We start from the raw sequence: 67546 nt of genomic DNA, 5'->3' as shown, positions 1-67546 counted from the left end.
TCTCCTAGCTAGAACCGGCCACCATCAAGAGCTCCAAGAGGGGTTGCCGCCGGCCACAAGAAGAAGAGAAGAGGGAGAAGCTAGGGTCAGCCACCAAGGAGGAAAAGAGGGGAGAAGAATAATAGAGTCGTTCGTAATTAAAGCACCTCTACCCCCTCTTTTATAATCATTGGTTTTGGCAAATAAGGAAATTTTAATAAAAACTTCCTTAATTCTTTTGCCATGAAAAAGAAAAATTATTTTAATTAAAAATAATTTTCTTCTTTTAATAATAATGGCCGACCACCACAAGCTATAAACAAGGAGAGTTTTAATTAATTAAAACTTCCTAATTTTTCTCCAGAAATTTATAAAAATTTCTCCAATAATTTTAATCCCTTCATGATTGGTTAGTAAAAAGGAAATTTTATAAATTAAAATCTTTCTTTTAAACATGTGGATAAAAAGAAAGTTATCTCTAAAAATTAAAATCTCTTTTAATCTACAAATAAGGAAAGATATCAAATCTTTTTTTAATCTTTTGTAGAAACTTATAAAAGAGAATATTTAATTTTTAAACTCTCTTTTAAATCATGAACATGGTTAAAAAGGAAAGTTTTCTCAAAATTAAAATCTTCCTTTCAATCTACAAATAAGGAAAGATTTCAAATCTTTTCTTAATCTTTTGTAGAAAGCTATAAAAGGAAAGATTTAAATTTTAAACTCTCTTTTAAAAACATGATATCAACATAAGAAATAATTTTAACAAAAATCTCTTTTTAATATGATGTGGCCGGCCACCTAAGCTTGAGCTCCAAGCTATTGGCCGGCCACCTTAAGGCTCAACCTTTAGGCTTGGCCGGCCCTACGCTTGAGCTTCAAGTTTGGCTTGGCTGGCCCCTATTGATTGGGTAAGAAGGTGGGTATGTGGTGGGTATAAATCTCTATATACAAGAGGCTACGATAGGGACTGAGAGGAGGAATTGGTTTTGGTATCTCGATGAAATTAAGCATCCCGTGTTCGCCCCGAACACATAACTTAATTTCATCAATAATAATTCATTCCACTAAAGAACTATTATTGAACTACCGCACCAATCCCAAATTACATTTTGGGCTCCTTCTTATTATGAGTGTGTTAGTCTCCCTGTGTTTAAGATAATGAATGTCCACTAATTAAATGAGTTACTGACAACTCACTTAATTAATATCTTAGTCCAAGAGTAGTACCACTCAACTTTATCGTCATGTCAGACTAAGTCCACCTGCAGGGTTTAACATGGCAATCCTTATGAGCTCCTCTTGGGGTCATTCTCAACCTAGATTACTAGGACACAGATTCCTTCTATAATCAACAACACACACTATAAGTGATATCATTTCCCAACTTATCGGGCTTATTGATTTATCGAACTAAATCTCACCCATTGATAAATTAAAGAAATAAATATCAAATATATGTGCTTGTTATTATATTAGGATTAAGAGCACAAACTTCCATAATAACTAAGGTCTAGTTCTTTTATCAAGTCAGTATAAAAAGAACTTACCTAAAATGATCCTACTCAATACACTTAGAGTGTACTAGTGTAATTTATTAGTCAAGATAAACTAATACCTAATTACACTACGACTATTCCAATGGTTTGTTCCTTTCCATTGTAGTCGTGAGCAACTGTTTATAATTTATAAAGAACTGATAACATGATCTTCTGTGTGTGACACCACACACAATGTTATCTATAATATAAATTAATTGAACAACTATATTTATCATAAATGTAGATATTTGACCAATGTGATTCTTATTTCTAGATAAATGTTTATACAAAAGCTAGGCTTTTAGTGTACACTCTAACAATCTCCCACTTATACTAAAAGACTAAGCTGCCATATCTGCTGCTATACATATGATTCCCAACCCTTCAACATGCCCATCAAAAGCTCTTGCCTTAAGGGCCTTAGTGAAAAGATCTATAGGTCATCATCTGATGCAATCTAGGCGGCAACAACTTCTCCTCGTTTATACGATTTCTCATATTGGGTGGTACTTGCGCTCTATTGTGTTTACTTGCCTTATGAACTTATGGTTTCTTCGAGTTTGCTACTGCACCAAATTATTTTGGGCAAACCAGAAATCATATCTAAGTCTATCTTGAAGTATCTGAGCCATACAGCTTCTATGGCTACCTCAGAGGCTGCCATATACTCAGCTTCTATGGTGGAGTCCGAAAAAGCACCTATGCTTATCACTTTTCCATAGTTATGACTTTACCTCCTAAAGTAAACACAAAACCCCAAGGTTGACTTACTATTGTCCCTTTCTGATTGGATGTTAAAATCCATGTAACCCATAGGGACCAAATTATCTGCCTTGTAAGCTAGCATATAATCTCTAGTGCCTCTAAGGTACTTCAATATATGCTTTACCACAGACAAATGTCCTTGTCCAGAGTTACTTTGATATCTGTTAACCATGCCCACGACAAAATAGATATCCAGTCTCATACACAGCATTGCATACATTAGACTTCCTATAGCCAAAGCATAAAGAACTGCCTTCATGTCCTTTATTTCCTTTGATGTCTTCTGAGACATCTCTTTAGATAAAGCTACTCCATGCTTAAAAGGTAAGAAACCTTTCTTGGAGTTCTGCATGCTAAAACGAGCTAAGATTGTTTCGATATATGAAGCTTGAGATAAGTAAAATATATTCTTTTCTTGCGATCCCTTTGATCCCAAGAATATATGCATTCTCCCAAGTCCTTCATATCAAATTGTTTGGACAACCATACTCTTACTTCTGACAACACTTTGATATTGTTTCCAACTACCAAAAATGTTATCTACGTATAGTACAAGAAATACCATCACGTTTCCATCACACTCTTTGTATACACAAGACTCATTCAGTTATTAAATAAATCAAAAGGTCTGGATTACTTCATTAAACCAGATTTTCCAAGACCTTGAAGCTTTGCTTCAGTCCATAGACTGATTGAGCTTGCACACAAGATGCTTCTTTGTTCTTTGCAATGAACCCTTCTGGTTGCTTTATATGGATGTTTTCTTCAAGACTTCCATTAAGGAAAGCTGTCTTGACATCCACTTGCTAAATCTTATAGATAAAAGAATCCGGGTAACTTAAGCATGGCTACTGGTAAAAAGGTTTCCTTTTTTAACAAGCCTTGCTTTGAAAGTTTCTACCTTCCTGTCTATCCCTCTTTTCCTATTGTAGATTAATTTTCACCCAATGACTTTTACACCATTTGGTGATTTTATAAGCTCCCATACTCTATTAGAATATATATATTCTAATTTTGTATTTATTGCTTTTTGCAAAGATGCTGCCTCTTTATCTTGGAGTGCTTCGTCATATATCCGGGGATCAGGTTCATATCCACCAGGGATCGAGTCCAAAGACTATCCCAAAACATGAATATTTTAGGTTGCCTAACAACCCTCCCACTACGACCAGGCACTTTATGCAATTGTGTATCATTTGTGATACGTGTTGTAGTTTCTTGTGATATTTCATCTTGTACAGTTGGAACTAGGTTAGACGTGTCCTTTAATTTCCTTAAGAACAATTTTTACTCATGGGCTTGTGGTTTATAGTATAGTCCTTTTCTCAAATCGAGCATTGGTGCCAATAATGACCTTCCGATTTCAAGGACTACAACCCTCTTTTCATTTTTCTAGGATAACTCAAACAAGTGAACTCATGTCCAATTTTTCAGTGTCTCTCACGTGCTAGACCACCCAAATCCGAATATGCTTCAGACTAGGCTTACGCCCATTCTACAATTCTGTGGGAGTAGAGAGTTCTGACTTAGAAGGTACTATGTTCACTTCCGTTTTCAGTGTATATCCTTAAAACGAATTTGGTAATAACTCATCATTGATCTAATTATTCCATAAGAGCCTTATACCTTCTTTCTACTACACCATTCTGTTGGGATGTACCAAGTGCAGTTAGTTTGGATTGAATCCCTACTTCTGATAAGTGACTCCTAAATTCTCCCAAGAGGTATTTGCTACTACGATCTCACCGTAGTGTCTCGATATTTTTACTTTGACATTTCTCCGCATCAGTCTCGTACTCTTTGAACTAATCAAAGCACTTAGACTTGCGGTGTATCAAGTAAATCTATCTGTGTCTCGAATAGTTGTCTATAAAATAGATGAAATATTCGAAACTACCTCTTGTCTGGATAGTCATAGGACCATACAAATCAGAATGAACCAATTCCATTATATCTTTGGCTCCATATCCCTTAGACTTAAAAGCTTCTCGGTTATTTTTCCTTCCAAGTAAGACTCTCAGGTTAGAAAGATTTCCACTACCAATGAACCCAAAAGTTCATCAGCTACCAATGAATCCTACTTAAGTTAAAATAACCTAGCATTTGATGCCAAAGATATAATTGGTTCATTTCTGAAGGTTTCTTTCTCTTAATAGTTAGAAGATGTGTTATTAATTTCCATTTATTGCATCGTGAGAGTTATTGGATTTATAAATTGTTAACCAATATACCAGAACAGATATCTTTCCTATTTTCTTGATAACAAGTTTATTATCAAAATAGATAGAATATCTATTCTTCTATAGTTTAGAAACTGAAATCAAATTCTTTCTAAACTTGGTACGTAAAGATAATTTCTTAAAATCCATATTTTATCCCTATCAGAGGATAAGCATCTCCCACTGCAACAGCTACCACTTTTGCAGTAGTGCCCATGTAAACGATGACTTCCCCTTCATATAGTTATCGGGTTTCCTAGAACCTCTGCAATGAATTGCAGACATGATTAGTGGCTCCCGTATCTACACACCAGGTACCGGTAGATAACATTACTAATCATGTATTAACTAATGAATGAAATACACCTATTTTGTTCTTAGCTCTAAGAGAACAATCTACCTTAAATGTCCAAGTCCTATTTCCAATCATTACAATTGGGACTACTAAGTCTATTTTATAGTATAACAACTAGGGGATTGACAAACATCCTAAGAATCACAAAAATATTTGATCAAGACCAACACCTTAAAATCCCCATGAATTTTGTATGCCACGATAGTGTGGACGTATACAAAAAAGAGATTTTATTCATTAATTTTATTATCTCGTCATCCTAACTTTATGACCAATAAAATTAATAGTTGGTCTATCAAATATTTTGGTCAATAACTTTGAATTTGAAATAATATTGATTCCTCAAAACAATATCATTTAAATTCACCAACACCTCAAACACCGTGAATTTTGCATGCCACGATAGTGTGGACGTATACAAATTCAAACATTTGTAAGAGGAGGGTTTTACCCATTAATTATCTTGTCAATAAGTCTTTATGACAAATAAAATTACCTCAAACACCGTGAATTTTGTATGCCATGATAGTGTGGACGTATACAAAACCAAACATTTGTAAGAGGAGTTTTTCCCATTAATTTTATTTTCTTGTCATCCTGACAAATAAAATTACCTCATACACCGTGAATTTTGTATGCCACGATAGTGTGGACGTATACAAAAACTCGACATTTATAAGAGGGGGTTTTAATTTTATTATCTTGTCAACTTATCTTTTTGACAAATTAATAGTTGGTTTTCCTTTGGTCACACAAATAATAGTAGTGACTCCGATGGGGAGGATACTATTAAACGTGCCTAAGTGTATACCATTACTTGACACTAAGTCCATTAATAAGATTATGCCCCTTCCGATGGGGAAGATCACACGCTCTTAATTAATTTCCTATAGTCATCCTAAATAGAAGTTTAATCTAGTGATCCGCAAACAAACTCATCCGATATGGAGGAAGGCACTTAGAGCTAACACGCAAGTTTGTTTGCATCACTTACAAACCAGTATTGGAGACCGTAGAATTTATTAAAATAAATCTCTCTCCCACTTAGTTATTTAAAGTGAGGAATTTTAAGTTATCCTAGCATACATCACATGCATACACACACATCACAGTAAATAAATCAATAAATATGGAAATTATTTTCCAACTATTATGGCATTTTCCTGTTACTATCCTCCATGTGCTCCAACCCTAGCTACTGCCATCTTTAGCCACCGCCATCGGGTCGAGTTGTTGCATCCATCTTGCTTCTTATTCCACTGTACCTCTGGTGCTCTAAAAGTACCACGCCTCATAAGAATCCGATCCGCGACAAAAATAGAATTTTACATATATCGATCCTATATTCCACAAGGGAATGTACATGTATTCTAGATCGAAAATAAAATTCTAAAATCCTAAGGCTAATACAGCTCTTGCTGTATTAGTTACATACAATCATGCATACACAAAAATAATACCCTTAACATGTCCAAGGGTCCAATCACACACAACATCTATAAGCCATAATAGTTGGAGCCTGCAACCACAAAGCTGTTTTATCCTGCATAATTATGTATGATATCAGAGTAACCCTTGACAAACACAGAGGTAAACCCTAGCTTTGATACCAATTGTTGGTTAGTCCTAGGAAAATCATACCGGTTCCACTGTACAAAAATTTTGTACAAGTGTCGAACCTTTCCTTAAATAACCTATTGTGTTATTTAGAAGTTAAATTAGGAATCGCAGACGGAACTTAACATCATTGATTCCAAATTTAACTTATCTGTTCTTAATGGTTTAGATTTGAATCGCAAGCGGAACTTGACACTATTGATTCAAATCTACCTAAGTTATTAATTTCATAAATATTAATTTCCAAAATTAGCTTCTAGGACTGCATGGCGAGGCACATGACCTTCTTGGATATGGGAGCAACCACCACCGCGTAGGCAAAGCCTTTTAAAGAAAGCTAATATTTATTTCCTTAAATAACTCTAGGTTAACCAAAAAGAACAATCGAATCACAAATTCGAAAAAGAAGAAAACTGTAATGACCCAATTTTCCCTATTTGAAGTTCTAAATATCCTTAAAAATATTTGGAAATGCTTTTAAAATATTCTAGAGATTTTTAGAAATTTTTAGAGTATTTTTACGTAATTTTTGGAAGTCGTTTGATATTTTTACTAAACGAAAGAAGTTTTGACAAAAAAATGTCCAAGCCGAGGTTTGAACCAGAAACCTCGGGTTAAGCAAAGATTCGCTTAAACAACAAACCAGCTGAATGTTTCTTAATTAAACCTACAATGAAATATATTTAAGTTGTAATTGATACAGAAATACCTTAGTTTTAAAAAGGTTGCAGAAAAATGGCCGAGCCGAAGCTCGACCCGGCGACTAGGGGTTTCGGCGGATACGCAGATAACCAGCTGTACCAGCGGGTTATGTTAATTAAGGAAAGAATGGATTATATTTAAGGTCTAGTTAATAAAAACCCTAGTTATAAGAGAAGGTTTAAGTTTTTTTTTTCCCGAACCCTAATCCCGTTTTCTATTCTCCTCTCACGCACGCGCGGCGCGACGATTTTCTCCTCTCGGGCAGAAACACAGCGAACCTAGGGCACGCCTCCGGCGCCGGCGAAGGGCTTTTCTGGCCGGTCTTCACCCGTGTGTGACCACCTCGACGAGGGGAGCTCGGAAACACAAAGAAGCCGCCGAGATACGAAGTTCTTCGAACCCTAGAAGCCTTTTTCCTTTCGGTTTGAATTCAAGAACGCGCTGTAAGTACTACTCACCTATGGTAGGAGTTGCTCCGAGCTTCGATTTGATTTCCTTGCTTGCGGATTTTGCTGTGCCGAGTGGATTTATATGCTAGGGTTTCTTCCTTGCTTCCGGATTTCACAGTGCCGAGTAGAAATACATGCTAGGGTTTCTTTCCTTGCTTCCGGACTTCACAGTGCCGAGTAGAAACATATGCTAGAGTTTTCTTTCCTTGCTAGAGGATTTGATTGGGTTCTTGCTAAGAATTTATTAAGAGTTTAATAGGAGTCTTTCCTTTAATTGCTAGAAAAATTAGAGGTTGCTCACGCTATTTGTATTGCTGGATTTAAATTAGTTGCCCTTCCTGTTAGCAAGTGCAGAACCGGGTTATGTCCTTTCCTATTAGCAAGTGCAAACTTAGTCTAGCTTCTTTAAGCAAGTGCAGATTCGTTTATGATTTAGTTTTGTTTCTAATCGCATTGTAAATTTAGTTTGCTTGGTTATTTCATAAACATGAGCCGTTATGATTTGTTGCTATGTGAGCATGTGCAGGATTCACCCTTACTGTCAGTAGAAGCAACCTTTTCTTACACTTTGTTTAATTGGAAATAATTCAACATAGGTAGATTTAGTGATGCATGCTTTGGTATATCATGTGTAGATGCTTGATAGCAGTAGTGACCTTTCCTATGTTTCGGGTTCCATGAAGGGTACACATTTCCAATTATGTTAATGATTTTATTTGGTTCTATAGTCCTGTGAAGGTTGGGAATTGTATAGCTTGAAGGGTTGGTTAGTTTCTTTGCATTTCAATTGCTTAGTTTCCTTTGTATTCAACATGCAAGTCAGTCGCCGAATTTCACAGCTTTGCTTTAAGTAGGAAAGTTTCTTAAATAAGCATGAGTAGCTCATTCTCCAAGAACAACCCTTTTATTTAGTTAGAACGAGTTTAGTATTTTCCTTGCAGTTCAAAGAGCAAGAACAACCTTCATTTAAAGTATGTAGTGTTAGTTTCTTGAATTTCTTGAACATGAACAGCTATTAAGCTTATCTTGTAGTTTGATTTGCTTGCTTTATTTTTATAGCATGCTCAGTTAGTTGTAATTCTCTACTTGTTAGATACACTTGCAGTATTCGAATAGCATGAGCAGTATCAAATTATAATTCAGTTTCTAGTTTCCTGTTTTGATACATATACATATATATGTGTTAGTTAGCTTTTAATAACTCTTTAATTTGAAGCATATAGTTAGTTGTTTTTGCTATTTTAATAAGATGAATAGCCATGTATTTTAGTGGAATAATTATATGCCCTATTAAACCTTTTGAGGATTATGGGTAACTACAAGTAAGAAAAAGACAAAGGTCTAGTTAGAAAAGATAACAAGTAAATTAAAGTAAGAGGCTAGTACCCGACTTTCGAGGTTGTCGTTAAACAAATCCAGGTGACCAATTCCGAGGTGTTAGCCCTGGTAAGACCGATGTTTTTATCCTCATAGGACTGGAGGATCGCTACCCCAGTCACTATTAGAGAGCGCGCATAAGATGGTACTAAGCCTGTGCCCAAGAAAGAGAAGAAAAAGAAGAAGAAAGCAAAAGAAGAAGAAAGAAAAGTAAAAGTAAAAGTAAAAGAAATTAAAAGATTAATTTCAAGTATAAAGCTATAAGTAAATGAAACAAGTACCACCTATGTTTAGAATCAACAGAAGTTTAGTTCCTTTAATTCTAAGCATACAGCATGAGTTTCATTACTTTTCTTATCAGTTTAGTGAGCATGTTTAGTTTTATTTCCAGTATTCAGCTTTATTCTGGTATATCATGAGTATGCAGTTTATTTGAGTACTTTGCTATTAGATGAGTACATGTAGCTTTTCTTTTAGCATTTCAGTTTCAGTATCGTTTGCATTTTTATGCACTTCGAGTTTTTATGAGATAGTTTAGTACTTACTAAGCGCTTCGCTTATAGATTTCTTTTTCCTCCTACTGCAGATAAAGGAAAAGCTAAAGTATGAAAGGAAGGCGACAAGGTGGTGGTGATGAAGGTGTGTGATGGCTGGACTATGGGGAGATCAAGAGTTTGTTAAGGAATTATCAAGGCTTTCCTATTTAGAGTTCTTTTAGTTTAAATACTATTATGAAGTTGGGATTGTAATTGAGTTTATTCCGTACTTGTAGCTCGATATGTCCTATTGTTGGAGTTAGATATTTGTTTACTATTGCTAGAATAGTTTTCTTTTACTTACTGTGTTATTATTACTGCGTGGGTGTGGAAAAATATGTTCCAGCTGCCTGTGGCTGTATATATAGTATTTGTATTGTTGATTTGGTCACTGGTACAGGGGAAACTCTGCCGAAATTTTTCGGTAGGAATTCCTCTAGGACCGTGATAAATCTAAGTGTCGCTAATAATAGCATAAGTGACACTAGTGAGTAGAGTAGTAGTTAGGTAACGGTCACCCTTAGAGAGTAGTAGTAAGAAGGGTGGTCGTTACAAAAACACAAACTCGAAAAAACTATTTTGAAAACTCTAGAATCATATGCCTCTTGTGTTTGATATTTCCAAAAATAACAATACAAAGAAAACTAGTATGATGCGGAAAACAATTACTAGTTATACCTTTCTTTGTAAACAAAAATAACCTCTTGATCTTCTACCGTATTCCTCTTCTAACCTCGGACGTTGTGTGGGCAACGATCTTCCGAGACGAGAACCACCAAGCACCTTCTTCTTCCTTCTAGGTTTCGGCCACCACAATTCTCCAAGAGAAGTAGAGGTCCAGCCATCACCACCAAGCTCCAAGGGATGCAAGAAACAAAACCTTCTTTCTCTCCTTCTTCTCCTAGCTAGAACCGGCCACCATCAAGAGCTCCAAGAGGGGTTGCCACCGGCCACAAGAAGAAGAGAAGAGGGAGAAGCTAGGGTCGGCCACCAAGGAGGAAAAGAGAGGAGAAGAATAATAGAGTTGTTCATAATTAAAGCACCTTTACCCCCTCTTTTATAATCCTTGGTTTTGGCAAATAAGGAAATTTTAATAAAAACTTCCTTAATTCTTTTGCCATGAAAAAGAAAAATTATTTTAATTAAAAATAATTTTCTTCTTTTAATAATAATGGTCGGCCACCACAAGCTATAAACAAGGAGAGTTTTAATTAATTAAAACTTCCTAATTTGTCTCCAGAAATTTATAAAAAATTCTCCAATAATTTTATTCCCTTCATGATTGGTTAGTAAAAAGGAAATTTTATAAATTAAAATCTTTCTTTTAAACATGTGGATAAAAAAAAAGTTATCTCTAAAAATTAAAATCTCTTTTAATCTACAAATAAGGAAAGATATCAAATCTTTTATTAATCTTTTGTAGAAACTTATAAAAGAGAATATTTAATTTTTAAACTCTCTTTTAAATCATGAACATGGTTAAAAAGGAAAGTTTTCTCAAAATTAAAATCTTCCTTTCAATCTACAAATAAGGAAAGATTTCAAATCTTTTCTTAATCTTTTGTAGAAAGCTATAAAAGGAAATATTTAAATTTTAAACTCTCTTTTAAAAATAAGATATCCACATAAGAAATAATTTTAACAAAAATCCCTTTTTAATATGATGTGACCGGCCACCTAAGCTTGGGCTCCAAGCTATTGACCGGCCACCTTAAGGCTCAACCTTTAGGCTTGGCCGACCCCTATTGGTTGGGTAAGAAGGTGGGTATGTGGTGGGTATAAATCTCTATATACAAGAGGCTACGATAGAGACCGAGAGGAGGAATTGGTTTTGGTCTCCCGATGAAATTAAACATCCCGTGTTCGCCCTGAACACATAACTTAATTTCATCAATAATAATTCATTCCACTAAAGAACTATTATTGAACTACCGCACCAATCCCAAATTACATTTTGGGCTCCTTCTTATTATGATTGTGTTAGTCTCCCTGTGTTTAAGATTATAAATGCCCACTAATTAAATGAGTTACTGACAACTCACTTAATTAATATCTTAGTCCAAGAGTAGTACCACTCAATCTTATCGTCATGTCGGACTAAGTCCACCTGCAGGGTTTAACATGGCAATCCTTATGAGCTCCTCTTGGGGTCATTCTCAACCTAGATTACTAGGACACAGATTCCTTCTATAATCAACAACACACACTATAAGTGATATCATATCCCAACTTATCGGGCTTATTGATTTATCGAACTAAATCTCACCCATTGATAAATTAAAGAAATAAATATCAAATATATGTGCTTGTTATTATATTAGGATTAAGAGCACAAACTTCCATAATAACTAAGGTCTAGTTCTTTTATCAACTCAGTATAAAAAGAACTTACCTAAAATGGTCCTACTCAATACACTTAGATTGTACTAGTATAATTTATTAGTCAAGATAAACTAATACCTAATTACACTACGATTATTCCAATGGTTTGTTCCTTTCCATCTTAGTCGTGAGCAACTATTTATAATTTATAAAGAACTGATAACATGATCTTCTGTGTGTGACACCACACACCATGTTATATACAATATAAATTAATTGAACAACTACATTTATCATAAATGTAGATATTTGACCAATGTGATTCTTATTTCTAGATAAATGTTTATACAAAAGCTAGGCTTTTAGTATATACTCTAACACTTTGGTTAAGATGCATTGAAGAGTGCATGTTACTCCGGCGTCAGCTTCAATCTTCTTCATAAGGTTGTGCCCCAATTCTCGCATGATACTTGTTTTCCAGCATCGTCGAGTGGGAGTGCGAGGCTGGTTTGAATGATCATCCACATCTTGACTTATGTCTTGAGGTGATACTACATTCGCCCCTTCCAGTAACCAAAATCCTCACCGGAGAAAAGAGGTGGGTGTGCTGTACTGTAACCTTCTTGGTGGGCCATTGAAGAATCTCACATAGACAAAAATAATAAATCTTGTCTCAAGACTTAGTCTTGGATTAATGTGGTAGGAGATAAAATAAGGGTGTTTCATGAATTTTGAGAAAAAATAATAATAAAAAATAATAATAATAAAGTAATATTAAAAAAATATTGTGATAGATTTTGTTAAATATGATATTTTACCAATTCTAACTAATGGTAAAAATTTTAGAATGGATTTTGTTTCAAAAATTTGGAGGGAAAAAATAAAAGGTGTAAGAATTTATTTTTACCAAAAACGAATGAAAAAGTTATAAAGAAATGCTCGAACGGTAGCTGTACCGATTCAGAGTAGCTCGCTCTGATACCAATTGTAGGATCGAAAAACGCTAGAGGGGGGGGTGAATAGCGCTCGTGGATTTTTCATGTTTTACAAAAAACATAGAGTAATAATGCAGCGGAAAAGAATAAAGCAAAAGCAATCGCTAACAAGTTTCTTTTACTTGGTTTAGAGCCTATGACGACTCCTACTCTAAGGCCTGCACGTAAGAGTGCTTTCGATGGGCAATCCACTAATCAATCTGGAAATTATAAGTATAATAATTAAAGTACAATTGAAAGTATACCGACAATTAAGAACAAGGAATTTCGAGCTTCTGGTTGTCGAAGTCATGTTACGGTTTCGTTGGATCGTCTTTTGAGCAGAGTGTACTAGAAAGAATGTGAAGATCAAGTGTTGTTGTGCATCTGCTCAAGACTGGCTTAAATAGCCTACCGAAGGTGCCTTCAGTAGGGCAGTAAACAAATCGAGCCGAGCCGAGCTTTGGGGTGTTCAAGCTTGTTTGATAAGGTAACCAAGCCGAGCCGAGCCGAGCTTAAAATGAACCAAGCTTTTGAAATGAGTATTCAAGCTTGACTTGGTTTATTTTTTATAAGCTTGAGCTTGTTTGAACCTTGACTTGAGCTTGGTTTGTTTAGATGTTATCAAACTCTTAATTTAACACTACAAGAAAAACCCTCATAGACATCGGTGGAACAACAACAGTTTTAAGCAAAAACCGATGTCTTTGAGTATTTTACATCGGTTTTTCCAAAAACTGATGTCTATGAGCGCAGATTTTCGCTCATAGACATCGGTTTTTTAGCCGATTTCTATGAGCGCCTTTTTTTTTCGTTAATAGACACCAGTTTTAACAGCGGTTTTTAAAATCCGGTGTTAATGAACCAAAATAAAATATTTTAATTTTTCCACTAGTCAAAATTTACAACACTACACAAAGTTCCCTCCAAACCTAAACCTATATCGCGCCCCTTCCTCCGACCATCTCTCTCAGCCTAAACCGAAACCTAAACTTGACCATCTCTCTCAACCTCATCTCCCTCTTCCCTTCCTAGATCGACGCCCCTTCCTTCTCCATCCAACCACACCGCATCTCCTCCAACTCCTCTCTTTGGGTGAGAAGAGGAGACCTTCTTCTCATTTTGTAGCTTTTCCTTCCCCATCTCCCACACATTCCCTTCCCCAATCCACACCCATGCCCTATCCTCTTCCTCGGCGTACCATCCTCAGCGAGGACGGCTCCGATTCGTCGCCACCGCCGCGAAGAAGAAGTAGAACCCTTGGCTCGCCCCCTTCTACTGCGGAGAGGACCCCGACATCGAGTACGAATCCCTCTTCGCCGACAGAAAGCAGGAGGAGGACCCTCGCCCTCCTGACAACCCCTCCAACCCCTACGGCTTCCTCAAGTTTCCCATGGGATTCAACGTCGAGCTCACCTCGCTCGCCTCCAAGGTCCACGGCGATGTGCGCCTCTGCTGCTGCGTCATCTTCGGCGGAGTCTACGAGAACCTCCTCTTCTTCCCCATGATCCAGCTCATCAAGGATAGGTACCCTGGCGTGCAGATCGATGTCGTTGCCTTGCCCAGGGGGAAGCAAGTGTACGAGGTGAACAAGAATGTGAGGTGGGCGAATGTGTATGACCCCGACGAAGATTTCCCGGAGCCGGCGGAGTACGTCAACATGATCGGTCTGTTAAAGGTACAAATGAAAGGGGGAAAAACACATGATCCTTGAAATGGAATGACAGCAGAAATCTCACTAGCTTTTTACGAATTTGTTGACAGAATTGATACTATGATTTGATCTTGTCAACCAAGCTTGCTAGACTTGGCCATGCGGCATTCTTGTTCATGGCATCTGCTCGGGACAAAGTAAGCTACGTGTACCCTAATGTCAATGCAGCAGGCGCAGGCATGCTGCTCATAGAGACCTTCACTTCTCCAACCATGAACCTCTCCGAACGTGGATACCACATGTGAGGCAACCACCATTGATGCCTTAATTCTAAACAAACAAACAAAAAAAATCTTTTGTTGTTGTGGATTGTTCATTTGTGATACTTGTGGTGTTTCAGGTACGATGAAATGGAGGAATGGTTAGGAATGATTGTTCTTTTGTTGTTGCATGTTACATGCTTAGTGATGTATCTTCTGTGTTGTCAAAAGTTTTTTTGTTTGCTAGAGCTTATTCAACTTAGCATCCTTGTTTCTCCATTTCCCTTCTCCCTTATTCTGATCTCTCTAATGCTTCCATTCACATTTCATCTATTCGGCCGTCCACAGTGGCTCACTGTCAAGTCACGTTCACAGTGCTACGTCGACAAGGTATTGCCTCTCCCCGAGTGTTTGAACTCATTCTTTGTAAACTTTTGACTCAAAGTTGATGCTTATTATAAGTAGATAAGAGAAGAATTGTAGAGCAGATCATGTACTATTAGAACAAGGTGTGCTGTGGAATCAGTTTTTAGTACTGATGCAGGTAAACAATGTCAGAGCAAGATGGTCTGAATTAAACCACTAAACATTGGCATCTTAGCTACATTCTGTATCACATTTAATCATCCACGTCTGCACATTTCTTGCAAAGCTGCAATTGCATTCTCCTTTGCCTTAGGGGTGCCCCTTTTCATTAACCCTACCAGATTTGTGATTGCAGTATCCTCACTTGCAATTGTCTGCGCCAGAATGTGATGCCTCATAAGCAATGTCAGAGCTCCAGCAGCCTCCTCAGCAACAATCTCATCTCTCAAAGCTCTCGCCAGGGCTGAAACTGCTCCCATATTCAACATTTGGGACCAGCTCTCAGGATGGGTCGAAAGATTAAACAAGGCCATCACTGCATCTTTCTTTCCCCTTGGGCTTCCCTGCATCAGCAAATCAGCTAGTGCTGCAACAACACCATGCTCATCCACAATCATCTTCTTGAAGTCATGGATAGCAGAGAGGCTAGACAATGTAGCAGCTGCATTCTCCCTTACCTCAGTAGTTAACCCATATCTCAGAACATATACTATTAATTCCAAACAACCATTCTCCTCCATAATCTTTCTCTTGTTTTCATCATGAATAGATATGTTCAATATTGCAGTCAGGGCATTCTCTTGAGCAACTGGATTTGTAGACCGGAAAAGCCGGTAGAGAGCTGGGATTGCTCCACCCTCTGCAATGAAAGACCTATTCTCCTTCCCGGTTTTTGCCATTAATCGGAGTTCACGGGCTGCGACAGCCTTCACTTCCTGCGAACCAGCTGATAATTGTTCTACTAGCATTAACGCTGTGATTCGGTTAGCTTTGATTGCTGTGATTCGGTTAGCTGCTAATGATGTTTGGAGTCTGACAAGGCCTTGATGTTTGAAGTCTTGATTGAGTTGCTTCTTTTTTGGAAGACAAATGGTTTTTGCCATTCTTCATTGTTTTAGTAGGTCTTGTGGATGCAGGTTGATAGAGTATAAATATGAACTATTGTGACATCTTTGACTTGAGGAATCATATAATAGTTTTTGGTAGGATGCTGTGTGGTATTGTTCTCTGCCATAAGTTATGCGCTAAAAAAGCATGGTTAATTTGTTGTTAACTGTGGATATTGTAGATTTTTGAAGTACATGATGATTTGTTGTTGACTTGCATACAAAAGAAGAGAAGTTTATTTACTATGTGTAGTTCTTGTTTGTGTGAACTCTTAATCATTTTATATTTATTTCAGGTTCTTCATAACATTACTGTTGTAGAATACTTTCACTGGAATATGCTACGTGATTCAATAACTCCTATTTTTTCACTGGACTGTTAATCTCTTTTTGATTTTGTGGATAACTTTGCTGCAAACTATGCTCTGAAGAGAGTTTATTATGTCAACTATGCATTGGGGATATCTGGACGTAGGAAACCTTGCTGGCATCTATTATGAACAAAGTCAACTTGACATGGCAATTCTGCATTACAAGCAAGCTATTAACTGTGATTCTACCTTTATTGAAGCTTACAATAATCTGGTAAGTTGATAATGGTCTAATATGTCAAAATGTGGTATCCTTCTTGATGGTGAGCCAGGTTAGTTAATGATCGACTTTCTTGCACATTAAAAGGGGAATGCTCTCAAAGACGCTGGACATTATAGGATGACTTTTTAATTTGGATATTTTTATTCTCTTAAGTTTTTTTTCCTTGTTGAATAACTTCATTTTAATAATTTTTCCTAAGTCATGCTTTGCTTTACAACCTAACCATCCACAAGCATTGTCAAGCCTTGGCAACATATACATGGATTGGTAAGCTTTAGAAATGTTTGATGACAACTGTGCGGATAATTTATTTTTGTTCCTTAATGAAACTTCTCTTCATGCAGCAACATGATGAGTGTTGCTGCATCATTCTATAAGGCAACTTTAGCAGTTACAACAGGGATATCTGCGCCCTTCAACAACTTGGCTATTATATACAAGCAACAGGTAAAGTACTATATCTGCCTTTTTCATTGCTAGTTTGAGAGTTACTACATATTGCCTCATTTAATGGAAGAAAGTCATATAATTTGTCTATCATCTTCTTTGCTGTCTTTGCCCCTAGTTGGAAATTGATAGTTCTCTTGTATTACACCAGGGAAATTATGCAGAAGCGATAGCCTGTTACAATGAAGTTCTTCGCAGACTGCTGCTGATGGTCTTGTCAATAGAGGGAACACATTTAAGGAGATTGGTAGAGTTACTGAAGCAATTCAGGATTATATACGTGCTGTGAATATCATACCAACTATGCCAGAAGCCCATACAAATTTGGCTTCAGCTTACAAAGATAGGTAATTTCTTCTTTGAATTTGTGCCGGTGTTGGACTATATCAGTATCTTACATCTATGATTCTTCTTTCTATTTATTTGTGGTTGAGATAATTGATGAACGTTTCTCTTTTTAAGCATTCCAATTACTCATCTTGTTACCTGGTGCTCTTATTGCTTTTTCAACTATGATTTTTGGTCTTAATTTACTAATATATTATTTATGTATTTTTACAGTTTACAAATCTCAAGTACTCCAGAGTTGAAATTGATGAAGTACGGTTCGAGTGGGCTGAATGCATGCTAGATTACATTTGAAGTGCGGTTCTACCTTGATGTGTTGTTAAAAGAATGTTCTACCTTGATTCTGATATCTATTAGCTTTTGATGTAAAAATAATGTTTGTGTATTTTATGGATACTGTTGTAAGAAGATTATTTATGTAATTTGTGAATATTTGTGTATTTTATGGATACTGTTGAATGAAGAATATTTGTGTGATTTGTGTATTTTTTTTGGTTACTGTCGGTTTCGGAAATCAAATTTGTGTTGTTAAAAAATAATGATATTACATCGGTTTTCCACTGCTGCAAAATCGGTGTTATTAACTAATATTACATCGGTCGTATATCGCTGCAAAACTGGTGTTATGAACATATAATATTACATCGGTTTTACACCGTTGATGAAACAGTGTCGTTAAGTGATACTACACCGGTGAATAACTGATTCGAACACCGGTGTCGTTAAGTGATACTACACTAGTTTTAACCCGATGTCTAAAATGACAGACCTTTTACATCGGCTTCATAGACATCGGTCGAAAATGTAATAGACACCGGTGGAAAACTGATGTCTATGAGGGTTTTTGTTGTAGTGTTAGCTTGGCTTGAGCTTGGTTCGAGCTTGGTTTGAGCTTGGTTCATTTAGATGTTATCAAGCTCTCAATTCAAGCTTGTTTGATTGTTTGAAACTTTTAGTTGTTTGATTTGTAATTGAACTTGATAATTTAAATTTATTTATTTTATTTTATTGTTTATTTATTATATTGAAAAGAGTTTTATTAATGAATATGGTTCGTGAACATTGTTTATGAACGTTGTTCACGAACATTAACGAGCTGAACACATATGTGTTCAAGCTTGTTTATTTAGCTTAACGAGTTGTTCAAGCTTGTTTTTTTTAATTAATCTTATGTATATTGAGCGAACATAAACAATCTCTTACCAAGCCGAACAGCAAGCTTGTTCACGAACGCTTGGTTCATTTACAATCCTAGCCTTCAGCCTTCATGGAAGGCGCCTCTAGCAGGGATTTTTATCCCTTCCACGTCGGAGATGATAGCTCCAGAAGCCTGCGTAGTTTATCCATTCGAAGATGCCTTCCATCCAGCATCCAAGGCGCTTTCAAGCTCCTTGAAGGCACCTTTGCGCCTTGTTGCGCGGAGCCTTCGCCTAAAGCACCAGAGGCACCTCCAACAGCCCCGGAGTCGCCTCGACCACTGTTCATTTGAGCCTTTTAAGTTCCTTTTGCTACCTACAAGATACGTTAGTCCAAAATACCAAACATACCCTACAAAATAGAGTTAGGATAATAAAATATAAATAAATATAAGTGATAGACAGTCTCTGGACTATTCGATTCTGACTTTGAGTTTCGTTGAAACTCTAGGTTGAACTGATGCCTATTGTTCCCTCTTCGGAGAACGCGCCCTCATCTACTCCTCTCAGAAGAGTTTACCTATTGCTAGACCAGTCCTCCAGATCGATTGGACTTTTGCTCAGCATCCGAATCTTCAGGATTTTTTTTTCGCTGGGTGTCCGATCCCCAACTCATCCAGTCTTCCACCTGGTTTGCAACCACCAGGATTTTCACCTAGAGTCCCCGACTCTAGGGTTTTTCCCAAAGTGCTCGACCTGCCAAGACTTTCTGCCTAGAGTTACCATCCCCTAGGACCTAGGGTTACCACCCCTTAGGGTTTTCTACCTGCCTAGAGTCACTAGGACTTACCTGCACAGTTGGTTCAACACTTGTTAGATCACAAGACAACTTAACTTTGAACCCTTTGCCATTATCAAAATACAGGTTCGATCATTTGATGCTACTCATGTTGGTTGCTACTCAGAATATCGTATCAGTTCCCCTGTACAAAAATTTTGTACAAGTCCTGAACCTTTTCTAACAACCTATTGTGTTATTTAGAAATTAAACTTGAAATCGCAAATGGAACTTAACATTATTGATTTCAAATTTAACTTATCTGTTCTTAGAGGTTTAGACTTGGATTGCAAATGATACTTAACATTATTGATCCAAATCCACCCATGTTACAAATTTAATTAAATATTAATTTCAGAGATTGACTTCCAGGTTAAACATGGCGAGGCACTAGGCCTTCTTGGGTATGGGAGCATCCACCACTTCCTAGACAAAGCCTTTCAACGAAATTTAATATTTAATTTCCTTATAGTAACCCTAGGTTTAGCCAAAAGGAACAATCGAATCACAAGATCGAAAAAAAAACAAAAGAACACAAACTCGAATCACAAATTTGAAACTTAGAATCATATGTCTCTTGTGTTTGGTATTTCAAAATCTATACAAAGAAAACTAGTATGATGCGGAATAGAATTACTAGTTATACCTTTCTTTGTAAGCAACAACCTCTTAATCTTCTATTGTATTCCTCTTCTTATCTCGGACGTTGTGTGGGTGACGATCTACCGAGACGAGAACCACCCAAGCTTCCTTCTTCTCCAAGCAAGTTTCGGCCACCACAAGAACTTCAAGAGAAGATGAGGTTCGACCACCACCACCAAGCTCCAAGGTGTTAGAAACAAAGCCTCCTATCTTTCCTTCTTCCTCTAACAAAATCCATCCACCAACCAAAAACCCTTGAGATGAAGATGTCGCTGGCCAAGGAAGAAGAATAGGAGATGAAGAGGAAGAGAGGGGCCGACCACCAACCAAGGAAGAGAGGAACCAAAGAAGATATCTTGTTATGAGATGAGACACCTCTACCCTCTCTTTTATATTCCTTGTTCTTGGAAAATAAGGAAAATTTAATTAAAAACTTCCTTATTCTCTTTGCCAATGAAAGGAAAGTTTAATAAAATTTCCTTTCAAACTATATATGGCCGGCCATCTTAATCCCTCCAAACAAGGAAAGTTTTAAACACAAAATTAAAACTTCCTAATTTGTTTCCGGAAATTTTTAAATAAAAATTTCTCTTTTAAAAATTTCCTTCATGGTTGGTTATAAAAAGAAACTTTTATAAATTAAAATCTCTCTATTAAAACATGTGGATGATTTTCAAAAAGAAAAGTTTTCTCTAAAATTAAAATCTTCCTTTCAATCTACAAATAAGGAAAGATATCAAATCTTTTATTAATCTTTTGTAGAAACTATAAAAGGAAAGATTTAATTTTAAAACTCTCTTTTAAATCATGAGAATGGTTACAAAAAAGGAAAGTTTTATCAAAAATTAAAAATCTTCCTTTTAACTACAAATAAGGAAAGATAACAAACTTTTTACTTAATCTTTTGTAGAAAGCTATAAAAGGAAAGATTTAAATTTTAAACTCTCTTTTAAAACCATGGCTTCCACATAAGAAACATTTTAAAAAATAAAATCCTTTTTAATTTAATGTGGTCGGCCACCTATTTAAACCATCTCACCTTGGTTTGGCCGACCCTAGCTTGGGCTCCAAGCTAGGCTTGGCCGACCACCTTAAGGTGGGTAAGAAGGTGAGTATGAGTGAGTATAAGACTTTATAAATAAGAGGCTACGATAGAGACCGAGAGGAGGAATTGGTTTTGGTCTCCCGATGAAATTAAGCTTCTCGTGTTCGCCCCGAACACCCAACTTAATTTCATCAATAATAATTCATACCACTAAAGAATTATTATTGAACTACCACACCAATCCCAAATTATATTTTGGGCTCCTTCTTATTATGAGTGTGTTAGTCTCCCTGTATTTAAGATATTAAATGTCCACTAATTAAATGAGTTATTGACAACTCTCTTTAATTAATATCTTAGTTCAAGAGTAGTACCACTCAACCTTATTATCATGTCGGACTAAGTCCACCTGCAGGGCTTACATGACAATCCTTATGAGCTCCCGTTGGAGACATTATCAACCTAGATTACTAGGACACAGTTTCATTCTATAATCAATAACACACCATATAAATAATACCATTTCTCAACTTATCGGGCCTATTGATTTATTGAACTAAATCGCACCCTTTGATAAATCAAAGAAATGAATATTAAGTATATGTGCTTATTATTATATCATGATTAAGAGCACACACTTTCATAATAAGAAAGGTCTTGTTCTTTTATTCAGTCAGTATAAAAAGAACTTACCTTAAATGGTCCAGCTTAATACACTCTGATTATACTAGTGTAATTTTATAATTAAGATAAATTAATATCAAATTACACTACGACTATTCCAATGGTTTGTTCCTATCCATCTTAGTCGTGAGCAACTGTTTATAATTTATAAAGAACTGATAACATGATCTTCTGTGTGTGACACCACACACCATGTTATCTACAATATAAATTAATTGAACAAATACACTTTGCTTATAAATGTAGATATTTGACCAATATGATTTTTATTTCTAAGTAAATATTTATACAAAAGCTAGGCTTTTAGTATACATTTCAACAACTCACACCAACACAATGATCGACTCATCGATCGGGCACTCTACCTCTTGAACCTCACCATTGATTGGACGCTCAACCAACTAAAGGGTGGTGGCTATATCCCAACCTTAGTGACCAATAAGGTCATCAGTCAAGACAAGCTGACCGAGTCGCTGCCCGATGGCGTACTGGATTACCTTGAGTGATCCTCGCCCACTGTGAAGCTCCCCTCCTTTTGTATCATCTCTTGTTACCTTGTAGAACATTTTCAAAGTGTTAATACATGATCGCTTGTTTGGCGAATCTTTGTTTAGTTGCTTTCTATAGTGTTCCCTCATGCATCGTCGTTTGGCGTTTCTTCCCTTTGTTGGGTTTTGCACTTATTAATGAATGTATTGCCGCTCGACTCAAGTAGGACTATGAACCATTTATCATTTTTAGAAAAACTTCTAAGTATGGTTCCTTGCCCTCCCGATCGTCGATGTAACAGGCCGCTATGTTGTCGGAGTAATCACTCTAGTCTAGCCGAACAACCTCATTTTAGTGGAGAACTGTTGCTTCTAGGAGCAGCATATTTCCTTGTCAACCTTATTCTCTGCTTGTATACTCGTCGATCAACTTTATTTGTCGTAGACTTGGTTTTAGAGCTACAGCTCGGTCGATATTCATCGCAGCCGCTTGGCTGTTGATGACAACTAGGGTTTATAGTCGTCGCTTGACTATTGACGTAGATAATTGTTTATAGTTGCTGCTCGACTATTGACGTAGATAGGGGTTTATAGCTACCACTCGATTGTTGAAGGCGTAGATAGGGGCTTATAGTCGATGCTCGACTGTTGAAGGCATAGACAGGGGTTTATAGATGCCACTCGACTGTTGGTGAAGACTTTGGTTTATAGTCGTCGCTCGACTTTTGATGTAGATAGGGGTTTATAGTCGCCGCTCGACTATTGATGAAGACTAGGGTTTATAGTCGCTACTCGACTGTTGAAGGCGTAGATAGAGGTTTATAGTCATCGCTCGACTGTTGAAGGCATAGACAGGGGTTTATAGTCACCGCTCGACTATTGGTGAAAACTTGGATTTATAGTTGCCGCTCAATTTTTGACGTAGACAGAGGTTTATAGTCACTGCTCGACTGTTGACGAAGGTCAGGGTTTATAGTCGCCGCTCGATTAATGGTGAAGACTAGGGTTTATAGTCGTCGCTTAACTTTTAACTTGGCCGAATAACACAAGAGTCTGGAACACTTAGGATTTGTATTCATTATCTTCCTGCATCCACAAGACATACACTTATACAAGTACATTCGGATTTAACCACGCACCTCTCACTCGACCCTATATGGCTGGAGATGGTTTGCCCTCCAAGGCCGCTCAAGCTTTCTCCCATCCTCATCCTGTAGGTAGTAGGCTCCCGAGCAGAGCTTTTGAATGACTTTAAAAGGTCCTCCCCATGGAGCCTCCAATTTGGTGAAGTCGTCGACTTGCTTCACTCTTTTCCAAACCAGGTCACCGACCTGAAATAACCTTGAGATCACTCTCTAGTTGTAGTTCTGCTTCATGCGTTGTCGGTATGCCATCAGCCAGATGGCGACCTTGTCCCATGCTTTGTCCACCAAGTTGAGCTCCATGAGCCTTCATTTGATATTTCCATCGTCGTAGAGCTGCACCCGATCAAACTCTACTCCGACTTCTACTGGAACCATCACCTCACTGCCATACACCAGGTGGAATGGTGTGATGCTGGTTGCACCTCTTGGTGTGGTACGATGAGCCTACAAGATGCTTGAGAGCTCATTGACCCAGCTGTCTCTAGCATGGTTAAGCCGAGCCCATAAGCCCCTAAGGATTCCCCGGTTGGTGACTTCCACCTGGCCGTTGCTCTGAGGATGGGCCATTGAGGTAAAAGCCTGAGCTATGTCATAGTCCTCGCACCACTCCTTGAGTCTCCGTCCGGCGAACTACCTTCCGTTATCTAAGATGAGCCGGCGAGGGATACTGAACTAACATAGGATATTTTGCCATATGAACTTGATGACCATGTGTTCGGTTATCTTGGCTAGTGGCTCAACCTCCACCACTTTGAGAAATAATCTACTGCGACAAGTAGAAATCTGTGTTGACCAGTTGCCATTAGAAATGGTCCAACGATATCCATGCCCCATTGGTCGAATGGACAAGATACCGTGGATGCCTTCATCTCCTCGGTCGGTCAATGTTGGATGTTGTGATATTTTTGACATGACAGGTAAGTGGCCACTATCCGAGTGGCATCATCTTACAGTGTGGGCTAAAAATATCCAGCCAACAGGATCTTTCGGGCCAGCGATCTGCCCCGTGAGTGACTTCTGTAGGATCCCTGAAGCACTTCTTGAAGGATGTACTAGACATACTCCGGTCTGACACACTTGAGCAATGACCTTGAGAAAGCTCTTTTATATAGTTGGTCTCCTATCAAAGTGAACCGTCCAACCCTCTTTTTCAACAAGCGAGCTTCTTCCTGATCAGCTGGAATGCTACCCAATCGAAGGAACTCTATCAATGAGCTCCTCCAGTCGCTCGAGAAGTTTATTCCATTCATCTTGTTGATGTGTTCCACCAGTGAGACTTGCTCGATTGACTACTCTATCACGAACGGTGATAATTATTGGTGCAATATCCCCTAGATCAAGGTTGACTAGGTTAACTAAGCTTGAGTTGGCTTAAGCTTGAGTCTTGATGTTTGCGTTTCAATATTTGACAATATATGGAGATTGCAGGAGCAATCGTCTAATTAGGGAGATTGTTGGTGCAATTTTCCTCTAGTCAAGGAATGATCAGTTTGATGTAAAGTAGAGTCAAGTAGGTCAAAGGAGTGACCGGATACTTGACCAGAAAAGTCCTAACTGAAGGTTAGGTAAGTGAAAGTCCCGGTGAGTGAAACCAGGTAGTGGAAAAGTCTTGGTGAGTGAAGCCAGAAAGATGGAAAGACTTAGTGAGTGAAGTTAGGTAGTTGGAAATCCTAATGAGTGAAGCCAGGTGAAAGACCTAATGAGTGAAGCTAGGAAGTGAAAGTCCCAGTGAGTGAGCTGGGTAGATGGGAAGACCTGGTGAGTGAAGCCAGGCACGAGAAAATCCAGATCGGTCAACGGTGACCAGACATCTGATGGAAGAAAATCCAGGTGGGTCAAGGTTGACCAGACACTTGGTGTTGGGAAGCCCAAGTATGTCAAAGGATTGACCGGATACTTGACACAAGAAAATCCAGATGGGTCAAGAGTGACCAAACATTTGGTGGAAGGAAGTCCAAGTGGGTCATGGAGGACCGGACACTTGGTATGAGATGGTAAGTCTAAGTGGGTCAAGGTTGACCGACACTTGGCATGAGGAGAAAAGTCCAAGTGGGTCAAAGGATTGGTCGGGCACTTGGTGAAGAAATCCTAACAGGTCAAGGTTGATCAGATGCTAGGCACAAGGAGTCTGAACAGGTCACAGTTAACTGGATGTTGGGTTTGGGAGCCCTAGAATTGAGTTGGCCAAGCTAGTGTTGGTTAATTTGATCAAGTGATCAAATTGGACTAAGCTTAATCGATCAGCTAATCGATTGGGTACAGTGCTGCGACAAACAACATCCTAATCGATTAGTTGATTGATTGGGAAGCGAAGCTGCGAGCATAGAATGGTCCCCAATCGATCGGCTGATCGATTGGGCACCGCCAATCGATCGTGTGATCGATTGGGCATCGTCAATCGATCGGGTGATCAATTGGGGGCTGGTTTTCTTGTGTGAACATGAGGAATCCTGAATCGATCAGTCGATCAATTCAGGCCATTTCCAATAGAGCACAAAGGTATTCTGAATCGATCAGCTGATCGATTCAAGCCTCCCCAATCGATTGGGATATGCCCATTGTGAAGTAATTGCACAAAAGCCTTCTTCCACGCGGCGATTCGGTAGCTTTTTTTCTCTCCACTCCATGCGATCATCTTTCACAGGTTTATGCTAGTTCTTGAAGGTGTCTTGGAGTCAAGTGCTGCTACACTTCCAAGGTCAAGAAGCATTCTAAACAAGAAGGAGAAACAAGCTAGGGTTTCTTCATTATAAATCTTGTAAGATTTGATAGTGTATTAGCTTGTATTTCTTTCTTTTTGTATTATCTATGCAAGAGTTTGTACAAGGCTTCTCCACCTTCGGTAGTTACTGAGAAGGAGTGTTTTATGGTAGATGATTGAGTGAGGGTTGGATCATTGGATTAGTCACCTCTTCTTGAGGTAGATACCAAGTAAATCCTTGTATTAGCATTGTGAGTCTTGTTTCTTCGTTATTCCACTACATATCATCATCACGAAGCAAGACAATGAGCACAACGAGCTATTCACCCCCCTTTAGCTATAAATTGACCCTAACAAGTGGTATCAGAGCGACGTCGCTCTGATCCGGAATCATCACCGGAAAGGGCAACAAGCTAGAGGAAGAAGAAGTTGAAGCAAATTTCAATAAGTCAAAGACTTCATTAAAGGCTCAACTTCAAATGGAATTCCAAGATGGACTTGGATACACCACAAGGGTACCTCCACCATTCACAATGACAAGCTTCGATTCATGGAAATCAAGAATCAAAAATTTCCTTATGATGGAGATAGAGCAATGATTTACTCTAATGGAAGGCATTCAAGCTCCAATAGATTCAAAAGGCAAAATCCTCAAGAAAAGTAAATTGAGCAAGGAGCAAATTCAAAGGTGCGAAACAAATGACAAGGTAACCAAATTATTGGTTAGTTTGTTGCCAAGCACAATCTTGAGCAAGATAGGAGAATTTGAAGATGCCAAAGAGCTTTGGAGCAAATTGGCAAAGATTCATGAAGTCCCCTCCACTACACCAAACCAAGAAGAATCCAAAGAGGATGACTCATTGGATCAAGACCAAGGGGAAGAAGAACCCAAAGTTGAGAGGTGCTCAACATCGGAAGAATAAGAAGGTCCATCCTCTAGAGAGCACGAAGACAAAGGAAAAGGAGTATACTCCTTATTTCATGTGCAAGAGGATGAAGATGAAGAGGTCTCCACTTCTAGGATTGAGGGGGAGCATCATTCATTGACACCGGAGAAAGAAGAAGCTTCTATTTCTGGGTCAAATGGAGAGGAAGATGGTGTCACCTCCACGAATCAAGAAAAATCAAATGAAGGATCATGTGCCACCCCTACAAGTAAAGGTATAACAATGTCAAATTTAAATAATAAAGATCACATTATATCCTTTGAGTGTAGGGAAAAAGGGCACTATAAGAGTAAGTGTCCTAAATTGACCAAGAAGAAGGGCCAAGTGGCACCTAAGGGCAAGGAGAAGCCCAAGGAGAGCATCCCCGTGACAAAGAAGAGCAAAGAGCATATAGTGTGCTTCTTGTGCAATCAAAGAGGATATTACCGGAGTCAATGTCCTAAGCGGAAGAAACCGGTCAAAGTCAAGGGAGGAAGCTCAAGTCAAGGGGAACTCTCAAGAGCAAACCCAAGGTATCATTTATTGAGACTATTCCTTTAAGTAATGATAAAAAGCATGCTAGGAACAGTTTATATCATTTCAATGCTATTTATCATGAAAATAGGAAATATGATAGCATTAAGGAAAATTATGTAGCTTATCATACTAAAACCACTCAACCTAAGGTTAGAAAGATGGATAACAAATTAGGCAATAACTCTAAAGACTTTAGATATAAGCCTAGAAATAGAAATGCTCAAGGGAAAAATGAAAAATCCAAATCTAAGAATTTAAAGATGGAAAACCAAGCCTTGAAGTCAAGGCTTGACAAATTGGAAAAGACCTTAAAAAGAATGAAAAATATTCTAAAAGGGCAAAAGGAGCATAACCTAGGTTTAGGAACACAATAGCCATTAAATGACCATAGAGGTTTGGGATACAAACCTAATTCTAAGAAGGATGCAACGTCATACCATAGGGTTCCATAGAGTTATGGAACCAACCCTAGGTTTAGGGGTCAAGTTAAAGATACAAGGGAAGTTATCCCTAGAAGTATTTTTTACCAAAACCAACGTGTCTAAGACTTCTAAGAAGCAAAAGAAAGTCACCAAGAAGATCATAAGGGAAGCTATCCCTAGAGTTGACCTAAGTGAGTCAAGTGTGACTAAAGCTTCTAAGAAGCCTAGGAAGGTCACTAGGAAGGTATCTAGGGAAGTCATCCCTGGTGAATACCTAGAATATGCAAGGAGCACCAATAGATTTTGGGTTCCTAGGAGCATATTTTTTACACCCTAGATGGGTTTAGAGAGTGTTAACTCTAAATAGGTAGGGTAGTTAACCCAATCTTGATAAAGTTGACACTTAGAGATATTTTCAAGGTTTTTGTTAACCTTTGAAAATGAAAAGGATTAATTGGTTACTCTTTGGAAGTGTAAAATATGCCAAAATTTGAGGAATTACACTTGATTTAAATTGGCACAACTAACCAAGAGCAAAAGAAATTTCAAGTTGGGTTTTGACATTTTCTTGAGAAAATATGGGCAATCAAGGATTATATTTTAATTTAGCTAAGGATTTAAGATACTTAGATAGATTATCTAGGTATATTTTACTTATGTTAATTGCCATGATTGTTTGTCCATCATATGCCATGACATCATATTTTACATTCATGCGTATTATGAAAATCAAACAAAAATACCATGTCATGTCACATATACATCATGTAGCAATAGTATATTTTTCTTTTGAAAATTATTTCTTTTTGATGTATGCCATAACTCATCATACATAATTTTAATTTTCTTGTAATTGAGGATAATGACATTTACTAACAAGTGACATCCTAGGTGGATGTACATGAATTAAAATGCCTAGATAGATATGCATGATTCCTAGTTTAGGGTAAAACCAAAATCTACATCTCACAAAGACTATAAGTTGACTTGTATGTGTTTTAGTACACATTAGATACAAGTGAGATGTTAGGATGATGAACAAGATTCAAGATGTTGATTTAGTGCATCTAGTTAAGTTTTGATTTCATCAAAACACATAGTTATGTGTACTCCAATCATTGGGAAAGCTAATGTACAAGTCATGTGCATTGAGCTCAAATAACATGGTTGGAAATTAGTTTTGAAAATTATTTTAAATATACTTTGAAAAACCTTGGTGAAAGCTATTTTTTGATAGTAATCATTATTAAAAAGTTAAACACAAATTAGAAGAAAATATTAAAGTTTTCAAGAGTTTTCAAGTTTGTATCAATCTTTGAAAATAAGATGTATTTTCTTATAAAACTATTTTTTTTGTGATAGTATATACCCTAAATAATGTCTACAAGAGTTTTCATGTATTTTAGAATTTTGTATAATTTTTAAGGCATTTCTAAATTTTACTAAAATTGAATTTCAGGAAATCAGGGCTTCAATCGATCAGCCGATCGATTGGAGAGCCCTAATCGATCAACTGATCGATTAGGATGTGTTTCCCGTGAGCAGAAGCTCACTGAATCGATCAGTGAATCGATTCATTCATGCATGAATCGATCAGTGGATTGATTCAGAGGCATTTTTACGAACAGAAGCTCGTGGAATCGATCAGTGGATCAATTGAATAAGTGGCAATCGATTAAATCTCAACCCAATCGATCAAAAAGGTTGATTTTGGTTGGGAAAGTCTGATTTCGGCACTTTAAGCCTTTTTTAGTCTCTTTAACCACTCCTAACCCCATGGAATATATTTATATACATTTTAGGATAGTTTTTATGATGAGAACAAGGAGAAATGGTTAGGGAACACTAGGTTGAAGTTTAGGTTGAGGTTTGCATTCAAATATTGATACTTAAACCTCAAAACTTCAGGTTTTGGATTTCCTAAAGATTTAGGGACTCCAAGTCATTATTGGTGCAATAACAAAAGTTTGAAGCATGTCTTTAGGGGGAGTTACACTTTAAGGACATGAAAATTAATTTTTCAAACACCATGGAAGGTAGTTAACCTTCGTTAGAGTAAATGTTGAAGGTTGAGCATTGAAAAATAATGGAGAGTGGATATCTTCATTATTGAGTTGTGGATGTTCTAGGATGAGCATTATGAAGTGGATCAATGATCAAGAGTGAATATTGAATACAATGAAGGGTATGAGACCTTCATTATTAGAATGATGAATGCTCTAGGATGAGCATTGTGAAGTGGTTATTGCTCAAAGGTGAGCATTGAAGAAAATGAAGGGTATGAGACCTTCATTGTGGTGTTGTGAACAGCATGTGAGGTTATGAACAATGAATGAGTAACCCTTCAAGGGAAGGGGTTTTGATGTGTGCCAAAGGGGGAGAATGTAGGGTTTATGTTAGGTCTGTTAGAACCCCAAGGTTGTTTTGATGTGATCAATCAAGTTAGGTTAGGTCCTGTGATGTTTTAACCTTGTGTCTAAGTGTGCAAGAGCTTAGGAGCACAAAAAGTCGAGCAAAAGATGCAGCTAGCGAGAAGGACGACATGGGAGAGAGTCGACAGGCTCGGTGCGTCCGAGGGACGAGGTGCTGCGGAAGAGTACGCGGGCGGACGAGAAGGAAGCGTGCGACATTTTCGAGGGACGAGAAGCCGGAGTGGAAGGTTGCTCGAGAAGGCTAAAATTGAGTTCAGGTGAGCCTTATTTCGGTTGGCCGAAATCACCCAAGTGAGTAGAGCTAGAACGGAAGACTCGGACCAAGGCGAGCAGCACCAAAGCAGAGGGCCCGGATCGGAAAAAGTCAACTATGTTGACTTTAGTGGTCCGGGCGCTCAGAACCCAACTTTTGACCAGATCACATTTGACCATGATCCATTGCGAAGGAGATAAAGTTTTATCCCCTTCCAGGTGCCTGGAACCCTCCAGGCGCCCTGACCAAGGTTATAAATACAGCCTTAGTCCAGAAGCTTTTCAATTCAACAAGCAATTGTAACAACACTTGTGTGCTTTCTTATATTGTTTAGCTTTCTTCTTTCTGTGCTTACACTGCTGTAAAAGAGTCTTCTCCGCCTGAAGGATAATTTAGTGTGATCATCTTCCTTGGATTAACAACCTCTCCGGTTGTAACCAAGTAAACTCCGGTGTCTTTTTTTATTTTTAAGTTCAGTCTTTAATTATTTATTCAAGTATTATTTTAAAAGTCCGATAAGGGTATCTCTTTTATATTGTGCAGGGCTATTCGACCCCTCTGACAGCTGACCAACAGTGGTCCCCAACAAGTGGTATCAGAGCAAAGACGCTTCAGGAGGACTAACCGCCGATCTAAGGAAAGATGATGGTCAGACCAAGCATATACCCGCCAAAGTTCGAGGGGGAGTTCGCTAGCTGAAAAAAGCGAATGCAGGTATTTTTTAAAATGATTTCGATTTACTTCTAATAATGGAATTCGATTTTATAGAACCGAAAGGTAAGGAAAACTACCAGTGGACAAAAAAGGAGCAGGCCGACTACGTGGAAAATGACAAAGTAGAGTTCCATATGCTGAGCGTCCTTCCACCACAAAAAGTCAATCGGATCGGCAACTACGATTTAGCAAAGGAGCTTTGGGAGAAGTTCCTTGACCTACACGAAGGGATGTCCGAAGCCAAGCTCGCGAGACGGGACTTACTTCGCAACCAGCTGACCAACCTACGGCTTGAAGAACACGAAACAATTGCACATCTTCACTCGAGAATTAAGGAGCTCATCACCAGACTATCGAATGTCGAAGAAAAGGTAAGTAATTGAGATTCACTAAGGTACGTGTTAAATGCATTCCCTAGGAATACGAAATGGGCTTCACTAGTGGATACTTTTTATATCTCTAAGGACTTAGAAACTATTACCTTAGAAGAATTTTTTTCTACGTTTGAAGTGCATGAATCGAAATGTACAGGTACGAAGGAGCCGAATCACAATATCGCCCTCAAGGCAACGAGAGACGAACATGAGTCAGAATCTTCTCTCGACGACGAGGAAATGGTAATGATGGTAAGACGCTTTAAAAAGTTGTTTAATTCAAGTAAAACTAACCATCCACAGGGTATAAAGAAAAGGATGATTAGATGCTACCACTGCAACGAAGAAGGGCATGTCAAAGACAATTGCCCCAAGCTAAAGAATAAGGACAAGGACAAAGGAAAGAAGCCTGTCCAAACAAACAAGTTCAAGACACTAAAAGCGATGTGGGACGATACGTCGTTCGAATCGTTAGTCGAGGCCTTCTCCGGACTTGCATTAATGACAAGTCATCAAGACGAGGACTACGATTCAAGTTCGTCTGAAATGAGCATCAAGAGCATCGATGAAGGGAGAGCTACATCGGAAGAAAGCACCAGTTTAGGGGGAGCCATGGATAACAAGATTGACAAGGTAGGTGAGGTACGATCTCTCCCTCTTGAAAAATTATTTAAATTTGTTAAACTATTAACTAAAGATTGCTGCAAATTGGAAAAAGAAATTAGAAATTTGAAAATAATTCTAGCAAAATATTGCCTATTAGAAGAATTTGACAAAATAAAAGTAGAAAATGAGATTTTGAAAAAAGAAATAAATAATTTAAAAAACCATGCATGCTTATCTAATTGAAGTTAGAGAAAATTTAACCGTCTAAATTAGTACTTTAAATATTATAAGAGACAAATTAGAAATATTTCAAAGAAATATGTCCCTAAGAAATATCTAATTAATCCAGTTTGCTAGAACCTATATTGAGTTCTTGTAACGGCCAAAAATTCTCGGAATTTCTTTAGAAATATTCTATGATTTTTCTGGAATTTTAGGATATTTTTACAGAATTTTTAGAGTAGCGGAAGTAGCAAAAATAAATAGAAAACAAAAACGGCCTAAGCGGGAATTGAACCCGAGACCTATGGTTTACGAGTAATTCTAGTAACCAGTTGAACCCAGCAGGGCCGTGCTGAAACGAAAGGGAAACAATTAAATTTATATTATAGTTGGGCGGAATTAACCACTTAATATAAATAGGGAATTAATAGGTGAAGAGTTATTTGAACGTAGCTTTTCCTCTCCCTCAAACCCTCACTGCCGCCCACCTCCCTTCCTCTTTCTCTCTCGGCGCACCAAGCCTAGGGCCCCAGGGACATCTTCCGGCAGCGGCTCCGACATAAGGATGCTCCCCTTCGCGAGAGGAACGTGTTGGCGCAAGAAGACTATCGAAAGGATCGTCTTCTCCGGAAACCTAGCGACTAGAACCATAAGGAAACTAGCGTACGAGGTAAGAAACCCCTTACCTGCAGTATAAGTAGCTTCCGTGTGGATTTTATGTTTTAGTTGAGCAATACATAGACTTTCGACACAAGGGATGTGAATTAGCACACACCAAGTGTTCGATTAAATTGTTCATCGCAGTAAAATGCAACTTAGGCATTTTAGTTGCTTAGATAAATGCAATAGAAGTATTTTTACATATTATTTAGCTTTGCTTCAGCTTTTACAGGACTAGATGTTCAATGGGTGGGCTCCCATAGTCGCCTCTAGGTTCAGATAACCTAGCTCTAGGTTCAGATAACCTAGCTCTAGGTTCAGATAACCTAGAAGAAGCAAGGCAAGCAATAAATAGTTATATTCAGTATTTTACTTTTCAGTGGCACTATACAGGATTAGATATCCATTGGGCTGGGCTCCCATAGTCGGTCCCTAGGTTTAGATAACCTAGTAAACCCTACTAAATTCGGGACTTGCAAACCCGGGTCTAGTAAGGGACGCGCGCATAGCACGTACAGTTGCCGGGCCCAAACAGCAGCATGTATATGTATTTTCATCTATTATGTAAGTAGTTTTAAACTCTCACAAAACAGTTAGGTGAGATCAGTATAGCTTAAGCATTTGCTAGAATTAGCTCAGTTTATGCTTCAGTTCAGCTTATTTCTTTTATGGTTATGTATGATAACACTATGCTCAGTTTTTGGTTACATATGCTATAGATGATAGTATGCCATGTTTAGCTCTTGATTTCCATGTACTGTTTGATAGCATGCCATGTTTAGCTCTTGATTTCCATGTACTGTTTGATAGCATGCCATGTTTTAGTTTAATCAGTACATATTTCAAAGGGCATGTTTTAAAAGCGTAAATGTATCGTATGCACTGTTTTTTTTGTGAGGTAGATGGTTTCTTACTAAGCGAAAGCTTATAGATACTTTCTTTTCCTTATACTGCAGATAAAGGTAAAGGGAAGATGGACTAGAGGAAGCTGGGGGTCAATGCAGAGATGGTGTGTGTGGTAGGGACCTGGAATGAAGATCCTTAGGGAGTTTAGCAAATAAGAACTTAGTTCCTTTTTCTTAAGACACATTTATGCATTTCTAGTGGTTTAAATGCTATGAATTAATGAACCTTGCACTATGGCATGTTAGAATGCTAGTTAGTAGATATTAGAATGTTTTCCATGCATAGTATAATTGTTGTGTGAGATTTTGGCATGAACTAGTGCTGAAATCAGAGTTCCAGTGCGAAATCAGAAACTCCGATCGATCCATGGATCAATCGGGGGGTCCTCGATCGATCCATGGATCGATTGGGGGTTGATTCCGCGAACAGAAGGCTTCTGGATCGATCAGCCGATTGATCCAGACACATTCTGTCGCGAACAGAAGGCCTCTGGATCGATCGGTCGATCGATCCAAGCTATTCCTCATGAACAGAAAGGTTTTTGATCGATCATTGGATCAATTGTCTTATGTTGGATTGATCAGCCGATCGATCCAAATATAGTCCCGTGCACAGAAGCACGCTGGATCGATCACTGGATCGATCGGTGAGCCTGGATCGATCAGCCGATCGGTCCAGATTATCACCCGAGCACAGTAGCAGTCTGGATCGATCCATGGATCGATCCAACAGAGAGCAATCGATCTAGTTCAGTCTGGATCGATTGGGAAGTTTAGTTTCGACCAAGAAACTTAGCAGATCAGCTTCTAGTCCATAGGGAATGTAGGTTACACCTTGTATCCTTTAGATTATACCCTTCAGCACATGTAGAACCAAGAATAGTTATTAGTTAGCAACTAAAATTTAAATTAGATCAGTTTTCCGCACAGTTAGCACAGCATAATGTGACGCTCAGCCTCACAGCCTAGTTAGTAGGAGGCGGGGCGTTACAGAGTAGTATCAGAGCAGTTTCCATACTTCCTACACACATATCAGCATTGAACCTGCAGCTTCCAAGTAAGAACATCTCTCACTTTCTTTATGCTTCTTGTTTCTATATTTAGATATAACCACAGCATGCTTGTTTATGATGGTAGTTAACATGATAACTATAGTTACTCCAGTATGTTTGTGTTAGTCATGTATGTCCTCCATGTCTTTAGAAATGGCACGAGGACGCCCAGCTAGAAGGGCACCAGCCACTGAGCCTCAGCATGAGGCAGGCAGTTCAGTGCCTCCCCCAGACCTTACAGCACTAGTGGCTCAGTTACAGCAGCAGCTAGCAGAACAGCAACAGGAAATAGCCACCTTAAAGGCTAGTCAGCAGAACACTCCCACTGTCACCCCGGAACCTAACTTAGCGACACCAGTGGTTTTAGAGGTTTCACCAGTCCAACCTGCAGCACCAGTGGCTCCAGCAGCAGGAACACAGAGGGAAGCCTATCTGATCCAGTGGCAGAGAGTCAAGCCAGAGAACTTCTCAGGCAGCAGTGAGCCATGGGATGCACAGGCCTGGTTCAAAACACTGGAGAGTACGATGGAGCTTCTGGACTGGCCAGAACATGAGAAGGTGAAGTGCGCCTCCTTCTGTCTGACAGGAGATGCACGTATGTGGTGGGAGAGAATTAGAGCGAAGCGCCCAGTAAACCAGATGACATGGGATGACTTCGAGAAGGAGTTCTTTGAGGAATTCTTTCACATGCGGGTTACAAACCGCCACTACGACGAGTTCACTAAGTTTCGTCAGGGCAACCTTTCAGTGGAGGAAGCCGTGAAGAAATTCAACAGATTTGCTCGTCTATGCCCTGAACTAGTCAGCACAGAGAAAGAACGAGTCCGGTTGATGCTCAAGATGCTGAGGCCAGAAATAGCAGTGAACGTGGCTGGTGGCGTTCATAGGCCACAAACCACCGAAGAGCTAGTGAGCAGTGCTCTAATCACTGAGCATTACCAGAATATTATCAAGCAGCAGAAGCAAGTCCTCTCAGAAGCTAAGGGCCAAGGAGGCTCAGGCACTCAGAAACCGCAGGGCCACAGCTCCCATGGCTCTAACTGGAAAGGGAACTCCAGCAACAAGCGCAAACCAGGGAGTTACCCAAAAGGAGGGCCAACCAGCAAGCAGCCCAGTTATCCAAAGTGTGCTACTTGTGGAAAATTCCATCCTGGAGTTTGTCGTAAGGGCACACGAGGATGCTTTGAATGCGGACAGGAAGGGCATATGGCCAAGCAGTGTCCAAACAAGATCAGTCTTCCTCAGCCACAGCCGATTCAGTATGGAGGCCAGCCAGCTCAGTTACATCAGATGCAGGCCGCTTTAGATGGTCCACATATCAGCCAGGGCAGATTAGAAGCCCCTCCAGCTACGACCAATGCGAGGATCTACTCACTCACCAGAGAGGACGCAGCGAATGCCTCGACAGTTGTTACAGGTCAGATTAGTATTTTACAGCAAAGTACAACTGTCTTATTCGATACTAGGGCAACCCATTCATACATATCCAGGGCATTTGCTGAGAAGTTAGCAGTACCTCCATAGGTACTCAGTAGCCAGTTCCTTATGACGTTACCCTCAGGAGAAATCATGGCGTCTACGCACTGGCTCAGAGCAGTGCCGGTCACTATAGCAGACAGAGAGCTCTTTTGCGATCTGATAGTGATTAATATGACCGACTACGACGTTATCTTCGGGATGGACTTCTTGATCAAATACGGTGCCTCCATCGAGTGCCGTAAACAGAAAGTCATATTCCAACCTGAAGTGGAAGCACAGTTCGAATTCGTCGGAGAACCCAGGAGAAAGGCCAAGAAGTTTCTCTCAGCTATAAAGGCACAGAGGTTGATAGATTCAGGATGTACGGGGTTCTTAGCACATGTAGTCAGTACCAGTCAGGACAAGGATCAACAGCTAGCAGAGGTCCGAGTCGTATGTGACTACCCAGCAGTCTTCCCTGAAGAGTTACCAGGCCTAGCACCAGACAGGGAGATCGAATTTGAGATAGAGCTCATCCCCGGTACAAATCCTATCTCCAAAGCACCTTACCGCATGGCTCCAGCAGAACTAAAAGAACTTCATGAGCAACTACAGGAGCTACTTGACAAAGGCTTCATACGCCCTAGTCACTCACCCTAGGGAGCACCTGTATTGTTCGTGAAGAAGGACGGGAGCATGCGCCTGTGTATAGATTACCGGGCACTGAACCAAGTCACAATCAAGAACAAGTATCCTCTTCCCAGAATTGATGACCTGTTCGACCAGCTAAAGGGAGCAGCAGTGTTCTCTAAGATAGACCTCAGATCAGGTTATCATCAGGTGAAAGTCAAGGAAGGGGATATACCCAAGACAGCATTTAGGACTAGATACGGACATTACGAGTTCGTAGTCATGCCCTTTGGCGTGACAAATGCTCCAGCTACTTTCATGGACCTCATGAACAGGGTATTCAGAGAATACTTAGATAAATTTGTTATCGTATTCATCGATGACATTCTTATCTATTCAGGAACTCAGGAAGAACACGCAGAGCACCTGAAAACAGTATTGCAGACCCTTCAGCAGAACCAGCTGTATGCCAAGTTCACGAAATGTGAATTTTGGTTAGATCAGGTGTCCTTCCTGGGTCACATCATCTCAAAGGATGGTATCATGGTAGACCCCAGTAAGATAGAAGCTATGAGCAACTGGAAAAGACCCAAGAACGCTAGTGAGATCAGAAGCTTTCTGGGATTAGCAGGTTATTACAGAAAGTTTGTAGAGGATTTCTCCAGGATAGCCTACCAGAAAGAACAGAAAATTTCAGTGGACAGAGGACTGCGAGAACAGTTTCAGCGAGCTGAAAAGAAGATTGACCAGCGCACCTATACTGACTCTACCAGAAAACGCAGATAGCTTCGATATATATAGTGATGCCTCGAAGTTGGGACTAGGAGCAGTGCTGATGCAAGATGGCAAGGTAATCGCCTACGCCTCCAGACAACTCAAGGATTATGAGAGGAATTACCCCACTCATGACCTTGAGCTTGCGACAGTGGTGTTCGCTCTCAAGATTTGGAGACATTACTTGTATGGAGCCCAGTGCAAAGTGTGTACAGATCATCAGAGTCTGAAGTACTTCTTCACTCAGAAGGATCTGAATATGCGACAGCGCAGATGGCTAGAGCTGGTCAAGGACTACGATATAGACATCCTCTACCACCCAGGAAAAGCAAATAGGGTAGCGGACGCTCTCAGTAGAAAGTCTAGCGCCGCCCTATTATCTCTAGCAGCTATGTCACCACCCCTACAGAAAGAGATCACAGATTTCGGTCTCGAATTCATAGTCGGACAGCTCTCTACTATGACATTAGAGTCTACCTTGCTTGGTGACATCCAGACAGCTCAGGAGCAGGATCCTGAAATTCAGAAAATCAAGCAAGGATTAGCAGAATCAGAAAGTGGAGAATTCAGAGTGTCCACTAGCGGGGTGTTGTACTTTGGCGACAGATTATGTGTTCCAGATCAGGAGGAACTACAGAAGAAAATCCTAGACGAGGCTCACAAGACTCCTTATGCGATGCATCCTGGCTCCACCAAAATGTACCAGGACTTGAAGAAACGTTTTTGGTGGCCTGGGATGAAGAGAGACATCGCTCGATATGTCAGCACCTGCCTAACCTGTCAGAGGGTTAAAGCAGAATATCAGAGACCAGGAGGAGTTTTGCAGCCTATTCAGATTCTAAAATGGAAGTGGGAAGACATTTCTATGGATTTCATCGTGGGATTACCCAGAACCACAAATGGTTTTGATACCATCTGGGTAATAGTCGACAGATTGACTAAATCAGCCCACTTCTTAGCTATCAGGATCTCCTACTCCATGGAACAGCTAACTCAGTTGTATCTCAAGGAGATCGTTAGACTACATGGAGTCCCGTGAACCATTATATCAGACAGAGATAGCAGATTCACATCACACTTCTGGGAGTGTGTACAGTCAGCTTTGGGCACGAAGTTGAAGTTTAGCACAACCTTCCATCCTCAGACAGATGGACAGACGGAGCGGGTAAATCAGGTACTCGAAGATATGCTCCGAGCATGTGCCCTAGATTTCAAAGGAAGTTGGTGCAAATATCTGAATCTAGCAGAATTTGCATACAACAACAGCTATCAGGCCACTATCGATATGGCACCTTATGAGGCTCTCTATGGGCGGAGGTGTAGATCTCCAATCTGCTGGTATGAGAGTGGTGAACAGAAAGAACTAGAACTTCAGACAGATCTAGTGGCAGATACCACAGCAGCTATACAGCAAATCCGCCAGAGGATAGAGACAGCGCAGAATCGCCAGAAAAGCTATGTTGATACACGGCGCAGACCTTTAGAGTTTTCAGTTGGGGATTCAGTATTCCTCAGAGTAGCTCCCATGAAGGGAGTAATGTGTTTTGGGAAGAAGGGCAAGCTAAGTCCCAGATATGTGGGATCATACCTCATCAGCAGAAGAGTGGGCAAGGTAGCATATGAGCTAGAGCTACCCCAGGAAATGTCAGCTGTCCACAATGTATTTCATGTCTCTATGCTGAAGAAGCATACCCCAGATGTCACCCAGGTGATTGAGCCTCAGTCGGTACAGATCCGCGAAGACCTCAGCTATGACAGTCGGCCTATTCAGATAATAGACCGAGCAGTTAAGAAATTACGGAATAAGGAAGTACCATTAGTCAAAGTTATTTGGCACAATCACACAACAGAAGAGGCAACATGGGAGACAGAAGCCAGTATGAGACAGAAGTACCCAGAGTTATTCTAAGTTCGAGGATGAACTTTTTATAAGGTATGGGGGATTGTAACGCCTAAAAATTCATGGAATTTCTTTAGAAATATTCTATGATTTTTCTGGAATTTTAGGATATTTTTTACAGAATTTTTAGAGTAGCGGAAGTAGCAAAAACAAATAGAAAACGAAAACAGCCTAAGCGGGAATTGAACCCGAGACCTATGGTTTACGGGTAATTCTAGTAACCAGTTGAACCCAGCAGGGCCGTGCTGAAAGGAAAGGGAAACAATTAAATTTATATTATAGTTGGGCGGAATTAACCACTTAATATAAATAGGGAATTAATAGGTGAAGAGTTATTTGAACGTAACTTTTCCTCTCCCTCAAACCCTCACCGCCGCCCACCTCCCTTCCTCTTTCTCTCTCGGCGCACCAAGCCTAGGGCCCCAGGGACATCTTCCGGCAGCGGCTCCGACACAAGGACGCTCCCCTTCGCGTGAGGAACGTGTTGGCGCAAGAAGACTATCGAAAGGATCGTCTTCTCCGGAAACCTAGCGACTAGAACCGTAAGGAAACTAGCGTACGAGGTAAGAAACCCCTCACCTGCAGTATAAGTAGCTTCCGTGTGGATTTTATGTTTTAGTTGAGCAGTACATAGACTTTCGACACAAGGGATGTGAATTAGCGCACACCAAGTGTTCGATTAAATTGTTCATCGCAGTAAAATGCAACTTAGGCATTTTAGTAGCTTAGATAAATGCAATAGAAGCATTTTTACAAATTATTTAGCTTTGCTTCAGCTTTTACAGGACTAGATGTCCAATGGGTGGGCTCCCATAGTCGCCTCTAGGTTCAGATAACCTAGCTCTAGGTTCAGATAACCTATCTCTAGGTTCAGATAACCTAGAAGAAGCAAGGCAAGCAATAAATAGTTATATTCAGTATTTTACTTTTCAGTGGCACTGTACAGGATTAGATATCTATTGGGCTGGGCTCCCATAGTCGGTCCCTAGGTTTAGATAACCTAGTAAACCCTACTAAATTCGGGACTTGCAAGCCCGGGTCTAGTAAGGGACGCGCGCATAGCACATACAGTTGCCGGGCCCAAACAACAGCATGTATATGTATTTTCATCTATTATGTAAGTAGTTTTAAACTCTCACAAAACAGTTAGGTGAGATCAGTATAGCTTAAGCATTTGCTAGAATTAGCTCAGTTTATGCTTCAGTTCAGCTTATTTCTTTTATGGTTATGTATGATAACACTATGCTCAGTTTTTGGTTACATATGCTATAGATGATAGTATGCCATGTTTAGCTCTTGATTTCTATATACTGTTTGATAGCATGTCATGTTTAGCTCTTGATTTCCCTGTACTGTTTGATAGCATGTCATGTTTTAGTTTAATCAGTACATATTTCAAAGGGCATGTTTTAAAAGCATAAATGTATCGTATGCACTGTTTTTTTTTTGTGAGGTAGATGGTGTAGGACCGTTGGGTCGGCTAGAAGGGGGGGGGGTTGAATAGCCCTGAATAAAACACAACCCTTTCTCGAACAATTAAGCTAACACTTGAAATATAGATTAAGCAGAAAATAAAGCATAAAAACGAGGCACCGGATTTGACTTGGTTACAACCGGGGAGGTTGTTAATCCAAGGAAGATGATTGCACTAAGAACTCCTTCAGGCGGAGAAGCCTCGTTTACAGCAGTGTAGGCACAAAAAGGAAGAAGCTAATCAAAGTAGTGGAAGCACACAAGTGTTGTTTACAATTTCTGAACTGATTAAAAGCTTCTGGACCAAGGCTATATTTATAGCCTTGGTCGGAGCGCCTGGGTTCGGTCAGGGGATAAAACTTTATCCCCAACGCTCAGATCGCGTAAATCGCGATCTTGGTCAAAATCAGGTCGCCCGGAAGCATTCCGAGCGCCCGGACCTCCGGGCGCTAGGATTGTTCCGGGCCGAGCAAAAAGTCAACTGAGTTGACTTTTGTCCGGACCACTTCTCCGTTAAGTCCCCGCCTCGGTCCGGGTCTTCGCTCCGGATCCGCTTGATTTGGGTGATCTCGATATCCGGAATAGGGCTCACCCGAACCCATCTTCCGGCCTTCTCGAGCGTGCTTCCTCCGACTTCTCGTCCAATTGCCGCGTGTCCCTTCTCGTCCACCAGCGTACTCATCCGCAGACTTCGTCCCTCGATCGCACCCCGTGCCGACCTTCGCGTTAGCTGCGTCTCTTGCTCCCCGAGCAATCTTCCGCTCCGGCTTTCGTACCTCGGAATCATCGCGGGCACTTCCTTCTCGTCCACCGGTGTACTCTTCCGCAGTGCCTCGTCCCTCGGACGCACCGTGTGCCGTCCTTCTCGCTAGCTGCGTCTTCCTCTCGAGTACCTGTGCTCCTAAGCTCCTGCACACTTAGACACAAGGTTAGAAACAAACAGGACCTAACTTAACTTGTTGATCACACCAAAACAACCTTGGGGTTCCAACAATCTCCCCCTTTTTGGTGTGATCAACCCAAGTTAAGCTAGGGCTAAAAATAGACATTAAATAACATTAAGTAAATTAACTTAATTTTTAATTTAAGTGCAAAAAGATAGAGAAAAGATAAAAATCAAATTAAATCTATCTACCTCCCCCTAGACTTATACTTTCCCTTCTCCCCCTTTGATCACAAAAAAATGGGGTTCCAAGAAAAACAATCTAAGGGTTAAATACTTAGAAAAAGTATAAAAAATTTCTAAGTTTTTAAGAAATTTAAAAAAATTTTCTAAGTCATTTAAGCTGAGATTTCTTGTTTAGAAAGATTCTTAACTTAAAAAATAATTTTTGAGAATATAAAAAATTCTAAGTAAAGTTCTAATTTGAAATAAAATGTTTTGAATAACCTTTTTCAAACATTAATTAATTCTTGTATTAATGCTTCATTAGTAAGTTAATTAAACATTTATTTCAATATTTTGGCTTCCAGGTCGTGGCGAGGCACTAGGCCTTCTTGGTTATTGGAGCAACAACCACTTCCTTAGACAAAGCCTCATAAAGAAATTATTTATTTAATTCTCTCACTTAAAGCGCTAATTTTAATTTTAAAATTAATTTAAGCATGATTTAGGAACCCAATATAGGTTCCAACCTACTGGATTAACTAAAAGGTTTTTAGGGACATGTTTTCTTGAGATGTTCCTGATTTGTCCCGGGTGATATTTAAAGTACCAATTTAAATTATTAAATCTTCTAAAATTGGTTTTAGATGAACATGCATAGTTCTTTAAGTTATCTATTTGAATTTTCAAATTTTGATTTTCTAATTCCAATTTTTCATTTTTCAATTTTAATTTATCTAATTCTTCTAAGGGACAAGACTTAGCTAGAATTACTTTTAAATTTTTATTTTCACTTTCTAATTTGCAGCAGTCTTTTGTTAACAGTTTAACGAACTTAAACATTTTATCGGGAGGAAGAGATCGTACCTGACTTACCTTGTCGATCTCGTTGTCCGTTTCTCCCCCTGAGCTGCTGCTTTCTTCCGACGTGGCTCCCCTTCATCGATGCTCATTTCGGAAGAGCTTGAATCCAGTCGTCGTCTTGATGGCTCGCCATTAGTGCGAGTCCGGAGAATGCTTCGACTTGATTCGGACGACGTATCGTCCCACGTCGCTTTCAGGGCCTTTCGCTTCGGATAGGCTTCTTTCCCTTCTCTTTGTTCTTCACTTGGGACAGTTGTCCTTGACGTGCCCTTCTTCGTCGCAGTGGTAGCAGCGGATCATCCTTTTCTTCTTCCCCTGCGGATGGTTAGTAGATCTAGATTTACAAAGTTTCTTGAATCTTCTTACCATCATTACCATTTCCTCGTCGTCGAGAGAGGATTCCGACTCAGGTTCGTCTCTCGAAGCTTTGAGGGCGACGTTGTTCTTGGGCTCCTTCATTCCTGCACATCTTGACTCATGGACTTCAAATGTTGAAAAAAATTCTTCTAATGAAATTTTTTCTAAGTCCTTAGAAATGTAAAAAGCATCTACTAGTGATGCCCATTTTGAATTTCTCGGAAATGAATTTAACGCGTACCTGAGCGAATCTCGGTTACTTACCTCTTCTCCGAGATTCGTGAGTCCGGTGATTATTTCTTTAATTCTGGAGTGCAGATGTGCGACTGTCTCGTCTTCCCCAAGTCGCAGGTTTGTGAGCTGATTCTGAAGCAGATCTCTTCTGGCGAGCTTGGCTTCGGACATCCCTTCGTGCAGCTCGAGGAACTTTTCCCAAAGTTCCTTTGCTGAGTTGTATTTACTGATCCTGTTGACTTCTTGAGGTGGAAGTACGCTTAGCAGATGGTACTCTGCTTTGCCGTTCGCCACGAAGTCAGCCTGCTCCTTTTTTGTCCATTTATCTATTTCCTTGTCCTCTGGAGCTTCAAAGCCAAATTTCATCGTTAAAAATAGTTCAATATCGGTTGTAAGAAATACCTGCATCAGTTTTTTCCATGTGGTGAAATCCCCTTCGTATTTCGGCGGGTGGATGCTTGGTCCGGCCATTTCGTTGCTTCGTTCGGCGGTTAGTCCTCCTGAAGCGCCTCGGCTCTGATACCACTTGTAGGACCGTTGGGCCGGCTAGAAGGGGGGGTTGAATAGCCCTGAATAAAATACAACCCTTTCTCGAACAATTAAGCTAACACTTGAAAAATAGATTAAGCAGAAAATAAAGCATAAAAACGAGGCACCGGATTTGACTTGGTTACAACCGGGGAGGTTGTTAATCCAAGGAAGATGATTGCACTAAGAACTCCTTCAGGCGGAGAAGCCTCGTTTATAGGCACAAAAAGAAGGAAGCTAATCAAAGCAGTGGAAGCACACAAGTGTTGTTTACAATTGCTGAACTGATTATAAGCTTCTGGACCAAGACTATATTTATAGCCTTGGTCGGGGCGCCTGGAAGGGTTCCGGGCGCCCTGGGGGGGATAAAACTTTATCCCCCAACGTTCAGATCGCGTAAATCACAATCTTGGTCAAAATCAGGGTCCGGGCGCCCGGATTGGTTCCGGGCGCCCCGGAGCAAAAGTCAATTGAAGTTGACTTTTGTCCGGGACCACTTCTCGGTTAAGTCCCGCCTCGGTCCGGGTCTTCGCCCGATCCGCTTGATTTGATGATCTCGATATCCGAATAGGGCTCACCAACCCATCTTCCGGTCTTCTCGAGCGTGCTTCCTCCCGGCTTCTCGTCGGAATTGCCGCGTGTCCCTTCTCGTCCACCAGCGTACTCATCCGTAGACTTCGTCCCTCGATCGCACCCCGTGCCGACCTTCGCGTTAGCTGCGTCTCTTGCTCCCCGAGCAATCTTCCGCTCCGGCTTTCATACCTCGGAACCATCGCGCGCACTTCCTTCTCGTCCGCCGGTGTACTCTTCCGCAGCGCCTCGTCCCTCGGACGCACCGTGTGCCGTTCTTCTCACTAGCTGCGTCTTCCGCTCGAGTACCTGTGCTCCTAAGCTCCTGCACACTTAGACACAAGGTTAGAAACAAACAGGACCTAACTTAACTTGTTGATCACACCAAAACAACCTTGGGGTTCCAACAGATGGTTTCTTACTAAGCGAAAGCTTATAGATACTTTCTTTTCCTTATACTGCAGATAAAGGAAAAGGGAAGATGGACTAGAGGAAACTGGGGGTCAATGCAGAGATGGTGTGTGTGGCAGGGACCTGGAATGAAGATTCTTAGGGAGTTTAGCAAATTAAGAACTTAGTTCCTTTTTCTTAAGACACTTTTATGCATTTCTAGTGGTTTAAATGCTATGAATTAATGAACCTTGCACTATGGCATGTTAGAATGCTAGTTAGTAGATATTAGAATGTTTTCCATGCATAGTATAATTGTTGTGTGAGATTTTGGCATGAACTAGTGCTGAAATCAGAGTTCCAGTGCGAAATCAGAAACTCCGATCAATCCATGGATCGATCGGGGGGTCCTCGATCAATCCATGGATCGATTGGGGGCTGATTCCACAAACAAAAGGCTTCTGGATCGATCAGCCGATTGATCCAGACACATTCTGTCGCGAACAGAAGGCCTCTGGATCGATCGGTCGATCGATCCAAGCTATTCCTCACGAACAGAAAGGTTTTTGATCGATCATTGGATCGATTGTCTTATGTTGGATTGATCAGTCGATCGATCCAAATATAGTCCCGTGCACAGAAGCACGCTGGATCGATCACTGGATCGATCGGTGAGCCTGGATCGATCAACCGATCGGTCCAGATTATCACCCAAGCACAGTAGCAGTCTGGATCGATCCATGGATCGATCCAACAGAGAGCAATCGATCTAGTTCAGTCTAGATCGATTGGGAAGTTTAGTTTCGACCAAGAAACTTAGCAGATCAGCTTCTAGTCCATAGGGAATGTAGGTTACACCTTGTATCCTTTAGATTATACCCTTCAGCACATGTAGAACCAAGAATAGTTATCAGTTAGCAACTAAAATTTAAATTAGATCAGTTTTCCGCACAGTCAGCACAGCATAATGTGACGCTCAGCCTCACAGCCTAGTTAGTAGGAGGCAGGGCGTTACAGTTCTAAAGTCTTGTTTAACTTGAACCTTAATTTAGATTTAGCGCTTTCAGCGAAAAAATTAAACGTTTAATTTTTGTATGAGGCTTTGTCTAGAAGTAGTTGATGATCCAATAACCAAAAAGACCTAGTGCCTCACCACAACTTGGAAGCCAAAATATTGAAAGAAAATGTAATTGATTAACTGATAAAACATTAAATTGGGATTAGTTAATGCTTTAAAAAAAATCAAATATTTTTCTTACTTGAAAATGTCTCAAAAATATTTTGTAAAAATGTCAAACTTAGATTTTTTTTACTTAGAAAATTTTTTCAGCTTGAATTTTTTTTAGAAAACTCTCAAAAATATTTCTTGCTTGCAAAAACTTAGAAAAATTTCTCAAAAAAATATTTCTTTTAAATAGTTAGTCAAAAATATTTTTTCTTCTTGAAATTTTTACTTAGAAATTTTTTATAGATTATCAAAATTTTCTAAGTTTTCAAGATTTGATAAAGTTATTTCAAAAATTTTCTACCCTTAAATTTGTTTTTGGTATCCCATTTTTATGTGATCAAAGGGGGAGAAGGAAAAGATTAAGTCTAGGGGGAGGTAGATTCAATTTTTTATTTTTTGCACTTTATTGCAGAATTTATTATTTCAACTTTATTCCTTTTTACCCTATCTTAACTTGGGTTGCTCACATAAAAAAGGAGGAGATTGTTGGAATCCTAAGGTTGTTTTGATGTGATCAACCAAGTTAGGTTAGGCCCTGTGGTGTTTTAACCTTGTGTCTAAGTGTGCAAGAGCTTAGGAACACAAGAAGTCAAGCAAAAGACGCAGCTAGCGAGAAGGACGGCACGGGAGAGAGCCGACGGGCTTGGTGCGCCCGAGGGATAAGGTGCTGTGGAAGAGTACACGGGCGGATGAGAAGGAAGCGTGCGACGTTTTCGAGGGACGAGAAGCCGGAGCGGAAGGTTGCTTGAGAAGGTCAAAATTAGATTCGGGTGAGCCTTATTTCAGTTGGCCGAAATCACTCAAGCGAGCAGAGCCAGAGCGGAAGACCCGGACTGAGGCGAGCAGCACCGGAGTAGAGGGCCTAGATTGGAAAAAGTCAACTATATTGACTTTAGTGGTCCGGGTGCCCGAAACCTGACTTTTGACCAGATCACGTTTGACCATGATCTGTTGCAAAGGGAATAAATGTAATGATCGACCTTCTACTACCATAACTTACCTTACAAGGACCGACGTTACATTCCGTACATATCTAAATTTTCCTTTCACATCTTTACTTCACACATAACTTACTGTCTAGTTCAGAGATCTACTTTGAAACTTGTTCCGATCATTGATTGAGATGTGAAACGCTCTCGGTTAGCACAGGGCCTAGTCGTGTGAAGGTCACACGGCCATGCCACCTAGGGGTGCACGACCGTGCAAAGCCACATGGCCGTGACACCCCGACCGAAGGGAAGAGGGGCACGACCGTGTGGAACCACACGGTGGTGTCACCCCGAACAGCAAAGAAGAGGTGCACGGCTGTGTGACTCCACACGGCCGTGTCACCTCGGATGAGACGAGGAAGTGCTCGACCATGTGACTCCACACGGCCGTGACACTTCAGGCCGAGAGGAGGAAGTGCCCGACTGTGTGACTTCACACGGTCGTGCCACTTTGGGATCGAGAGGAGGAGGGATGTGGTCGTGTGACTCCGCACGGCCGTGACATGGCCGTGCGGGGTCACACCCTGCTACCCAAAATGGGGTATTCTCCCCCTTTGTTCTCCTCCTTGGTCTACCACTTTATCCCACAACCTTAGGGAGAATCTTTGACACCAATTCACTACCAAACTACAATTCATTATACACCACTCTTAATAGTATTTTTCATACTAAGTGGAGATAAGAAAGCATATCCATTAGTACCAAACTCTAACATAGGCAAGCACTAGCAACCTCCAGGATCGTTCCCACTGTTCCGTCACACATACCAACAAACATTGCTCCTGCTGCCTCCTCCTACTCGAGCTTTCCCTTACCTTTATCTGTAGTATAAAGAAATGCAATCTATAAGCAAAGGCTTAGTAAGTACCATCTACTCACAAAACTACGCATTAAAGAGAACACGCTTTTAAAAAAAAACTACTTGGAAAGAAAACAACAAACATGCACTTGAGTATAGTTCACACTAAAACACATGCTTTGTAAATATGCACATGATATGTATTTTTAAACTCGTTTATCATGCTAATCATCAACTTAAACCATGCTAGTAATGTAACGAGAACAGAAATCTTGGCATATCATAAAGTTCATCAACACTACACTTTATAACTCAAGTTGTCCACTTAATGATGGTTTCACTTTAACAAACCAATGAACTTTGAAAACTTTATAATACATACTAGTGAACATAATAATCAACTTTCTTGGGCCTGGCAATGTACCACTTTGCGCGCATCCTTAATAAGATCCGAGGTAGCTAATCCCAAATCTATTAAGGTACTATTAGGCGAACTTATGCCTAGGGGCAATCTAGGAGCCCATCCCAAGGACCTTGCATCCAGTACATGTCATTTCAAAGTAAAATACTTTGTTTTAATATCTTTTTCTTTTACTTTGCACTTGCTTGTCATTTCAACAAACACCTGATGTGCACTTTATCCCCTCACACTTATAGGGAAGCACTTTTAGGGCCTTTGAATATGCTTCTTAGCCCCAAACTAAATGGGAAGTAATTCGATATTCCCTACACATGCTCTTAGTCCCCAAAACTTTAGAGGGCTTCTTACATAACATGATAAGCTTCTTCCTTAACATGTCTAAAGCATAACTCAACATAAATCATGCATAAAAGACATTACTAAATACATCTTCGAAGCAACTTATACTGCAGGTGAGAGGTACTTACATTCTTTTGCTATTTCTTACTCTTACACAGCTAGGGTTTAGGGAAAACGACCTCTCTTGTATGCTTTACTCTCCCCGGTTATCCCTTCTAAGCGCACTCCTTCCTTGGGAGAGATCCTCCTCTTAGATTCTTCCCTTGAAAGGCTTTAAAAACATAAAACCATAAATCGTGGTTGAACTTGAGCAAGAGGAAGAAGAGGATTCAGCTAGAGATGAAGAAGAAGATAAAAACTAGGTTTTCATCTCTTCAACTCCCTTTTATACTATGTAAAAGTTGAAGCATCTCTTCACACAAGCTCCACATATAATGAATTGTTTCATATTGCTCATGTGATGTTTTACCACCACCCTAATGACAATTTTAACTAATCATATATAAGAGGTCTTGGGTTCAATCCTAGCCCAAGGCCATTTATAAATCTATTTTTTTCTTTTATCTCTTGTTCTACTTCTTTTTGCTCTTTTGAAATAAAGGAAATTTTACGGGTGTTACAATCCCCATACCTTATAAAAAGTTCATCCTCGAACTTAGAACAATTGCAGATACTTCAGTCTTATATCTTCCTCATGTTCCCATGTTGCCTCTTCATACTGTTGACTTTGCCACAACACTTTCACTAACGGTATCTCTTTGTTCCTCAGCTTCTTAACTTCTCGATCTATTATCTGAATAGGTCGACTTTCATAACTGAGATCTTCTTGAACCTGTATCATCTATGGCTCAATCACTTGGTTTGCATCAGGAACATGCTTCTTCAGCATTGAGACATGAAATACATTATGTATAGCTGACATTTCCTGAATTAGTTCCAGCTCATAAGCTACCTTGCCAACTCTTCTAGTGATCCGGTATGACCCCACATAACGTGGACTCAACTTTCCTTTCTTTCCAAACCACATCACTCCCTTCATAGGAGCTACTTTGAGGAATACTGAGTCCCCAACCTCAAATTCTAGCGGTCTACAGCGCACATCAGCATAGCTCTTCTGTCGGCTCTGAGCAGTTTCTATTCTCTGGCGGATGTTCTAAATAGATTTTGTGGTGTCTTCGATGAAGTCTATCTGGAGTCCCATTTCTTTCCTTTCACCACCTTCATACCAATAGATAGAAGATCTGCATCTCCTCCCATATAAAGCCTCATAAGGTGTCATTCCGATAGTAGCCTGATAGCTATTATTGTATGCAAATTCTGCTAAGTACAGATATCGACACCAGCTCCCTTTGAAATCTAAAGCACAAGCCTGTAACATATCCTCCAAAACTTGGTTCACTCGTTCTTTTTGCCTGTCCAATAATCTTAAAATATATTAGCCTTATTTGATGGACCGATCCTTCTGTTCAATCGACCGATCAGGCCAAACCTACAAAACAGTATTAGACAGTATACTCCTGCAAAACAGAGATTAGCACAATAATAATATATATGATGCATGAGTAGTATTAGACAGTAGAATTGTCTTGATCTCAACTTGGAAACCTTTCCAGTTTCTTCAATTGGATCAGCGACCTTAACTTGTTCCTTTTAGGAACACGACCTCACTATCGCTCCTCTAATTGCTTACCTCAACCTACCTGCCAAATAGGGTCCTCCAGACATGTTTGGACTTTACTTCTTAGCATTGGATCGGCCACCCAGGACTTTCGAGATTCTATCGCTTTGGATGAGTCTTTATTCGGTCAACCGATCCTGCTATTTGATCGACTGATCCGCCATTACTCAACTTATCTGATCCGATCAACTAGGCCCGATTAGCCTGCTTCTTATCCACTAATCGGTCGATTGAACCCGATGTTCGGTCGACCAATCCTTGGTCGAAACTTAGCCGCAAGCTGATCTAATCTCTGGGGTTCGATCGACCGATATGGAGGTTCGGTCGATCAAATAAGGCAAAAATATGAACCTGCATAATTGTTAGTTTCTTACAAAACAGAGTTAGAATAAAAGACAAATAACATGAAAAGATAAGTTTTAACAACCTTCAGATTATCCGGTCTTGACTTTGAGTTTTGCTGAAACTCTAGGTCGGACCGACGCCTACTGTTTCCTTTTCAGGGAATACGTCCTCACCTACTCCTCTCAGGAGAGTTTACCTTTTGCCGGACCATCTTGACATTTGCTCAACATCTGAGACTTCAAGACTTTTTTACTGGACGCCCAATCCCCGACCCGTCCAGTTTTTCACCTGATGTCTGTGACCCCCAGGATTTTCACCTAGAGTTCTCGACTCTAGGATTTCGCCCGACTTCCTCGACCTATTAAGACTTTACCCAATCCCCTGGACTAGGACTTCATTACCTAACTATAGCTAGGACTTTCTATAACCTAGGGTCACCTCTCCCTGGGACCTAGGGTTACCTCCCCCTAGGGTTTTCCACCTGACTAGAATCTACTAGAACTTTTGCCTAAGTACACTTAGGACTTTCCTGCAAGCTTAGTCACACTTGTTAGATTACAAGACATTTTAACTTTTGAACCCTTTTGCAAAATTAAAACTCCGGTTCGATCGTCTTGTGCTCCCTGCACCAACAAAAACTTTGCTCGTGTGGTCTAGGCAGCACTAGGAAGAGTGTCGTGAAAATTAGGGTTTCCAGCTGGTTCACAACGATTTTGCTTTCTTTTATGCTCATACTTAATTGCTTATTATTTTTACTATTGTGATTGTATTTTATGAATCTTGTAAGAGGTTTCTCCAACTCCATTAAAAAGGGAAAAAAATAATGGACTCACACTAAATGCATACTTTTGGATTATACTCCAAAACTTGGTTATGTTGAGATGGCCACAAAACTTGGTTCACTCGTTTTTTAAAAGATTTTTAAATAAGTTTTTAAAATATTTTTAAATAAGTTTTTAAATACGTTTTTTAAAAGTTTTTTAAATAAGTTTTTAAAAAGACTTTTAAATAGGTTTTTTAAAACATTTTTAAATAAGTTTTTAAAAAGATTTTTAAATAAGTTTTTAAAAGATTTTTAAAGAAATTTTCTAAAAGACTTTTAAATAAGTTTTTAAAAAGACTTTTAAATAAAAATCTTTTAAAAACTTATTTAAAAATCTTTTTAAAAACTTATTTAAAATGTTTTAAAAACTTATTTAAAAATATTTTTAAAACTTATTTAAAAATTTTTTAAAAAACTTATTTAAAAATCCTTTAAAAACTTATTTAAAAAATCTTTTAAAACCTTATTTAAAAATCTTTTAAAAACTTATTTAAAAGTCTTTAAAAAAACTTATTTAAAAATCTTTTAAAAAATGTACATAAAAATCTTTTAAAAACTTACTTAAAATGTCTTAAAAACTTATTTAAAAATATTTTAAAAAGTTATTTAAAAATCTTTTAAAAAACGAGTGAACCAAGTTTTGTGGCCATCCCAACATAACCAAGTTTTGGAGGATAATCCAAAAGTATGCATTTAGCATGAGTCCACTATTTTTTTCCCTTTTCAATGGAAGTGGAGAAACCTCTTACAAGATTCATAAAATACAATCACAATAGTAAAAATAATAAGCAATTAAGTACGAGCATAAAAGAAATAAAAATCGTTGTGAACCAGCTGGAAACCATAATTATCACGACACTCTTCCTAGTGCTTCCTAGACCACACGAGCAAAGTTTTTGTTGGTGCAGGGAGCACAAGACGATCAAATCGTTGTGACTAAGCTTGCAGGAAAGTCCTAAGTGTACTTAGGCAAAAGTTCTAGTAGATTCTAGGCAGGTGGAAAATCCTATGGGGAGGTAACCCTAGGTCCTAGGGAGAGGTGACCCTAGGTTATAGAAAGTCCTAGCTACAGTTAGGTAATGAAGTCCTAGTCCAGGGGATTAGGTAAAGTCTTAATAGGTCGAGGAAGTCGGGCGAAATCCTAGAGTCGAGAACTCTAGGTGAAAATCCTGGGGGTCGCGGACATCAGGTGAAAAACTGGACGGGTCGGGGATTGGGCGTCTAGTAAAAAAGTCTTGAAGTCTCAGATGTTGAGCAAAAGTTAAGATGGTCTAGCAAAAGGTAAACTCTCCTGAGAGGAGTAGGTGAGGGTGTATTCCCTGAAGAGGAAACAGTAGGCGTCAATCCGACCTAGAGTTTTAGCAAAACTCAAAGTCAAGACCGGATAATTCGAAGGCTGTCAAAACTTATCTTTACATGTTATTTGTCTTTTATTCTAACTCTGTTTTGTAAGAAACTAACAATTATGCAGGTTCATATTTTTGCCTTGTTTGATCGACCGAACCTCCAGATCGGTCGATCGAATCCCAGAGATTAGATCAGCTTACGGCTAAGTTTCGACCAAGGATCGGTCGACCAAACATCGGGTTCAGTCGACCGATTAGTGGATAAGAAGCAGGCTAATCGGGCCTGGTTGATCGGATCAGATAAGCTGAGTAATGGTGGATCATTCGATCAAATAGCAGGATCGGTTGATCGAATGAAGACTCATCCAAAGCGATAGAATCTCGAAAGTCCTGGGTGGCCGATCCAATGCTAAGAAGTAAAGTCCAAACATGTTTGGAGGACCCTGTTTGACAGGTAGGTTGAGGTAAGCAATTGGAGGAGCGACAGTGAGGTCGTGTTCCTAAAAGGAACAAGTTAAGGTCGCTGATCCAACTGAAGAAACTGGGAAGGTTTCCAAATTGAGATCAAGACAGTCCTACTGTCTAATACTACTCATGCATCATATATATTATTATTGTGCTAATCTCTATTTTGCAGGAGTATATTGTCTAATACTATTTTGTAGGTTCGGCCTGATCGGTCGATTGAACAGAAGGATCGGATGATTGAATAAGGCTAACTCAGAGCAGATACAAATTCAGACCAAAGCAGAGCAAAGTTCAACCAAGCCATGATCGGTTGATTGAACAAAAGGATCGGTCAACTACACACTGATGATGTGGCACAGATCAGTTTGAACTGAAGCAAATGAGGAAGATTTCCTGATCGGTCGACCGAACTCGGTGTTCAGTCGACCAAACAACAGAGACATTAATGGCGCATTAATGAAGGATTTTGACGAACGGGGAAAGCTCACCGTTTGGTCGATCGAACAGAGAGGTCGGTCGACCGAACAATTAAACATCATTAATGCGCAAGGATGAATCTCAGCGAAGAAGGCAGGGAGCGGGTTCAGTCGACCGAACCTATGGATTGGTCAACTGAACGTTAACCATTCTTATAAAAGTGAAGCTCGAGGTCTGAGGCTGTAGAACACATCTGTTTGAAGTTCATCTCTGTGCAAGCTATTGTTCATGCTATGACTACTCATCTTTATAAGTAAGCTACTACTTTAAGAAGAGCTAACAAGCTGCATCTCTATTCTTCTATCGGTATATTTTTTATTAGCTTGCATTGTACTTATTTACTAGTAAGATAGTAGGCTGTTACTATCTTACTTATTTCATTGTATGCACTGCTTCTCTCTGAAGTTTTTGGAAAGAAGAGTTTTAGTGAATTGATCAACGGTGTAATGAAGGATCGTGGGTCTTGGAGTAGGAATCGACGTAGGCTCAGAACCAAGTAAACACTCGAGTCTTTTGTATTTTTTTCCGCTGCAGCTTTGTTATTTGTTTTATGAGTTGTTATGAAAAGAAAAGAGTTTTTAAAAGAGCGATATTCACCCCCCCCTCTATCGCACTCTTTTGATCCTATAATTGGTATCAGAGCCCGGTAGCTCTGAAATTACTTAACAGATTTTCGAGTAAATTTTCAAAACTTTTTCTTTTCTTTTAAAAATTTTCTTTTTCTTGTAATCTTATTTCTTTATCTCGCACTACTAATCCCAAGACGAGAGTCTTGAAAATTTCTCTTATTATTTCTGTGATTGCAAGTATGACAAATTCCTATCAAGAAGGATACAGCACCGTCCGACCTCCACTATTCAAAGGGGATAACTTCAGTTATTGGAAAAAAAAAATTGGAGTGCTACCTTAAGTCTGACATCGAGCTTTGGGTCACAATCTTGAAAGGCTACACACCTCTAATGAAAGATGGAATGCCACTAGAACTAGAAGACTAGACTACCCCAATGATCAAGAAGGTACAACTAAACTATAAGACGATCAACACCATCCAGTGCGGGCTCACCATGGAAGAGTTGAACCGAGTTGGGCCCTATGACAACGCTAAAGAACTGTGGGACCGTCTAGTAAAGCTACACGAAAGAACCGATGAGTCCAAGGTAAATAAAAGAGATTTACTTTTAAATAATTTATTTAATATTAAAATGCTTGCCAGAGAGACGACTTCGCAACTATATGCTCGATTAAATGACATCCACAACGGCTTCCATCTGATCAGACACCACCTGGAGAATCGTGACACAATAAGGTACGCACTAAATGCTTTTTCCTCGGAATGCTTTTTGAGTGATTGTAATTTTTAATTATTGTATTTCTAATTTTGATTAATGTGACTTTCAATTATTATCATTTTACAAAATAGTCGGTGTAAACTAGTTGTTGGAAACTAGTTGTTGCAACTAGCTGTTGAAAACTAGGCGTTACAAAGTAGCCGTTACAAATTAACCGTTGCAAATTAGTCGTTGCAACTAGCCGTTACAAACTAGTTGTTGCATGAGAAAAATAATATATATAGACACATTACATGTGCTACGAGATTTTCATTCAACTATCATACCATTTCTCAAACACATATACTAAAATGTGTTTCCTCCAAAAATGTCTCATTCTACAAGCAGCTCTAGCTCAAGTTCTAGCTCGACAAGTGAAGACGAAGTCCATGTTGAAATCAATGAGCAAGCTTATGATCCGGGTGAAGAACTGATGTTATTGGTTCTTCAACAACACCACCAACTTATGGAAGCATATCAGAGGAGGGACACATGTAGAAGAAGAAGGTTTGTCTAAGGAAATCATGAAGCCAGGCATGAGAGGCTCGTCAATGATTATTTCTCTATAAACCTGGTGTATCACGATGAAATATTTCAAAGATGATTTCGAATGTGAAGAGAGTTATTCCTCCCTATAGTGAATGCATTAGAGAATCATTTAGTATTTTTTTTTTTCAACATGGGATGATGCTGTGCGAAAAAAAGGGTTGTCACTGTCACGCCCCAGGGGAGTCCCTGCCAGAGGAAATTTCGCCAGCATCTCCCCTGTACGGGTGACAATCTGAACCATTTCTACAGACACAATATACCTCAGCCACAGGCGGCTGGAATATATACACAACCATGCAGTTTATATGCAAATCTAACAACCCACTCGGTTGTACCAAAACCAAACACAGCGGAAATACAATGGACAACACATACAAACTAAAAATGAAGACTGCTAGCCGGTTAGGCTTACACCACACAACAAAACAACACTCTAGAAACAAAACCGGAGCACAAAGCTAAATACACTGATACATAAACAAATAAAACATAAATGGGAACGGTAAGTCTTCTAATGTGACTTGGGAACCGGCAGGCAGGATACTCCAAGCGACTCCATAAACAACCTGGAACCTGAAAAAGATAGTGTCCACGGGGGTGAGTTCAACAACTCGGCAGATACCTAGTTGATATGTATAGTAAACTATAACAAATAGTAATAACTATGGAGTACAGTCTCTTAGACAAAAGCTGGAAGATACACAATAGAAAAGGCTAAAGAGAACTGTACTCACCAGGGCCTCCTATCAGAATAGTCAGGTCGTCAGATCGAGAGTATCATAAATCCTGTATGCATGTCAAACATATGCATCCATCCAAATGCAGCCTATAAAGTGCAACAAACACAAGCAATAAATGCAAATAATGCATATGATGTCATAACATGTCCTGGTCACCCCTACTCTCCAGTCAGCCACCTCACACACGATGGTGAGACCGAGTGGGTAGGGTTGTGACAACCGTGCACTCTGTCGTCACTGCTCCTGATGAGTGACCGAGTGGACGGGATGCTGTCGGAGTACATCTATCCTCCTACCCCAAATCATAAGTGGGTGAGCTCAATGCTCTCATCTCCCTGAGACAATCCAGTGGAGGGACCCCTGACGTGCTACCACGCTGCGTCACGCTACCCATGAGTGGACCAGCAGAGCACCAACAGAGCCAGCACTACACCCTGTCTGAATATACCATTAACCCATGAGTGGTGGTATGTGCAGATCCATGTAACTGGCGATGTGCTCAACAATAATGGAGTCAACTATTGCACAGCATGTAATCATGCGAGATGATGCATGACACTAAGCATGACAATATCCTGAGCCTATATATATATATATATATATATATATATATATATATATATATATATAATGGGTACCCTAGAATCAATGGTTAGATCCAAAGATCTAGGGTACACAAGTCAGGTATGGTATAAATAAAAACCTAGGTCCTGAACATAATAAGGCAGGGTATGTCACTACCTCTATGAGCAGATATATAATCATGTGAGTACTAACATAAAATGCATAACAGGTGAGCAAACAAGCATGTAACAGGTATCCGGTAGTGACATACCGAAACAAGGATGAACATAATTATTACTAAAGGCTATAACCTACTAAACATATCAACATGACATTATCAAAGATAAGTCAAGGTACCCGCCTCAAATAGAAGGGTCCAATCCGGTCCAAATTCGATGTCGAGATGCTCGTCTTGACTCAGAGTCCTGTGTCAAACAACATTTAGATATTTTATTTAGCTAAATTCATAAAAATAGCTAAATAAAATCCCTAAGACTAATTTAGGGTAAAACCCTAATCACATAATCTCAATTTACCTATTTAAATCTAATAGTTAATTAGGGTTAGTTACTTAATCCCCAATCAACTCATTAGATTAGAAATCCAAACCTAAATCCACTACACAATTAGATTTAAAGTTAAACCTAAAACAAATTCTAGTAACAAATTCATTCCTTTCTTCATAGCACACATTCTTACCCTAGAATATAGCCGAAATAGAAAGCTTACAACCTTATGAACCTCCACCGACAACTACCAAGAATCACCTATACATCCATAAAGTATACTCGGATCAGTCCAAGTCTTACCATTAAGCATCAAATTGTTGAAACTCAACACCTGGAATATCACTCACCTCTTCCTCTTCAGCAGATAACAAGTGCCATGGATCGGGCACAGTCAACAATGAGATACTGATGCGATGGTAGCCGGAACCACCCTAGGTCGCTGCCTTCCAACAATCAATCCAAAAATCAACACTATGAATACATTCAACTACTCTAAACTAACACCAAACATTTTAAATCGCTTACCTCCGAGATCACTTAATGGAAACCAAGTGCTCTCGGTAGCAAACAGAAGGTAGCAAACAGGAGAGGAGATTGATCCAGGCTAGCTTACACTCGGTGCCCTAAATGCCCACCCGCGCCGGCAATCTGGTGAAACTAGCTCGATCAAGTAGCAGGATCGAACAATGCTAACAAGGTGGCACAGCAAGCACTTGGTGATCAGCCTTCTCCTCGACGCACACTCCCGATTCCTGGCGATCTAGGGCACGACGTCTGTAGCTAGGGCACAGCGAGATGAGGGCTGACGTTGGCCCTTCCTTCCGGTGATCGGACGATGGCTCGATCAATGGGTTTGTGCTGAAGAGAGGTCCTAGCGCCGGTGCTCGACGGGGCAGTAGAGCAGAGATTAGGACACCCGAGAGGGAAGAGGGAGAGGAAAGGTGAAGCTCGGGAGAAGATGGAGAGGCGCGAGGCTTTCCCTCGGGCACTGCCTTTGTACTAGAGGGGAAGAAATGGACGCGGGCGGCGCGTCGGTTTTGGGAAGAAGAGGTAATGGCCGGAGTGTGGCTCGGGCACGCGGCACAGATCAGGGAAGAAACGGCGAAGGAAGGGAATAAAAAAAAGGAAATGATTTAAAGAAAATAAACATTTCCTCGTGTAAACGGGGTAGCCTAAACAGGCTTTCCCGGGACCCCGTTTTTATCGTCACAACCTAAGCCATACGAGCTCCGAAAAATTCCCGAAATTTTTTTAAAATTTTTGGAAAATTCCCTTATTATTATTCGCCCATTTTCGGTATTTTAGAGTCACCGCTACAAAAATACACCACTGCCATTCGTCAACTGGCTTACGGAGTCCCCGCCGATCATCTTAACGAGTACTTACATATGGGTGAATCAACTACCATTAGGTGTCTTTTCAATTTCTCTGAATACATGGTTGAAATATTTGGTGATAGATACTTGCAAAGGCCAAATGCTGATGATGTTCAACATCTTCTTCAAATGCATGATGAGAGACACGGCTTCCCTAGCATGTTGGGTAGCCTTGATTGTATGCACTGGAAATGAAAAAAATTATCTAGTTGCTTGGAAAGGTCAATTTACAAGGGGACATGGGTCACCAACAATCGTACTTGAAGCGGTCGCAGTTCATGACTTATGGATATGACATGCATTCTTTGGGGTCGCTGGTTCACGTAACGATATTAACATGTTATATGAATCTCCCATATTCAACAATGTCTTGCAAGGAAATATGTCGGAGATTAATTTCATAGTGAACAACCTTGCATATATAAAGGGTTATTATCTAATAGATGGAATATATCCCGAGTGGGCTAATTTTGTTAAGGCTTTTCCTTACCTGGAGGATCCTAAGAGGAAGTTGTTTAAGGAAAGATAGGAGTCTGCAAGAAAAGATGTCGAATGGGCATTTGGTGTGCTCCAATCTCGATGGACGATTGTCAGAAATCCAGCTCATTATTGGTATAGGAAAAAATTAAAACAAATCATGTTAGCATGTATTATTTTGAATAACATGATTGTTGAGGATGAGGGAGGTCACGTGATAAATTGGTACAATGATGAAGGTGATGAACCTGCACAACCTATCCATGGCTCAAACTGAGAATTTCAGAATTATCTTTGGACAAATTCTAAGCTACGTGACACTCAAGTTCATCACCAACTTCACGTCAACTTAGTTAAGCATATCTGGGGGTAATACAATAACAACCTGTGAATTAGTATTTCATAGGTTATTTTTAATTTCATCATAGTGTGGTTTATTCTAAGTTATTGTTACATTTCAATTTTATAATTACATGGTAATTTTAAATAAATTTTATTTTTTTAATTTTATAATTTTAACTACTCAATTGTAATTTCAATTTCCCAACTTTGTAATTTTATTTTCTCACAAAAATCTATTTTATTTAATAAATATATTGAAAAAAATAATAATATTATTTTTAAAAAATAGTAAAATTATTTTTTAAAAGTAAGATTATTATTAAAAATAGTAATAATAATTTAAATATTTTAAAATATGTTTAAAATATATTTATTTAATATGATATAATTTTAAGATAATTGAGTAGATAATGGGATCTATAAATATTGAGTGTTAATGTTAAAAGGAGTATGGGTGAAAGAGATATATTGTTATAACGGTGATGTGACAGTGGACTCCATGCTTTTTGATGAGGTGGTGAGTGTTATAATGATGATGCATTATGGATGCTCTAATGGTCCAATAAGTAATATCAAAGCAATATCATTCTTCAATGACTAATCATCGAGGGAGAAAAAGGATAGAGATGGAAAGAATCCATCAGAGTCAATGGAGTTTAGAGATGGACTCAGTTATGACATCATATTTTCATTTCCCTTTGATTGGGAGGATTTGCTCATTAGAAAGCTAGAATGAAGAGTGTATTATAGATGGATATTGGAAATTGATTTGCCTTGTCAAAGACTTTTGAAGCCCAAGAGATAAGACAAAAAAACTCCTTAAGAAAAATAAGTGGACGAAAAAATAAGTCCAAAGATTGAAGGCACATAATAAAGTAACTAAAATTTTGGTTAATAAATTACCTAACAATATTTTATGCAAGCTAGGTGAATATAAGGAGCCCATAACTTGTAGATGAAGTTGATCAAGATTCATGAGAATTCATTATCGACACAATAGAAGGAAGAGCCTAAGGAGGAGACTCATTGGTTCAAGAACTGAAGAACACAAAGGTTAAGTGTAAGTGTTCCGGATTAGGTTTTATATGATCAATCAAGTTAAGTTAGGTTTTGTGTATTTAATGCTTGTATCTAAGTGTGCAGGAACTTAGGAACAAAAATGTCAAGCGGAAGACGCAGCTAGTGAGAAGGATGGCACGGGAAGGGAGTCGACGGACTCGATGCATCCGAAGGACGAGGTACTATGGAAGAGTACACCGACGTACGAGAAGAATGCGTGAAGCGGTCCGAGGGACAAGAAACTAGGGAGGAAGGTTGCTCAAGGAAAAGGTCAGAGTTGGGTTCGGGTAAGCTTAACTCCGGTTAGTCGGAGCAACACCACGTAAAGAGATCAGCTAAGAAGTTGATCTGTCTCATGGAAGGCACCTTCCATGGCTTGGAAGGTGCCTTCGATGAACAGTGTCAAAGGCACCTTCCAGCCTGTTGAAGGCACCTTCCCTAGCTGTTAGCTAAAGATAAAACTTTATCTTCAACAGATAGAGTTTTCCACTTGAAGGCACCTTGGACCCTATTAAAGGTGTCTTCCACCCTCGGATAAGTTTTTTCAAAAGCTATAAAAAGGTCCTTGGAGTTAGAAAATATTCAACAACTGAACTACAAATCTTATATTCAATTTCCTATTATTTTTTGTGCTTAAAAAGAGTGTAAGAGGCTTCTCCACCTTCAACAAAGGAGATTGACTAGTGGAGTCTTCGTCATCGTCTTAGATTAACAACAACCTAGGTTGTAACCAAGTAAATTATTTTGCCTCTTTTTCATTAATTATTCAGTTTTATTATTCTATTATTTTAGTTGTGCTAGTCTAATCAAATCAAAAGAACAAGAATGAGTTATTTTTTTAGGCAATTCACTCCCTTCTTGCCGACCACACCGGCCCAACAAAGTTCTCGACATCTAAAGTAAAAATTAAGGAAAAATCTGTCGGATCAAAAGTGCTAGGGGGGGGGGGGGGGGAAAAGCGCTCATGGCTTTCACTTTCATTTCAGAAGATTCAGAGTAAACACAGCGGAAAAGTATATAATGTAAACACGCAAACTCCAAGTTTTTTACTTGGTTCGGAGCCTGGGGCGACTCCTACTCCAAGGCCCACGCTCGTTGAGTGTTTACTTTGGGCAATCACTATCAATCCAAAAATATTACAGTTTAGATTTACAATATTAAATAGTAATAAAATAATACCGACCATGAAAACAGTAATCTTTGAAGCTTCTGGTTGTCGGAGACTTGTTGCAGCTTCGCTAGATTGATTTTTGAGCAGCACACGGAAGAAGGGTTGTCAAATTATGTTGTTCCTTTGCTATTGCTCGAGACAGGCTTATATAGCCTATTGAGGGCACCTCCAATACCATGGAGGGTGCCCTCATCCACACCGAATTCGTAGCATGGATGAGCTCTAACCACTTCGTAGCTTATCCGCCTAAGAGCGCCCTCCACCTGCGCCCAGGGCCCTCAGCTCCATAGAGGGTGTCCTCTGCTCAGCGTCTAGGGCATCCTTAAGCTCCATGAGGGCACCCTCTGTCCTGTTGCATGGAGGTCATCAAATAGTGACCTAATGTAACGACCCAATTTTCCCTATTTCGAGTTCTAAAAGTCCATAAAAATATTTGGAAATGCTTTTAAATTATTCTAGAGATTTTTAGAAATTTTTAGAGTATTTTTATGCAATTTTTGGAGATCGTTTGATATTTTTACAAAACGAAAGAAAGTTGGTAAAAAATTTGTCAAAACCGAAGCTCGAACCCACGACCTCGGGTCGGACTGACCCAACTGGACACAGCTTAACCAAACGAGCTACGCGCAGTTTGTTAACCCAATATGGAGAGAATTAGGTTTAAAGCATAGTATAATTATAAACCTAGTTTAAAAGAAAACCTAGGTTTTCTTTCCCCCTCTCGGCCCGAACCTCTCCTCCTCACACGCGACGCACGGCGCGATTCTTCTCCTCTCGCGGCGGAAACGAAGAAAGCCGGCTTAGGGCTTAACTCCGGCGGCCGGCGAGCTTCTTCCTCCGAGGGTTCGACACACATCCGAGCTTCTCTCGGCAAGGTGAACGCACGGACGAGAAGGGATCGAGATCTTCAAGCTCCATCCGAACCCCTAAATTTCCTCTTCTCGGTTGTAAGTCCAAGAATCGGTGTAAGTACTACTCACCTGCGGTAGGAGTTGCTCCGAATCTTTGGATTTCGTTTCCTTGTTTTCGGATTTGTAGTTCCCCTTGATGTGAATCTGCCGTGAGTTCCCTGGTTGGATGAATTCGGCGGTGAACCTTGGATAAGTGGCTTTCCTTGTTTCCGGATCATGCTTTGAAAGTGATTGAATTTAGGGGTTTAGGATGACTGCCGTGGGTTTCAAAGAAGGTGTAATAAATTGTTTAGTGTGATTGAGCATGTAGAATTGTGTTAAGCCAAATCTATGCTTGTTAGGGATTCAGTTCTATTTGAAATCTGAGATGAATGAATAAATTGTTTAGGGTTAACATGTGGTTTCGGTTTCTATTAGTTGATCATTCTATTACAAATAGATGAATAGATTTCTTTATCAGATAGAAGTTGATAGCGGCAGTAGCTTTTCTTGTTGCTTTACTTCGTTGGAAAGGAGTCAACATGTGTAGATCTAGTGATGCATGCTTTGGTACACCACGTGTAGAAATTGTTAGCAGTAGTTTTTATCGCCTTATGCTGTGAATATGTTGCAAGGGGTTTTAGTTCAGCAGGTTTTCTTTTTAGTTTGAAGCATGCGGTTAGTTTTTCTTGCTACTCAAAGGGCAAGAACAGCCCTTCATTTAGTTAGAATGGTTTAAGCATTTTATTGAGCTTAAGTGCAGATTTTTAGTAGTTTTATGTGCAGATTTCTATTAGCCATATGTGCAGATTTTTATTAGCCATGTATGCTGATTTTTGGGTTCTCTTGCTTCAAAATGTACATGAGCAGATTTTAGCATCTATATATTCACACATAGCATTTAGTTTGGACCTTCCTTGCTGTGATAAGCAGCTATAAGAAAGAAAAAGATAAAGGTCTAGTTAAAAGGAGTTAACCAGTAAATCATTTAAAGTAAGAGGCTAGTACCCGACTTCCAAGGTTGTCATTAAATAAATCCAGGTAACCAATTCCAAGGTCTTGGCCCTGGTAAGACCAAGGTCTTTACCTCATAGGACTGGAGGCTCGCTACCTCAGTCACTATTAGAGAGCGCGCAAAACAAAGATGGTACTAAGCCTGGGCCCAAAAGAAGAAGAAGAAGAAGAAAAGAAAAGTTAAAAAGAAGAAAGAAAGAAGAAGAAAGTAAAAGATAGAAATTAAAAGATTAATTTCTGTTACAAGGATATAGGAAATTGAAACAAGTTTTATGCTTAGATTAAATAAAAAGTTAGTTTCTTTAATTCTAAGCTTACAGTGTTAATTTCTTATTATCCTGTTAGATAGTGAGCATGTTTAGTATCCAGTTTCATTTTCTGTATACCATGAGCACATGCAGATTTGCTTTAGCATTTCAGTTTCAGTATTATTGCATTACTTTTTATGCACTTCGAGTTTTTGTGAGATAGATTAGTACTTACTAAGCGTTTCTCTTATAGATCTATTTTCTTTCCTCCTACTACAGATAAAGGAAAAGCTAAGATATGAAGGGAGACGACAGGATGGTGGTGATGATGAAGGTGTGTGATGACTGCGACTATGGAGAGATCCAGAGAGTGTTATCAAACCTGCAGGACCTATTTGATTAGAGTTTTTGCTTTAGTTCTTTTCTTTAACACTATTATAAAGTTTGTGAGATTGTAGTTGAGTTTATTTCCGCATATGCATTTAGTCACTTTAATTAATTGTGGAGTGATATAGTTGGTTGTTTTTACTGTTGTTTTTATAACTGCGTGGTTGTGAAAAATGAGTTCCAGCCGCCTGTAGTTGCGTATATATCTTATGTACTATGGATTTGGTCACCGGTACAGGGGAGACTCTGCCGAAATTTTTCGGTAGGAATTCCTCTGGACCGTGATAAATCTAAGTATTACTAGTAATAGCGTCAGTGACACTAGTAAGTAGAGTAGTAGTTAGGTAACGGTCGCCCTTAGAGAGTAGTAGTAAGAAGGGTGGGTTGTTACAGTTGGTATCAGAGCAGTGTTCCATTCTCCAGCATCACACACACATCAGCATCATCCTTGCCGTCTCCAAGTAAGAAAGTATTTAAATTCTTTCTTTATTCTGCTTTCCTTATTATTAACTGCAGTATAGAGTACTTGTTTTTTTAGTACTTAAGTAAGATCAAAGATTTAGTTTCCCTTTTCTTTATTCATATTTATGTATGATTAGAAGGGTTAAAGTAAGATATCAAGTCTTTACCTTGCATAATTAGATGGCAAGAAGAGGACGCCCCCGTGCTACTCACACTGAGGAACCAGCTCAAGAGAACGAAGTTCCCAGAGCAACTGAGCCCAATCTTTCTGAAGTGGTTGCTCAGCTCCAGAGACAAGTAGCAGAGCAGCAGCAAATGATTGCCAATCTGATGGTAAACCAGCAAGCAGTTCCTCCCCCTCCTCCAGCTATCACTGCAGAGAATCCAGTGGTAACTGAGACTCCACCAGCTTCCCTGGGAGCCGTCACAGCACCTCAGAGACCAGAAGCTTACCTTATACAGTGGCTGAAGCTGAAACCAGAGAGCTTCTTAGGCACGACTAAGCCCTGGGATGCCCAGGCTTGGTTTAAAACACTAGAGAGCACTATAGAGCTTCTTGACTGGCCAGAAGTCAAGAAGGTCAAGTGCGCCTCTTTCTGCCTGTCTGGAGATGCTCATATGTGGTGGGAGAGGATTAAGACCAAGAGAGCGGCTGATCAGATGAGCTGGGCTGATTTTCAGTCAGAGTTTTATGAAGAGTTCTTCCACCTACAGATCACCAACAAGCACTACGAGGAGTTTATAGAGTTCAAGCAAGGTGACCTGTCAGTGGAGGAAGCAGCCAAGAAGTTCAACAGACTAGCTCGTCTCTGCCCAGAGCTAGTAAGTACAGAGAAGGAGTGAGTCAGGCTGATGCTCAGAATGCTGAGACCCCAGATAGCACTGAATGTGAGCAGTGGAGCTCATCGGCCCCAGACTGGTGAAGAGTTGATCAGTAGAGCATTAATTGCTGAACACTACCTGAACAACATCAAGGCACAACGAGCGCAACATAAGCCAGTGAAGACAGAGGACAAGACAGCAGGAAGCCAGAAATCACAGTCAACGAAACAGAACTGGAAAGGCAAAGGTAAAAGGAAGCAGTAGAACACAGGAGGTAGCCAGAAGGGAGGACCAGCAAACAAGCAGACTAAGTTTCCTCCCTGTCCCAAATGTAGGAGAACACATCCAGGAGCCTGTCTTTTGGGTAAGACTGGATGTTACTCCTGTGGTCAGGAAGGACACATGGCTAAAGAGTGTCCTAACAAATTCAAAGCACCTCAGCCACAACCATTGCAATATGGAGGCCAGCCTGCACAGTTGCACCACATGGAAGCAGCATTGGAGGGACCCTATATCAGTCAAGGAAGGTTAGAAGCCCCACCAGTTCCAACCTTTGATGGTGCCAGAGTATTCTCCCTCACCAAAGAAGAAGCTGCTAGTGCCTCCACAATCGTAACAGGTCAAGTAGTTATTTTTCAGCACATACCTACTATACTATTTGACACTGGGGCGACCCATTCTTTTGTATCGATGCCTTTTGCCAGTAGTTTACAGGTGCCTACAGAGAGTACGAACTCCAAGTTCCTGACGACCCTACCTTCTGGGGAAGTCATGGAATCCAATCAGTGGCTCCGAGCCGTACTGGTCAGAATTGCAGACCGAGAGCTATATGTGAATCTGATAGTTCTCACCATGCAGGATTTCGATATCATTTTTGGTATGGATTTCCTCAGCAAGTACGGTGCTTCGGTGGACTGCCGTAGAAGGAAGGTGATTTTTAGTCCAGAAGGTGAACCAACTTTTGAGTTCACAGGAGTGCCAAGGAAGAAGACCCAGAAACTTCTCTCATCTCTAGCAGC

General features: G+C 39.7%; 2 protein-coding genes and 2 long non-coding RNA genes across 4 annotated transcripts; 3 read left to right on the top strand and 1 right to left on the bottom strand.

Moving 5' to 3' along the window:
* The first annotated feature begins 13868 nt into the window (after nt 1-13868).
* On the top strand, nt 13869-15233 carry LOC122050651. The gene is made up of 3 exons (XM_042611542.1): nt 13869-14791; nt 14891-15140; nt 15216-15233. The coding sequence occupies exons 1-3, from the start codon at nt 14667-14669 to the stop codon at nt 15231-15233; spliced, it is 393 nt and encodes a 130-aa protein (XP_042467476.1). The 5' UTR covers nt 13869-14666.
* An 18-nt stretch (nt 15234-15251) lies between these two features.
* LOC122054013 (U-box domain-containing protein 4-like) lies at nt 15252-16538 on the bottom strand. Its single transcript, XM_042615875.1, has one exon. It carries the CDS (start codon nt 16217-16219, stop codon nt 15374-15376), a length of 846 nt encoding a protein of 281 aa, XP_042471809.1. The 5' UTR covers nt 16220-16538; the 3' UTR covers nt 15252-15373.
* Nucleotides 16539-16542: 4 nt separating this feature from the next.
* On the top strand, nt 16543-16926 carry LOC122054015. The gene is made up of 3 exons (XR_006132510.1): nt 16543-16567; nt 16698-16807; nt 16901-16926. It is a non-coding gene; the product is annotated as an uncharacterized LOC122054015 (long non-coding RNA).
* Nucleotides 16927-17203: 277 nt separating this feature from the next.
* LOC122054012 lies at nt 17204-17880 on the top strand. Its single transcript, XR_006132509.1, has 3 exons — nt 17204-17263; nt 17415-17610; nt 17825-17880. It is a non-coding gene; the product is annotated as an uncharacterized LOC122054012 (long non-coding RNA).
* Nucleotides 17881-67546: the final 49666 nt, after the last annotated feature.

Source organism: Zingiber officinale, chromosome 3A (genome assembly GCF_018446385.1).
Source record: "Zingiber officinale cultivar Zhangliang chromosome 3A, Zo_v1.1, whole genome shotgun sequence".
Taxonomy (NCBI): Eukaryota; Viridiplantae; Streptophyta; class Magnoliopsida; order Zingiberales; family Zingiberaceae; genus Zingiber; species Zingiber officinale.
The sequence above is the reverse complement of the archived record's forward strand: the minus strand, read 5'-3'. Positions and strand labels throughout refer to the sequence as shown.

Excerpts from the sequence above, each read along its gene's own strand:
- LOC122050651 (XM_042611542.1), top strand. The coding sequence starts at position 14,667 with ATGGCATCTGCTCGGGACAAAGTAAGCTACGTGTACCCTAATGTCAAT. Across the intron at positions 14,792-14,890 it reads TCCGAACGTGGATACCACAT|GTACGATGAAATGGAGGAAT; the intron begins GTGAGGCAACCA and ends GTGGTGTTTCAG.
- LOC122054013 (XM_042615875.1), bottom strand. The coding sequence starts at position 16,219 with ATGGCAAAAACCATTTGTCTTCCAAAAAAGAAGCAACTCAATCAAGAC.